Source organism: Trichosurus vulpecula, chromosome 5 (genome assembly GCF_011100635.1).
Source record: "Trichosurus vulpecula isolate mTriVul1 chromosome 5, mTriVul1.pri, whole genome shotgun sequence".
Taxonomy (NCBI): domain Eukaryota; kingdom Metazoa; phylum Chordata; class Mammalia; order Diprotodontia; family Phalangeridae; genus Trichosurus; species Trichosurus vulpecula.
This window is the reverse complement of record NC_050577.1, coordinates 205722484-205787165: the sequence shown is the minus strand read 5'-3', so window position 1 is coordinate 205787165 and position 64682 is coordinate 205722484. Positions and strand designations below refer to the sequence as shown.

Genomic DNA, 64682 nt, shown 5'->3' with positions numbered 1-64682 from the left:
TGATTTTGAGCTGTTTTTCCCTCTTTGACCTGGGGCGCTGACTGAACTATTCCTATATTCGCCTTCCTATTTCTTCCTTTCTGCCTTCACTTCCCCTAGCCTGTCCTGCCAAAAATCCCCAAACTTCAGGAACAGGACTGTGCCTAGGCCCTCCTTAGCTTACCATGAATTCCTACTTACTTACCTGCCTACCTACCTGAATTACTACCATAATTCTCAATCTCTAGCCCCAGTGTTAGACATGTCTTAAACCACATTCCTTTGAGGCCCAGTAGAAATCTCTGCATATTTTTTCAACTCTCCTGCTGCTTTGTTACATTCGGGTTGTGGCCAAGGGCCTCACCTCTGCATTAGCAAATATTCTTACATCATGACTAAAGTAACACTTTCTTTTTGCTTCTCTTGGAAATGTGGATTTTTTTTTAAACAAAGCCATTGGCCCAAGCACTAGGGAATGTTATAATAAAATAAGTCTGTGGATACATGAGCATAAGAGAGAGCATACATGACATGTACACACACACACACACGCATATATACCTACAGCTTTATAAAATGTGGCTTGTCTCAGTGTCCATGAACATGCAGAAGCTTCCCCACATATTCTCAGAATGTCAGATCTGGACGGAACTCTGGAGGTCCTCCAGTGAGTCCAACCCTCCCACCCACCGAGAATTTCTGCACAGCTTCCCCAACAATTTGCTCTCTCCAGCTGGCTTCTATGTGAAGACCTCTGTGAGAGGAAACCCTTTCCTTCTTGAGGTTCTGTTTGGGCTTTTAGGAAATAGTGGTAGAAAGAGGTTCACTACTTCAAATTCAGGGTAAGCTGCCCTGCATAACTCCTACAGCTTGGCTTCTGGACACTATGAAAAGAAAGATTACTAAACTATGCCACTCTCCCACCCCAGACCCCAGTCATTTTTGTTTTTGCTTTGTGACCTTGAACAGATCACCTCCTTTCTGCATCTTAACTGATGAAGGCAGACATTGAGCCCAGAACTGCTTACCATTAGTATTAAAATGGAGGTGCCAGCATGTTCCTTGAACCTTTCAAGCAAAGCACTCGGATGACATCTGGTCATTATCTACTTCCAGGTTCAGAATATACTTTGCCAAGGGGCAGCTACATGGTGCAGTAGATAGAGCTTTGGCCCTGGATTCAGGAGAAGCTGAGTTCAAATTTGGCCTCAGACATTAGCTGTGTGACCCTGGGCAAGTTACTTAAGCCTGATTGCTTCCTAAAAAACAAAGAACAATATATTTTGCTCAGTGATAGATCTTGGGATTTGGTCTTCCCTACCTTCCCAAATAAGACTGAATTGAAACCATCTTAGGGACCTTTCTTAAATCCCCAGGGCAAAAGATGACATTGCCTCCCTTGCTAAGGCCATCTAAAATGCTCCAACTCAAAGAGCTGGAAGTGCCTCATATCTATGCTAACACTACCACTGCTGGGGGCCTAGCCAGCATGAGTAGGTTATCTCTGTAGCTTGTTCTTGGGAGGCACGAGGAGGGACAGAGAGTAGCCTTTCCCTGATGGGGATGGGCCACTTAGGTCTGGGCTCCAGCTTTTCCTTCCCATCTTTAGGTCCCAACAGGGCAGACACAGATATTATATTCATGCTTTAGTCTTCTCTCAGTTCATTAGGGACCTAGGCAAGGGCTCTGGATGCCCCAGCATGGCGTGGGTGAGATCACTTCACAGCTGACATATTCTTTTTGACTCTCTCAGCCAATGTGCTCATTTTGACTCTCAGGGTCAGTGGCATTTCTAATCCAGATCTAGTGCTCTTTCTCCAAACGTTCTTAGGAGTGAGATTTTCCTTCTCTCTTTCCTTCTGGATTTCTTCAGCGGAAATCCTTTCCTTGTGGAAAAAGAGCCTGGAAAACTCCCTTCCTTTACTCCCTAGGAGCATGCACACGTGCAGGTGTGTTTTTGTGTGTGTGTGTATGCATATGCACACATTTATTTTGCAGCTGCTGAGATCAGAAGCTAAAACCTGCTCCTTGTTAGAGTGTGTATGAAATTACAGCTGTTGAGATGAGGAAAAAGTGGAAAGTTCAAAGTCAGAGAGTAGCCAACTCCTAGTCCCACATGGCTCCCCTTCCTATTTCACAGGTCAGAGAGAGAGAACACCCAGGTCAACAATAGGCTTCAGCTTTGCCCTCCCTGCTATTGAGCATGTTATTATAAGGAAGGTGTACTTCAATGGAACACAAAAGAAATCATCAATGCCTTCAAGTTTCGCAGGATACAGTTTCCTCTACCTACTTTCTCTTCATGTAATACATTGTCTTGAGTTTCTTGAACTTTCTGTTTGATTCAGATACATGTTTTATCCGATTGAAGTCTAGGGTGGACCAAACAAAACAACTTTGCAAATTCCCTGAAAGAGAATAGTCTTTACTTCACTGCTAAATGAAGAAAGATCCAGAATCTCTAGGTATAGCAAAGCACTGAATCCAAGGAAATCAAGCAAGTAATGAGCAAATCCCATTTTTAACATGTTACCTTAGCCCATAGGATTATATGGAAGGTATACATCAGCAGAACTCAATAGAAATGATCAGTAGCTTCAAGTTGCTCAGCGTACTGCTTTTCCTGCCTCCTTTCTATTCATCAAATGCATTATATTGTGTTTCTTGAGCTTTCTGTTGGATTTATCCTCAGATAGGTGTTTTATCCCATTGAAGTCAAGGGCGCACCATCCCAATCAACCTTGCAAATTCCCTAAAAGAGAAAAGTCAACTTCACCACCAAATGCAGAAAGCTCCAGACTCTCTAGCTATAGCAATGCATTGAATCCAAGGAACCTAAGTAAGTAATGAGCAAATCGCATATCTAACATTTTACCTTGGCCTATTGGGTTACATGGAAAGTGTACTTCAGTGGAACTCAACAGAAATCAGCAATAGTTTCAAGTTGCTCTGGATGCTGCTTTATCTGCTTCCTTTCTATGCATCTAATGCATTATCCTTTGTTTCTTTAGCTTTCTGTTGGATTTAATTTCAGATATACTTTTTATCCCTTTGAAGTCAATGGTGGAGACAACAAATCAACTTTGTACTCCTTGAAAGAAAAAAGTCAGAATTTCACCATCAAATGCAGAAACTCTCTACATGTAGCAAGGCACTGAATCAAAGGAAATCAAGCAACTAATTAGCATATCCCATATCTAACACTGACTTTGGCCTTACAATTATATGGAAGGTGTACTTCAATACAACTCAACAGAAATCGTGAAGCAGCTCAGGATACAACTTTTCTTATCTCTTTTCTCTTCATCTAATTCATTATCTTCTATTTCTTGAGATTTCTGTTGGATTTATCTTTAAATATACCTTTTGTCAAACTGAAGTCAAGGGTGGTCCAAACAAATCAACTTTGTGAATTCTCTGAAAGAGAAAAGTCTTAATTTCACCAAAAATGCAGAAAGCTCCAGACTCTCTAGCTGTACCAATGCATTGAATCCAAGGAAACCAAAGAAGAAATGAGCAAATCCCATATTTAACATATTACCGTGGACCATAAAATTATATGTAAGTTGTACTTCAATGGAACTTAACAGAAATCATCAAAATTCTCATGTTGCTCAGGACACCACTTTACCTGCCTACTTTCTATTGATCATAATGCATTATCTCTTGTTTCTTGAGCTTTCTGTTGGATTGGGTCATTCCTCCAAGGGCCTTGGGTTCAGGAGTCAAGCCTCCTGGCACCACTCTTTTTTGTTGCTGTCTCTGCTGCTGTTATTTATACTGACTTCTGGATGGGGAAAAGACCAAAAGGAGAGGAAGGATTAAGGCCAAGGATAGGCCTTGGCTGGGCAGGCTGTTCCCCAGTTCTCAAAATCCATCTATGCAGCAATGGGCCTCAGCACATGTAGCCATCCAGTCAGACTCCCTGTGAACTCCTTGGCAGGCCTACCTGGAACATGGTGAGGAGTGGTGCAAAAGACCTAGGGACAGCAAAGAAAGCAGATGGTTTTATGTCTGTAAGAAGGGCCATTCCCACTGCCAGTAGGTAAACTTTTCTCCATGTGGCTAGCTCAGAAGGGCAGATGGGCAGTTAATCAGGGGCCAAGCACAGTGTCCAGGAATGGATGAAGTAAATAAGGAGAAAGGATGGAGGAGGGGAAGGAAAATACAGGGAAGAAGAGTTAAATGCCACAATGTAATCTGGGTTCTCTGGTACAAAGAATGAAGGAGTAGGTGGAGATGAACCTTGAAAAGCCTGCTACATATTGTTATGTTGTCTCAGTGGACAGAAATATCACCCAAGCCTAATGTTTGCATGCCTACCGGTGTTTCTGTGCTTGTGTCTGTGTATGTCTCTGTGTGTTTGTCTCTGTGTGTTTCTCTGTGCCTGTCAGAGGTCAGTAGCATCAGTAGCAGCAACACAGGAGCAGAAGCAACAGCAGCCTCCAGGGGCCAGACCTCTGGGACCAAGCCTCCTGGGAGCCATGCCTCCAGGGGACCTGTGATATTGCTACTGATGCTTTTCTGGCTACTGCTGCTGGTACCTACTTCTGGAAGGGAAAAATGCCAGAAGGAGAAGAAGGAACCCTGAAGGCTAGGGATGGCTCTTGGATAGTCAGGCTGTCCACAGCTTCCAAAACCCATCTATGCAGGGAAGGTTCCCAGCACATATAGCCATCCAGTCAGACACTCAGTGAACTCCTTGGCTGGCCTGCCTGGACATGGTGAAGAGTGATGCAGAAGACCTAGGGAGAGCAAGGAAAGGGGACTATTGAGTGTGAGGATGAAGAGCACTTCCCACTGTCAGTAGGAAAACTTTCCCAACTTTGGTCAGTGGAGAAGGGCTGCTGGGCAGTCAGTCGGGGAGGCAGGCACACCGTCCAGGATAGGATGAAGGAAATAGAAAGAAAGGAGGTAGGAGTGAGAAGGAAAATAAAAGGAAGAAGAATTCAATGCCACAAAGTAATCTGGGTTCTCTACTTCAAAGAAAGAATGAGGAGGGCAAAAGGAACCTTGATATGCCTGGTACCCTTGGCAGGTGGTCTCAGTGGACAGAATTGTTTTTCAGGCCTCAATGTTTCCATGCCTCCCTGTCAGTCTTTCTGTGTGTCTCTGGGTGTCTTGTCTGTGTGTGTCTGATATCTGTAGCTACAACAGCAGCAAGAAGCACAGAGTCCTCCAGGGGCCACAGCTCCAGGGTCAGGCCCCCAAGGGCCTTGTGTTTGGGGGTCACGTCTCCTCTCACCACTCTTTTTGTTGCTGCCTCTGCTGCTGCTATTTATACTGACCTTTGGATGGGGAAAAGGCCAGAAGTAGAGGAAGGAGTTCTTAAGGCCAGGAAAGGGCCTTGACTGTGCAGGCTGTTCCCCAGCTCCCAAAATCCATCCATGCAGAGATGGGCCCCAAAACATGTAGCCATCCAGCAAGCCACTCACTGAACTCTGTGGTTGGCCTGCCTGGACATGGTAAGCAGTGGTGGAGAAGACCTAGGGACAGCAAGGAAAAGGAACTATTGAATATTAGGATGAGGGCCAATTCCTATTGCCAGTAGGGAAACTTTACCTGCTTTGGCCAGCTCAGAAGGCAGTTGGGCAGTCAGTCAGGGAGGCAGGCATGCCCTCTAGGATGGGATGAAGGAAATAGGGAGAAAGAAGGGAGGAGAGAGAAGGAAAATAAAGGGAAGAAGAGCTCAATGCCACAAAGTAATCTCCATTCTCTGATACAAAGAATGAAGGAGGAGGGGAAGATGAACATTAAAAAGCTTGCATCTGGCTACAGGTGGTCTCAATGGACAGAACCGTTATCCAGGCCTAAACCTTTGCATGTCTCCCTGCGTTTATGCCTCTGTATGTGTTTGTCTGTGTGTTTTTGTGTGTGTGTGTGTGTGTGTATGTATCGGTGTATGTATGTGTGTATGGGTCTCTCTGTCAGTATCTGTTTCTCTGTGGGTGTCAGAGGTCAGTAGCATCAGCAGCAGAACCATGAGCAACAGCAACATTAACCTCTGGCCATGCTTCAGTTGTGCCTTTGTTGTTCTCTTCAGGTAATATGTTATCTTGTGTTTCTTGAGCTTTCTCTTGGATGTATCTCCTGACATACATTTTATCTCAATTTAGTCAATTGTAAAACAAACAAATCAACTTTGCAAATTCCCTGAAAGCGAGAAGTCTTAACTTCAACACCAAATGCAGAAAGCTCCAGACTCTCTACCTACACCATGCATTGAATGCAAGGAAATCACGCAAGTAATAAGGAAAGCCCATATCTAACTTTTCACCTTGGCCCATAGCATCATATGGAACGTGTACTTCAATGGAACTCAACAGAAACCAGCAATAGCTTCAAGGTTCTCAGAATACAGCTTTATTTACCTACTTTCTCTTCAAGTAATGCATTATCTTGTGTTTTTGCACTTTCTGTCGGATTTATCTTCAGATATACATTTTATTAAATTGAAATCAAGAGTGCACCAAATAAATCAACTTTGCAAATTCCCTGAAAGAGAAAAGTTATAACTTCACCACCAGATGCAGAAAACTCCAGACTCTCTACGTATAACAATGCATTGAATCCAAGGAAACCAAGAAAATAATTAGCAAATCGCATAGCTATGATTTGCCCCTGGCCTTGGAATGACATGGAAGTTGGACTTCAATGGAAATCAACAGAATTCATCAATGGTTTCAAGATGCTCAGCATACAGCTTTACCTATATACATTCTCTTCATCTAATGCATTTTGTTGTGTTTCATGAACTTTCTGTTTTATTTAAGTGGAGAGAGAGAGAGAGCTGTGTGGTATGTACGTCCATGTGTGAGTTCTTAATCTGGAAGTGGATAGCCTTTTTCGTTCTTAAGTCTTTCCTAATCAACTGGAATATTCATATTACTCTGAACAGCTTCATCATTCACAGGTAGTCTCCCAATATTTTTGCTGTCTCTGCATATAGCATGAGAAAGATGATTCAGTGAGGATCCCTACTCCAACTCTAAACAGCAGTACATCATTATGATTTCAGAAGTGGTATTGATTGCGAGTAATTATTTGAATCTCATCATTTAGCAGTCCATATCTAGTCAATCATCTAATAATAGGTAGAAGAAATAATGAGTCAATCCATCGTTTGTCTAAGTCCCATAGGGATCTAGGTTCTAACAGGGTGAGCCCATTGGTATTGGAGGGACACAGGAAGCTAGGCTTCCTCATCTCTCTTTCTTATCTACCCACTCTCCCTGGCATTTCAGAACTGCAGAAGTGAGTAAACTCAGGCCCTGGCTCCTTTTCCCCAGGAAACCAATGCGCATACCAGCTATAAAGGATACTTTCTAGGAAATGTCTGGATGTTGAAAGGTGAATCCCTGGTGGTTGTTTTCCCTCTTCCTAAGAGCAGGCTAGACACTGGGATGATAAGTGAGTTTTTGAGGACTGGAATGCAAAAGGAAAGTGTTTGTGGATGCCTAGATGGAAGCAGGCAGGGCAGTCAAGATGAAGGGACTTCAGAAACTCTTTCATGCCTGCTTTTTCCTCTTCCTCTTGTCATTCCCAACCCTCTTCTGTTCTGTGTTCATGCATTCCAGCAAGACTGTCCTCTCAGGATATCTCCAGGGTACATCCTTTCATTCTCATTCAGTCCATGCTAGAAATCGGCCAGGGAACCCAGACCATTGGGTTTCATTGAATTCTTCCTTTAATTTGTCTTCTCTTTCTCCCTTGAGACTCCCCCACCAACACACACACACACACACACACACACACACACACACACACACACAAACACACACACACAGAGCCAAGCACAGGGAGGCATGCAAAGGTTTAGGCCTGGATAACGGTTCTGTCCATTGAGACCACCCGTAGACACTACCAGGCTTTTCAAGGTTCATCTTCCCCTCCTCCATCATTCTTTCAACCAGAGAACAGAGATTACTTCCTGGTATTGAACTGTTCTTCCCTTTATTTCCTTCTCTCCCCTCCCTCCTTTCTCCCTGTTTCCTTCATTCTATCCTGGATGATTTGTCTGCCTGATTGATAGCCCAGCTCCCCTTCCTGGATAGCCAAAGTGGGTAAGTTTTCCCTACTGGCAGTCAGAATTGCCCCTCTGCCCCTCATCCAGACATTCAACAATCTCCTCTCCTTTCTCTTCCTAAATCTCCTGTACCCCTCCTCACCATGTTCAGGGCAGGCCTGCCAAGGAGTTCAGCAAGAGGCTGACTGGATGGGTACATGTGCTGAGACCCTTCCCAGCATACGTGGGTTTTGGAAGGTGGAGACAGTTTGCCCATCCAAGAACCATCCCTGGCCTTCTGTGTTCCTTCCTCTCTGGCATTTTTCCCTCATAGAGGTCAATATCAGCAGCAGCAGCAGCAGCTACAAAAGCAGTAGTAGCCATACCAGAGGTACCTGGAAGCCATGGTCCCCAGGAGGCATAGCCTCCAGGAGGTTTCTTAAGTTTCTGCTCCTGTGTTGCTGCTACTGATGCTACTGACCTCTGACTCCCACAGAACCACAGACTGAGACACACACACACACACACAACACAGAAACATGGGAAGGCATGCAAACATTGAGGCCTGGGTAATATTTCTGTTCACTGAGACAACATATAGTCTGTACCAGGCTTTTTTTTTTGTCAAATCTTTATTGGGTAAGTGGGAAAGATTGGCAGGGTCCAGTTTAGTCCTTCTTGGCAGCAGCCTTCCTCATGGCAGCTAGGATGTTGCTGAGCTCCTCTCTCTTCCTCTTGGCCCGGATGTGAGTTCCCACCCTTTTTTGATGAACTTAAGGGCTCTCTTATCCTTAGAGACCTTTAACAATTCCATGGCATGCCTCTCACTTCCCGGATCATCTCTCTCACAAACTTGGTGTGTTTGGTCAAGTGCCCATGGTGGCAGCAGTGTCTCGGCTTCGAAACGTTTTTGGTAACTTTGTGGCCCTTGTTGAGGCCCACAGCCATGGGGTATCAGATGGCCATGGCTGCGGTGCATAGCCCCAACGGCAGCCACAGCAGAAGGCTTTTTAAGGTTCATCTCCACCTCCTCCTTCATTCTTTGAACAAGAGAACCCAGATAACATTGTGCCATTTAACTCTTCTTCCCTTTATTTTCCTTCTCACCCCTACATCATTTCTCCTTATTTACCTCATCCCTTCCTGGATGGTGTGCCTGGCCCCTGACTGAATGCCAGGCTGCCCTTCCCAGGTAGCCAAAGTGGGAAAAGTTTATCTACTACCAGTGGGAAAGGCTCCTTATCCAGACATTCAACAATCTCCCTTCATTGATGTCCCTAGGTCTTTTCCACCACTCCTCACCATGTTCCAGGTAGGCCTGCCAAGGAGTTCACTGAATATCTTACTGGATAGCTACATGTGCTGGGGCCCATCCCTGCATGAATGGATTTTGAGAGTTGAGAAACAGCCTGCCAAGCCAAGGTCCTTCCCTGGCCTTAAGAGTTCCTTCCTTTACTTCTGACCATTTCCCCATCCAGAGGTCAGTATAAATAGCAGCAGCAAGGCAGCAACAAAAAGATTGACGAGAGGAGATGTGATCCCCAAGCACATGGCCCTTGGGGGCCTGATCCTGGAACTGTGACCCCTGGAGGGCTCTGTGCTTCTTGCTGCTGTTGTAGCTACAGATATCAGACACATAGACAAGCACACACACAAAGATACACAAAGATACAGAAAGAATGGCAGGGAGGCATAGAAACATTGAGGCCTGGAAAACAATTTTGTCCACTGAGACCACCTGCCAAGGGTACCAGGCATGTCAAGGTTCCTTTTGCCCTCCTCATTCTTTCTTTGCAGTAGAGAACCCAGATTACTTTGTGGCACTGAATTCTTCTTCCTTTTATTTTCCTTCTCACTCCTCCCTCCTTTCTTCCTATTTCCTTTATCCCATCCTGGCTGGTGTGCCTGCCTCCCTGATTGACTGCCCAGCTGCCCTTCCCCACTCACCAAAGCTGGGAAAGTTTTCCTACTGACAGTGGGAAGTGCTCCTCATCCTTACATTCAATAGCCCCTTTCCTTGCTGTGCCTAGGTCTTCTCCACCACTCCTTACCAAGTACAGGCTAGCCAGCCAAGGAGTTCAGGAAGTGGCTGGCTGGATGGCTACAGGTGCTGGGAACCTTCCCTGCATAGATGGGTTTTGGAAGCTGTGGACAGCCTGTCCATCCTAGAGTGGTCCCTAGCTTTCAGGGTTCCTTCTTCTCCTTCTGGTATTTTTCCCTTCCAGAAGTCAGTATCAGCAGCAGTAGCCAGAAAAGCAGCAGTAGCAAGATAACAGGTCCCCTGGAGGCATGGCTCCCAAGAGTTTTGGTCCCAGAGGCCAGGTCCCTTGAGGCTATTGTTGCTTCTGCTCCTGTGTTGCTGCTACTGATGCTGCTGCCCTCTGACAGGCACAGAGACACACACAGAGACAAACACAGAAACACTGGGAGGCATGCAAACATTGAGGCTTGGGTGATATTTCTGTCTACTGAGACAACATACAGTCTGTAGCAGGCTTTTCAAGGGTCACCTCCACCTACTCCTTATTCTATGAACCAGAGAACCCAGATTACATTGTGGCATTGAACTCTTCTTCCCTGTATTTTCCTTCCCCCACCTCCATCCTTTCTCCTATCTCTTTATTTACTTCATCCATTCCTGGATAGTGTGGCTGGCCCCTGATTAATGGCCCAGCTGCCCTTCTGAGCTAGCCACATGGAGAAAAGTTTACTTAATGGCAGTGGGAATGGCCCCTCTTACAGACATTCAACAATCTCCTTTCTTTGCTGTCCCTAGGTCTTCTGCATCACTCCTCACCATGTTCCAGGTAGGCCTGCCAAGGAGTTCACAGGGAGTCTGACTGGATGGCTACATGTGCTGAGGCCCATTGCTGCATAGATGGATTTTGAGAACTGGGGAACAGTCTGCCCAGCCAAAGCCTATCCCTGGCCTTAAGGGATTTTTCCTCTCCTTCTGGCTTGTTCCCCATCCAGAAGTCAGTATAAATAACAGCAGCAGAGACAGCAACAAAAAGAGTGGCTCCAGGAGGCTTGACCCCTGAACACATGGCCCAATCCAAAGAAAGCTCAAGAAACAAGAGATAATGCATTATAATGAATTGAAAGTAGGCAGGTAAAGCAGTATCCTAAGCAATGTGAGGATTTTGATGATTTCTGTTGAGTTCCATTGAAGTGCAACTTCTATATAAATTCTATGGTCCAAGGCAGTATGTTAGATATGGGAATTGCACATTATGTCCTTGGTTTCCTTGGATTCAATGCATTCGTACAGCTAGAGAGTCTGGAGCTTTCTGCATTTTTGGTGAAGTTAAGACTTTTCTCTTTCAGAGAATTCACAAAGTTGATTTATTTGAACTACCCTTGACTTCAGTGTGACAAAAGGTATATTTAAAGATAAATCCAACAGAAATCTCAAGAAATAGAAGATAATGAATTAGATGAAGAGAAAAGAGATAAAGAAAGTTGCATCTTCAGCAACATGAAGCTGCTTCATGATTTCTGCTGAGTTATATTGAAGTATACCTTCCATATAATTGTAAGGCCAAAGTCAGTGTTAGATATGGGATACGCTAATTAGTTGCTTGATTTCCTCTGATTCAGTGCCTTGCTACATGTAGAGAATTTCTGCATTTGATGGTGAAATTCTGACTTTTCTCTTTCAAGGAATACAAAGTTGATTTGTTGTCTCCACCATCGACTTCAAAGGGATAAAACACACATCTGAAGTTAAATCAAACAGAAAGTTCAAGAAGCTCAAGACAATATATTACATGAAGAGAAAGTAGGTAGATGAAGCTGTATCCTGCGCAACTTGAAGGCATTGATAATTTCTCTTGTGTTCCATTGAAGTACACCTTCCCTCTATTACTATGGGCCAAGGTAAAATGATAGATATGGGATTTCCTCATTACTTGTGTGGCTTTTTTTTGTATTCCAAGCATTGCTATACCTAGAGGGTCTGTTGCTTTCTGAACTTGGTATTGAAGTAAAGACTTTTCTTTTTCAGCAAATTTCCAAAGTTGATTTCTTTGGTCCACCCTTCGCTTCAATGGGATAAAATGTATATCTGAGGATAAATCCAACAGAAAGCTCAAGTAACACAAGATAATGCATTTGATGTATAGAAAGGAGGCAGGTAAAGCAGTATCCTGAGAAACATGAGGCTATTGATAATTTCTGTTGAGTTCCACTGAAGTAAACCTTCCACATAAGCCTATGGGCCAAAGTAAAATATTAGAGGTATGTTCATTACTTTTTTGGTTTTCTTGGATTCAATGCATTGCTAAAGCTACAGAGTCTGCAGCTTACTGCATTGAGTGATGGAGTTAAAAATTTTCTCTTTCAGGAAATTTGCAAGGTTGATTTCTTTCATCTACCCTTGACTTCAATGGGTTAAAACCTATACCTAAAGATAAATCCAAAGGAAGGCTAAAGAAACACAAGATAATGCAATAGATGATGAGAAGGTAGAGTGTGCATCCTGAGCAAATTGAAGCTATTGATTATTTCTGTTGAATTCCATTGAAGTACACCTTCCATATAATCCTATGCGCCAAGGTGAAATGTTAGATATGGCATTTGCTCATTACTTGTTTAGTTTCCTTTGATTCAGTGCCTTGCTATACCTAGAGAGTTTGGAGCTTTCTGCATTTGGGGGTGAAGTTAAGACTTTTCTCTTTCAGGGAATCTGCAAAGCTGATTTGTTTGGTTCACAATTGACTTCAAATGGATAAAAGCATATCTGAAGATAAATCCAACAGAAGCTCCAGAAACACAGGATAATGAATTAGATAAATAGACAGAAGGTAGGTAAAGCTTCATCCACAGCAACTTGAAAGTATTGATGACATCTGTTGTGTTCCATTGAAGTACACTTTCTGTATAATCCTATGGGCCAAAGTAAAATGTTAGATACTTGTTTTGCTCATTACTTGCTTGGTTTCTTTGGATTTAATGCATTGCTATACCTAGAGAGTCTGGAGCTTTCTGCATTTGGTGGTGAAGTTAAGACTTTTCTCTTTCAGGGATTTTGCACAGTTGATGTTTTTGGTCCACCCTTGATGTCAATGGGATAATATGTATATCTGAAGATAAATCCAACAGAAAGCTCAAGAAATACAGGATAAATCATTATATGAAAAGAATGTAGGTAGATAAAACAGTGTTCTGAGCAACTTGGGGCTATTGATGAATTCCATTTATTTCCATTGAAATACACCTTTCATTTAATCCTGTGGGCCAAGGTAATATGTTAGATATGGGATCTGCTCATTACTTTCTTGGTTACCTTGGATTCAATGCATTGTTACAGGTAGAGAATCTCGAGCATTCTGCATTTGGTGGTGAAGTTATAACTTTTCTCTTTCAGAAAATTTGCAATGTTGATTTATATGGTGTACTCTTGATTTCAATTTAATAAAATTTATATATGAATATAAATTGAATAGAAAGCTCAAAAAACACGAGATAATGCACTACAAGAAGAGAGAGAGAAGGGAGATAAAGCTGCATCCCAAGAAGCTTGAAGTTATTGCTGATTTCTGTTGACTTCCATTGCAGTGCACCTTCCATATAATCCTGTGGGCCAAGGTGAAAATTTATATGTGGGATTTGCTCATCACTTGCATCCATTCAATGCATTGGTATAGAAAGAACATCTGGAGCTTTCTGTATTTCATGGTGGAATTAAGATTTTTCTCTTGCAGACTATTTTCAAAGTTGATTTGTTTGGTTCACCTCTGACTTCAATGGGATAAAAAGTATATCTGAATTAAAATGAAAGAGAAATCTCAATAATGACAGATAATGGATTATATGGATAGAAAGTAGGTAGAACGAGCAGTATCTTGAGCCACGTGAAGCTATTGATGATTTCTGCTCAGTTCCTTTAAATTAAACCTTCCATATGATCCTATGGTCCAAGGTAAAATGGAAAACATGGGATTTGCTCATTACATGCTTGGTTTCCTTGCATTCAATGCAATCCTATACATAAAGAGTCTGCAGCCTTCTGCATTTGGTGATGATGTTAAGACTTTTCTCTTTCAAGGAATTTGCAAAGTTGATTTGTTTCCTGTAGCATTTTCTTCAATGCGATGAAATGTATATCTGAAAATATGTACAACAGAAAGCTCAAGAAACACAAAAAATGCATTGGATAAAGAGAAAGTATACAGATGAACTTGTATACTGAACATCTTGAAACTATTGATGGAATTCTGTTAATTTCCATCAAAGTGCAACTTCCATGTGAATCCAAGGGCCAGGGGAAAATGTTAGATATGGGATTTAGCAATCACTTGCTCGGTTTCCTTGGATTCAATGTATTGCTATAAGTAGAAAGTCTCAAGCCTTTTGCATTTGTTGGTGAAGGTATACATTTTTTCTTTCAGGGAATGTGCAAAGTTGATTTGTTTGATACACCGTTGACAGCAATGAGATAAAAAGTATAGCTGAAGTTAAATCCAACAGAAATTTCAACAAACACAAGATAATGGATTATATGTTTAGAAAGTAGGTAGATCGAGCTGTATCCTGAGCAATGTGAAACTATTGATGATTTCTGTTCAGTTCCTTTGAAGTAAACCTTCCATATAATCCTATGGGCCAACATGAAATGGTAAATATGGGATTTGCTACTTACTTGCTTGGTTTTCTTGGATTCAGCGTATAGCTACATGTAGACAGTCTGGAGCTTTCAGCATTTGGTGGTACAGTTAAAACTTTTCTCTTTCTGGGAACTTGCAAAGTTGATTTGTTTGGTCTACCATTTACTTCAATGGGATAAAACATATATCTGAAAATAAATACAACCAAAAGCTCATGAAATGGAAGAAGATTCAATAGATAAAGATAATGTATATAGATGAAACTGTATGCTGAGCATCTTGAAACTACTGATGAATTCTGTTGATTTACATTGAAGTCCAACTTCCATGTGATTGTAAGGGCCAGGGAAAAATGTTAGATATGGGATTAGCCCATTACTTTTTTGGTTACCTTGGACTGAATGCATTGCTATAGGTAGAGAATCTTGAGCTTTCTGCATTTGGTGGTGAAATTATAACTTTTCTCTTTTAGGGAATTTGCAAACTTGGCTTATTTGGTGCACTCTTGATTCCAATTGAATAAAATGGATATCTGAAGATAAACAAAAAGCTCAAAAAATGTGAGATAATGCATTACATGAAGTGAAAGTATATAAATAAAGCTGCATCCTCAGAAACTTGCTGATTTCTGTTGAGTTCCATTGCAGTACACCTGCCATATAATCCTATGGGCAAAGGTGAAAAGTGAGGTATGGAATTTGCTTGTTACTTGCATGATTTCCCTGCATTCAATGCATTGGTATAGGGAGAGCATTTGGAGCTTTCTGCATTTGGTGATGACATGTAATATCAATTAAGTTGGGACTTTCTTACTTAGAATCACAAATTAAGTGTTTTTGATTGAGCCTTACTAGGTGCAAAGCCCCAGGCCCAAACCCCTATCTACAGGTGCTAAGCCTATGTGGGTGTGAAGCCCTCAGGGTCATAAGGGGAGTTGCTAAGACCAGAGCCAATAGTTGTAACCTAAGTTCTGGTTGCTCAGATGTTTGACGACATCCAAAGACTGTATAAAAAGAGAGAACAGAGCTATTTGCTTGAGGCTCTCACTCTTGGAGGCACGGGACTCTGGGCAGCCACTCTAAGGGCCTCCCACCTCACTCAGATGTTGATGGTTTCTTGGTAACTATGAATTGTATTTGGTCTGTTTATAATGTATGTTTGAAATTTGTTTGTATTTGCTCTGAAGTTCAGGGTGCTGACGTTTTCCCCTAAACTAAGTGAATGATATTTATATTGTTGGATTGAAATAAGATTGTTAACCCCTTAATGTTGCTTTCCTTAGTAAAGTAGATCAAAAGAACCCGTGCGGGCAGCTTTTTTTGTTGTTGGGCTTGTGTTGGTCTTTCACCCCCAACAACAGCTGCTAGCCAAATTGTTGCAACAAATATTACTAAGAGTTTTCTTTTGGGGATCTTTTTCAAGAGGTGATTGGTAGACTCTTTCAATTTCTATTTTACCCTCTGTTTCTAGAATGTCAGGGCAGTTTTCCTTGATAATTTCTTGCAAGATGGTATCTAGGCTCTTTTTTTGATCGTGGCTCTCAGGTAGTCCAATAATTTTTAAATTATCTCTCCTGGATGCATTCTCCAGGTCAGTGGCTTTCCAATGAGATATTTTGCATTGTCTTCCATTTTTTCATTCTTTTGGTTCTGTTTTATAATTTCTTGATTTCTCATAAAGTCACTAGCTCCCACTTGCTCCAATCTAATTTTTAAGTTAGCATTTTCTTCAGTGGTCTTTTGGACCTCCTTTTCCATTTGGCTATTTCTGCCTTTTAAGGCATTCTTCTCCTCATTGGCTTTTTGGAGCTCTTTTGCCATTTGGGTTAGTCTATTTTTTGAGGTGTTATTTTCTTCAGTATTTTTTGGGTCTCCTTTAGCAAGTCATTGACTTTTTTTTCATGATTTTCTTGTAGTCTGAGTCCGAGTCCTTTTACTCTGCTTGCTCATGTTCCCAGCCAACTACTTGACCCTTGAGCTTTTTTCAGGGTATGACTGCCTTCAGACTGGAGAGTGCTTTTTCCCAAGCTTCAGGGGCCTTGCACTGCTGTTTTAAGAGCTACTTCTATTCTGAGGTGGTATGATACTCCTCTCCTGGCCTGTGCTCTGGTCTGCAAGTGCAAGCACTCCTTTCTGCCATGTAGCTACCAGGAGACTCTCTCCACAGTTACCATAAGCTCTGCCACACCAGTGCTCCTCCTCCCCCTAGAACTACCAACCAGGATGGTGACCTGGATCCAAGCAGGGCAAAGCAAGAGAACCCTGCCTCTGCACCAGCAAAGTGTTCCCTGCACTCCTGCTCTGATCCACCCCTTGATTCCTCCCACTGCATGGGCCTGGAGCTGGAAGCAGCCACTGCTGGAGCTCTAGAAGTAGCCACTGGAGCTTCCTGCTGCTGCCACTGTGCCACCTCTGCCGCGCCCAGGTCTGGGCCACATCGTGCACTTCTCTCATGCACATCCAAAAGTTTTCCGACTGACCTGCTCCATGGTCTTTGGTGTTTGTGGGTTGAAAAGTTTGGTAACTGGAAGCCAAGATGGCAGCTGGAAGGCTGGGACTAGCGTGAGCTCCCAGCCAAGTCCCTCCAAAAACCTATAAAAAATGGCTCTGAACCAATTCTAGAACTGCAGAACTGACAAAATAGCAGAGGGAAGCAGGGCTCCAGCTCAGGACAGCCTGGATGATTGCTGGGTGATGTCTATCGTGCAAGGAGCTGGAAGCAGAGTAGAGCAGAGCCCAGTGTGGGCCACGCAGACCAACCAGACCAGGAGCTGGGTGGAGCGGGCCCTGGCACCCTGAATCACTGAGCTGTGGCAGTTGCCAGACTTCTCAATCCACAAACACCAAAGACAACAGAGAAGGTTAGTGGGAAAAGCTGCTGGGGACAGGGGGATAGAGTTTTCGGTTCAGCCACCGCCCTGGGGGCAGTGGAGGTGGGGCAGCTACAGAACTACAGCTGCAGTTTCTTGTGGCCCCAGGCCCACCTGGTGGGAGGAATTAAGTGGTGGATCAGAGCAGGAGTGCAGAGCCTGCTGAAGATCTGAGTCCAGTCTGGGTTGGGGGTTGTTGGGGAAGGAGGGGTGCTGGTGTGGAAGAGCTGGCTATATAGAAATAGCTCTGAAATCAATAGCACATCCCCTCAAGCTTGGAACATAGTACTCTTTACTCTACAAGCAGTCATACCCTGCTGAAAAACTCAAGGGTCAAGTAAGCTGGCTGGGAACATGGCCAGGCAGCGAAAACGCACCCAGATTCAGTTTCACACTTTGGAATCTTTCTTTGGTGACAAAGAAGACCAAAACATACAGCCAGAAAAAGTCAACAAAGTCAAAGAGCCTACAACAAAAGCCTCCAAGAAAAACATGAACTGGTCTCAGGCCATGGAAGAGCTCAAAAATGATTTGGAAAAGCAAGTTAGAGAAGTAGAGGAATAATTGGGAAGACAAATGAGAAGGATGTGAGAAAACCATGAAAAACAAGTCAATGACTTGCTAAAGGAGACCCAAAAAAATACTGAAAAGTATACTGAAGAAAACAACACCTTAAAAAATAGACTAACTCAAATGGCAAAAGAGCTCCAAAAAGCCAATGAGGAGAAGAATGCCTTGAAAGGCAGAATTAGCCAAATGGAAAAGGAGGTCCAAAAGACCACTGAAGAAAATACTACCTTAAAAATTAGATTGGAGCAAGTGGAAGCCAGTGACTTGATGAGAAATCAAGGTATTATAAAACAGAACCAAAGGAATGAAAAAATGGAAGACAATGTGAACTATTTCATTGGAAAAACCACTGACCTGGAAAATAGATTCAGGAGAGATAATTTAAAAATTATTGGACTACCTGAGAGCCATGATCAAAAAAAGAGCCTAGATATCATCTTTCAAGAAATTATCAAGGAGAACTGCCCTGACATTCTAGAGCCAGAGGGTAAAATAGAAATTGAAAGAATCCACAGATTGCCTCCTCAAATAGATCCCACAAAAAAATCTCCTAGGAATATTGCTGCCAAATTGCAGAGCCCCCAGGTCAAGGAGAAAATACTGCAAGCAGCGAGAAAGAAACAATTTGAGTATTGTGGAAACACAATCAGAATAATCCAAGATCTAGCAGCTTCTACATTAAGAGATCGAAGGGCTTGGAATACAATATTCTGGAGGTCAGTGGAGCTAGGATTAAAACCAAGAATCACTTAGCCAGCAAAACTAAGTATCATGCTCCAAGGCAAAATATGGAATTTCAATAAAATAGAGGACTTTCAAGCTTTCTCAGTGAAAAGACCAGAGCTGAATAGAAAATTTGAATTTCAAACACAAGAATCAAGAGAAGCATGAAAAGGTAGTCAAGAAAAAGAACAAGAAAAAGAAATTGCAAGGGACTTATTAAAGTTGAACTGTTTTGTTTACATTCCTACATGGAAAGATGATGTGTGTGATACGCGAGACCTCAGTATTAGGGTAGCTGAAGGGAATATGCATATATATACACACATATATATATGTGTGTGTATGTATATATGTATGTGTGTATATATATGTATATATATATATATGTGTGTGTGTGTGTGTGTGTGTGTGTGTGTGTGTATGGAGAGAGAAAGAGACAGAGAGAGAGAGAGAGAGAGAATGGGCACAGGGTGAGTTGAATATGAAGGGATGATATCTAAAAGAAATAAAATCTAATTAAGGGATGAGAGAGGAATATATTGAGAGAGGGAGAAAGGGAGAGATAGAATGGGGTAAATTATCTCACATAAAAGTGGCAAGAAAAAGCAGTTCTGTAGAAAGGGAAGAGGAGGCAGGTGAGGGGGAATGAGTGAATCTTGCTCACATCAGATTTGACCTGAGGGAATACCACACACACTCAGTTGGGTATCTTACCCCACAGGAAAGAAGGAGGAAGATAAAAAAGGGGGGATGATAGAAGGGAGGGCAGATGGGGGAGGAGGTAATGAAAAACAAACACTTTTTAAAAGGGACAGGGTCAAGGGAGAAAATTGGATAAAGGAGGATAGGTTAGGAAGGAGCAAAATATAGTTAGTCTTTTACAACATGAGCATTGTAGAAGGCTTTTACATAATGATACACATGTGGCCTATGTTGAATTGCTTGACTTCTTAGGGAGAGTGGGTGGGAAGGGAAGAGGGGAGAGAATTTGGAACCCAAAGTTTTAAAAACAGATGTTCAGAAACAAAACAAAAAAAAAGGTTTTTGCATGCAACTGGAAAATAAGATACACAGGCAATGGGGTGTAAAAATCTATCTTGCCCTACAAGAAAGTAAGGGAAAAGGGGATGGGGGGAGTGGGGTGACAGAAGGGAGGGCTGACTGGGGAACAGGCAATCAGAATATATGCCATCTTGGAGTGGGGGGGAGGGTAGAAATGGGGAGAAAATTTGTAATTCAAGCTCTTGTGAAAATCAATGCTGAAAACTAAATATATTAAATAAATTTAAAAAAAGAAAAGAAAAGTTTGGTAACTGATACAGCTCAATGATTCATGGCCCTGAGGCCTACTTCACCAGATCTCATCTGCCTGATCTCTTCTGCACCTGTTCTGTCCTGGCATGGCCCACACTCCCATTATGGCGCGATAGACCCTTCCTAGAGACCATCTAGGCCATTCTGGGCTGGAGTCCTGCTTCCCTCTATTATTTTGTGGGTGTTGTAGTTCTAGAATTTGTTCAGAGCCATTTTTTACAGGTGTTTGGAGGGATTTGGAGGAGAGCTCAAGCGAATCCCTGTTTTCCAGTTGCCATCTTGGCTCCGCCCTGCCCCCATAGTATTGTTGTAAGGCTCAAATTAGACAATGTAAGTAAAGCTTTGCAATCCTTAATTTGCTATAATAATGTTAATTATTATTATTTTAGAAATCTTCAATGGCATCATATCCACAGATTTGCAGATCTAGAATTGGGAGAAAACTTAGAGGCCATCTAGTCTGATCCTCTCATTTTATAGATAAGGAAAATGAAGCACAGAGAGGTTAAGTGATTTGCTCAAGATTCCAAAGGTGGCAGGAGGGTAAAGTCTAGATGGTAGAGTAGAGGAAGCTTTACAGTGAAGTTCTTCCAATAGTCTCCTCCAAACATAACACCTCAAATTGAATTCTGGAGGTGCAGAGCCAACAAAAGGTTAGGGTAAGACATTTTTCCAGCCTCAGACAACTTAGGAGGTTGGAAGGTGAGTTCTGTGACACTGGTGTGGGGGTTGGCCTGGAGCACCTACTGCAGCAACATCACCTTTGGGTCTTTGGAGGTGGCTGTGATAGCAGCAGCAGCTTTGGGAGCTCTCAGTCCAGAGACTGTAAGGGGATTGGAAACCTGGTCAGAAAGAGATTATAGGGGATTACATATTAGCCCTGTGCTAGTATTGGACTGTGCATTGCTTGACAGTTCCCTCACCTATTACCCAGTTCCAGGTCAAAGTTCCAGAGAGGAGTGCTAGTGCTTACAGCTATAAGGGAGCAGTAAGGACCAGATCTCAGACCAGGAGAGCAGTGACCACATCTTTCCCCAGATCACAACACCTTGGAAAGCACCAAATACTTACCAACCTCTAGAAGTAGCTATGAAAACAGTAATGCAGAAAAAAAGAAGCTTAAGACAGTACCCAACCCCTGACCCCTACATAAGCAGAGCCCAATTTTAATATAAAGTTCAAAGTCAATAAATAGGCTGGAGGAATGAACAAACAACAACAAAAAAGAACCTTACTATAAAAACTTAATATGGTGACAAGGAAGATGAAGACACAAGCCCAGAAGACAATAAAGTGAAAACAGCTACAAGTGAAGCCTCAAAGAAAAATGCAGAATGGATATAAGCCCCAAAAGAATTCCTAAAAGTCCTAAAGAAAGAGCAAAAAAGAATTTAAAAAATCAAATAAGAGTGGTAGAAGAAAAGTTAGGAAAAGAAATGAGAGCAAGCAAACTATTATGAAAATTATGGATTAACAGCTTGGTGAAAGAGGGTCAAAACCTCACTGCAGAGCTGGCATTTAAACTCAGGTCCCCTCACTCCCAATCCCATGCTCTTTCCACTGCATAGTTTCAAATTGTATAGTCAAGCATTCAGGATGCTCTAGAATCTAGCAAATTTCATTCTCTTGATTCTACTTTTTTTTTTTACTTTGCATCATTTCAAACAGATTTTCCTATGTTTCATGAACTCACAGTAGCAGTCTTTGTTTAATCATTGCTTACTACAAAGTAATATTCCATAACATTCATAAGTCATAGTTTTTGCAGTCATTGTCCAGTCAATAGGTGCTCACTATTTCCAGTTCTTTGCTACTATAAAGAGTAACAGTGTAAATATTTTAGTTAATATTGGACAGATCTCAAACTAATGACTACTTAACACAAATGGGAGGCCCCATCACTTAATAAGAGGCTAGGAAATAATCTATGAAGTTTTAGGTACTTGCCTGAGAAAGTGATTTAGTTACACAAAGGCTATGCAAACATACCACATGCAATCTCTACCACTGATGGTGCCCAATGTTTAATCACATATACAGAGTTCACTATTGACAATGGCCTGAATTCCACTGTCAAAGTGAAATGAAGAACTGAAGCAATTTTCCAGAGCATTCAGGCAAATACATAGTTGAACTCTGAATAATCCCTCAGTTATGTAGGTAATGTCCTCAATTCATCTTCCATTCAACACATATCCACTGATTGTCTATTACGTGCAATGCACTGTCACTAATAACGAACAAGACATAGTCCTTGATCTCAAAGAACATTTACAATAACAATAATAAAAATCCATTTCTATGGCACTTTAAAGTTAATAAAATACTTTTTTTCACAATGGATGGATGGATAAGGTAAATATTATTGTCTTCAACCAATGACTTGCCCACAGTCACATAGCTAGTAAGTGTCAGAGCCAGGATATTGTAACACTCATGCTGGTGTTAAACCCACCACATTGGAAGGCCTTACAACTCTCATGTAGGTGTGTAGATACCTACTTCTTCCCTGAACTGACTTACTCACTGTAATCTACTTTCTCACTGATACATCTAGATTCCCAGAAAGGGTTTACTACCATGTGGTTACACTCAATTTTCCTCAGGGTTATGAGATAACCTTAGTGGGGAATACTGTACTCCTACTCACCACCTTAGCTCCTAAGCCCTCATTGGTGTATTTCTATTACATAAACCATGCCACTCATGATAATGACACATTTAGACCTCAAACATAATTATTTAGCCATAAAGCATATGAAATAATAATATCACAGGTATTCATATATTAAAGCAAGTTTGTGGATAATAAAATGCACTATAATCAGGGGTATGTTGAAGCCAGCCTGAACCACTTCTCAAAAGACAATTGTTAAATTTTCAGTGTAAGCATTTACACCACAAAAATTGGCAAATACTACAAACTTAAAGCTTGATTTGTTGTTTTGTTGGTTGTCTAGAGTCTAGACTTAAGCAAGCAATGGAGAAAATATTAATAATGTAGGTTAAATTTAAGTATGTTATGGGTACATTTTTTCTTTCTTTTTTTGTGAACTGGTTGTTAAACATTTACCAGCATACCCCAATTATAATCCACAAATAAATCTGGACCACACTTTCTTACCAATGTACTTAGTAAGTGTGGAGAAAAGGAGATGCTTATAGACACCTGGCAGGGAAGCAACTGAGAGAGAAAAACCCATGTCCTCAGGATTACTCACAATTTTAGATTGTAGACTTTGATGCCATTGACCCATTCAGGAAAATCTGAACCATGATGCAATCGCTTAGCTGCTAAGTGCTTTTCTGCTGTTTACTACTTACCACCTGGGCAAATCAGCTTTTTCTTTCCTTCCTTCCTTCTTCCTTCCATTCTTTTTTTCTTTCTTTTTCTTGAAATCAATTTACAATCACCTTTAACAAGGTATTGAGAAGTAGTTACCTCTTAATTTGGAGGGGTAAAAAGGTGGTACAGTGGATAGAGTGCCTGGCCTAGAGTCAGGAAAACTTGCCTTCCTGAGTTCAAATCCAGCCTCAGACATGTAATAGCTCTGTGACCCTGGGCAAGTCACTTGAACTGGTTTGCCTCAGTTTCCTCATCTGTAAAATGAGCTGGAGAAGGAAATGGCAAATGAGCTGGAGAAAGCAGCCCTGGCTGAAATGAAAGAGATGGCAAACCACTCCAGTATCTTTGCCAAGAAAACATCAACTGGGGTTATGAAGAGTCAGACATAACTGAAAAATGACTAACAACTTAATTTGAAAGCATTCACTTGAAGCCAGAGAACTGCAAATCTCATTAGGTTGGCTTTCTGAGTACTTTAGGACCAGAATGCTGCACTGTGCCATCAGAACAGAGTTTATAGCAAGCACTGTAGTTTGACTTTCTAATCAAGGCAAATAAATCTAGCTACCTTTTCTTTCACCGAGATCCTCCTATCTTTGGATCAGCATCAGCAAAGTGGTTGCAAAAACCTCTTCTTCTTTTTCTGCTTTTCTTTCTCAAATGGAAGCCGATAGAAAAAACAAAACAAAACAAAACAAAAACCCCAACCCAACAAGTACTTCTGAGAGACTTCATTTCCTTTGAGCTCTAGGGGGTGCTGAAGAGCAACATCAGGCACTGGAAACTTGTCCAAATTCTTTGGGACCTCTCAAACTTATCAGAAGTCATGTAGTCTACTTCCAACTAACTGTTCTAGAAGTTGGACTCAAGCTGCTTTTGACCTCCTATTTCTTTCTTTTTTTTTTAGTTTATTCTTTTTATTTCCCCCCAGTTGTAAATGTAAAAACAATTTTTAAGTCGCTTTTAAAACTTTGAGTTCCAAATTCTCTCCCTTCTCCCCCTCCCCATATTGAGAAGGCAATCATTTCAATATAGGTTATACATGTGTGGTCATGCAAAACATATCCATAATAGTCATATTGTGAAAGAAAACATAGACAAGAAAAAAAACTCAAGAAAAATAAAGAAAATAAAAAGTATGCTTCAATCTATATTCAGACACCATTAGTTCTTTCTCTGGGGATGGATAGCATTTTTCATCAAAAGTCCTTCAGAGCTGTCTTGGATTGTTGTATTGTTGAGAATAGCTAAGTCATTCACAGCTGACCATCTTACAGTATTGCTGTTACTTTGTACATAATACAAAGTGTACATGTATCAGCCCATGTAAGTCTTTCCAGGCTTTTCTGAGAGCATCCTGCTCATCATTTCTTTTAGTACAATTGTATTCCATCATAATAACATACCACAATTTGTTTAGCCATTCTCCAATTAATGGGCATCCCCTCAATTTCCAATTCTTTGCCCCCAGAAAAGAGCTGCTATAAGTATTTGCGTACATGTAGGTTTTTTCCCTTTTTTTATCTCTTTTGGGATAAGAGACGTAGTAGTGCTATTGCTAGGTCAAAGGGTATGCATGGTTTTATAGTCCTTTGGGCATAGTTCCAAATTGCTCTACAGAATGGTTGAATCAGTTCACAATTCTACCAACAAGTCTCATTTTCTTCACTTTCCCTCCAACATTGGTCATTTACCTTTCCTGTCCTTCTAGCCAAGCTAATAGGTATGAGGTAGTACCTCAGAATTGTTTTAATTTGCATTTCTCCTAACAATATGGCTTTCATATGGCTACAGATAGCTTTGATCACTTCATCTGAAAACTGATAATATCTTTTGATCATTTATAAATTGAGGAATGCTCGTATTTTTATAAATTTGACCCAGTTCTCTATTTGTTTGAAAAATGAGGCCTTTATCATAGAAACTTGCTTCAAAATTTTTTTCACAGGTACTATTGCTAATTGTATTTCCCTCCATTCTATTCTTTCCCCCTCTGTTTATTCTGTTCTCTCTCTCCTTTCCCTATCCCTCCTCAAAAGTGTTTTGCTTCTAACTACCCCCTCTCTCAATCTGCCCTCCCTTCTACCACCCCCTTCCCCTTCTCTTATCCCCTTCTCCTCCTCCTTTCCTGTAGGGTAAGATGGATTTTTATACCCAATTGAGTGTGTATGTTATTCCCTCTTTGAGTCAATTTTGATGAGAGTAAGGTTCACTCATCCCTCCTCCACTCTCCCCCCGTTCCCTTTCACTGTGAGATAATTTACCCCATTCTACCTCTCCCTTTCTCTTTCTCCCAGTACATTCCTCTCTCATGCCTTAATTTTATTTTTTAGATATCATCCCTTCATATTCAACTCACACCTGTGCCCTTTGTCTATGTATACCCCTTTTACCTACCCTAATAATGAGAAAGCTCTTCTGAGTTACAAATATCTTCCTATGTAGGAATGTAAACAGTTTAAACTGTTTACCTTTTTATGCTTCTCTTGAGTCTTGCATTTGAAAGTCAAATTTTCTATTTCGCTCTGGTCTTTACATCAAGAATGCTTGAAAGTCCTCCATCTCATTGAATGTCCATTTTCCTCTCTGAAGTATTATACTCGGTTTTGCTGGGTAGGTGATTCTTGGTTGTCATTCTAGCTCTTTTGGCCTTCAGAATATCATATTGTAAGCCCCCCCCCCCCCCCCCCCGCTGATCCCTTAATGTAGAAGCTGTTAAATCTTGTGTTATCCCTACCGTGCTTCCATGATATCTGAATTGTCTTTTTTTCTGACTGCTTGCAATACTTACTCCTTGACCTAGGAACTCTGGAATTTGGCTATAATATTCCTGGGAGTTTTCATTTTGGGATCTCTTTTAGGAGGTGATTGGTAGGTTCTTTCAATTTTTATTTTACCCTCTGGATCTAGAATATCAGGGCAGTTTTCCTTGATAATTTCTTTAAAGCTGATGTGTAAGGCTTTTTTTGATCATGGCTTTCAGGAAGTCCAATAATTTTTAAATTCTCTCTCTTGGATCTCTTTTCCAGGTCAGATGTTTTTCCAATAAAATATTTCACATTGTCTTCTATTTTCTTCATTCTTTTGGTTTTGTTTTATTGTTTCTTGATTTCTCATTAAGTCATTAACTTCCATTTGCTCCATTCCAATTTAAAGAGTTATTTTCCTCAGTGAGCTTTTGTACCTCCTTTTCCATTTGGCCAATGCTCCTTTTTTAGGTACTCTTCTCCTCATTGGCTTTTTAGACCTCCTTTACCATTTAGCCTAGTCTTTTTTTTTAAAGGTATTTCAGTATTTATTTGTGTCTCTTTTGCCAAGCTATTGACTCCTTTTTCATGATTTTCTTACATCACTCTCACTTGTCTTCCCAATTTTTCCTTTACCTCTCTTACTTGATTTTCGAAATCCTTTTTGAGGTCTTCCATGGCCTGAGACCAATTCATATTTTTCTTGGAGGCTTTGGATATAGGAGCTTTGACTTGGTTGTCTTCTTCTGAGTATGTTTTTTTGATCTTCCTTGTCACCACAGTAACTTTCTATGGTCAGAGTTTTTTTTTTTTTTCTGTTGTTTGCTCATTTCCCCACCCTATTAGTTGACTTTTAACTCTTTGTCAAAGTAGGGCTCTGCTTCTAGGGTGGAGGGTACACTGTCCCAAGCTTCAGGAATTTTGTGTAGCTGATTCAGAGATAGTTCTAGGGACCCGTAAGTTTTCAGTTCTTCTAAGATAGTATGATCTAAGATCTCCTGGTCTGTGTTCTGGTCTGTGAGTGACCAAAAGCAGTCTTTTCTGCTCTGGAACTGTGAGGAGGGTCCCCCCCTTCACTGATGCCACAAGCTCTGCTATGTTAGTGCTCTTCCTCATCCTGAGAGTGCCACCCAGAATAGTGACCCAGACGCAAGTAAGGGCAAAGCAATAGAGTCCTGCCTCAGTGCTAGCAAAAAGATCCCTGTAATCTCCTTCTGACCCCCTTGTTTGACCTTCCCCGCCCCTTACCATCTGTGGGGTGAGAGCTCTGGAAGCAGCAGCAGCTGCTGCTGCCATTGCTGATTTAGTGGCTCCCAATATCTTCTCCTGGTTTGCTGGGGCCTGTGCTGGACTGTGCTCCACTCTCACCCAAGTGCAACAGATCTTTTGATGCTGACCGTCCAAGTTGTATTGGGCTGGAAATTTGTTTCACTCTTTTTGTGGGTTCTGCTACTCTAGAATTTGTTTAGAATCATTTTTAAAGGTATTTGGAGGGGCTTGGGGGAAAGCTCAGGTGAGTCCCAGCCATCTTGGTTTCTTCCATTTTCCCTTGCAAGGATTCTTCAGCCTCAGCCTCCTATCTCTTATACCTTTCAATGGCTTAAATCAGAGATCCCTGGAAGTCAGTGATTCACTGTTCACTTAAAAGGTCCCAAATCACAAAATTGTATCTATGAAATAGACAGTCCTTTTAAAAATAATACCTTGTCTCTCCAAATAATTATATGAGAGTTTTGAGGTCACATGGTGGAGGATCTCAACTATAGAGGAAGATTAGGTGTGATATAGGAACAAACATAGAGCTGTCCAAAAGTGGAATGGTCTCTCTTCATGGAATGCTTTCATGGAATGAAACCATTAAGGTGCCCTGCCAAGAGTCCTGAGAACTTGGGTTAGGATCCTGTGTGATCTTGGGCTGGGCACTCAACCACCATTGGTCGAAGCTTCCTTCTCTGTAACATGAAGGCATTGCTTGACCTTTAACTTTCTTTTTAACTATAGATCTGTGATCCTATGTACTTCACATAGATGATCACTTGTCAAGCCCTGTTAGACTTCTGAACTCCTTTTAAATGCAGGGATTGAGAGAAGTGACTGGTAGACAAAAGGCAGCAATCTAGCACATGGATAGTTTGCTGGACTTGAGAGTCAGAAGACCTGAGCTCAAATCCACCCTCAAACAACTTACTACCTATATGACCTTGGGCAAATCACTTCATCTCTATCTTAGTTTCCTCTTCTGTAAAATGGGTATAATAATACCTATCTCCCAAGGTTGTTGTGAGGATCAAATAAGATATTTGTAAAGCACTCATCATGATTAATAAATGATTATTCCTCTCTTTTCCTTATTTCTTTGTTCTTTTCCACCCCCCCCCCAAGTGTTAAGCTTCTCATACTCATTCCTTTTTTAACTAGTTAAGGGAGAGACAGCATGATATGGTAGGTAAAGAGCCCAACTAGTTGAGTCAAGTGTTGGATTTACTTAGCCTCTCATCATCTTAAGGCAAAATCTATAAATTGCAAATGTGTTGCAATCTGTACTTATTAATTTACCAAAAGGTTAAATAAAGGTATGTTATTTTACCAAATAACTAAATTAGACTGGTATTAACTTACCAAATTTACCAAGAGGTTTAATAAAGGTACACTAAAGTAGCTACTGTGTAGCTACCAACAGAAGTTCCCCACAATGATGAAATCCCTGGAGCCAACAAAATAAACCTCCATAGGATTCCCCGTCCCACCCATCAAATACTCTGTGATCCAGTGATACTTGTTTTATTGCAATTCACCTAAATCTAGGCATTTTCACTGGTTGTCCTCCAGGCCTGTTCTTTCTCCTCATCTCTACCACTTGGCCTCAAGTCTCAACTAAAATCTCACCTACAGGAAACCATTCTCAAATTCCCCTTACTTCTACTGCCTTCTGTTTGTTGATTATTTCCAATTTATCCTGTTACAGCTTTTTTGTACATAGTTGTTTGGTACCTTCCCATTAGACTGTGAGCCCCTTGAGATCAGGAACTGTCTTTTGCCTTTCTTTGTATCCTTGGTGCTTAGCAAAGAGTCTGGCACATAGTAGGTACTTAAATGTTTCTTGATTATTACTTCATTGTACGTTTTTCTACTTTTTATTTGCAACTTACCAGGGCTTGCATGAACCAGCAAACAAGGCTTTGAAAACTCGAACCAGCAGTAACTCGGTATCATGGAAAAAGCCCTTGATTTGGAATAAAAAAAACCCAAAACAACCCAAAAAACAAAACCCCAAACCAAAAACCTGGGTTTAAATCCCATCATTGCCCATTAGGTGATTTTCTTGAGGGCAAGGCAGCTAAGCGGAACTGGATTTGAGTCAGGAAGACTTGAGACACTTATGTGACCTTGGCCATGTCACTTAACTTATGTCAGCTTCCTGACATATATCCTAGAATAATAATAATAATGAATGTTGGATTGATAGGATAGGACTTACCTCCCAGGATTGTTATAAGGCTCAAATAAGATAACACAAGTAAAGCACTGCGCAAACCTTAAGATGCTGTATAAATGTTACTGGCTATTTATTATCTCTTTGAGCTTGTTTCCTCGTCTGCAAAATGAGGGGACAGGGCTGCACTTGATGACCTCTAGGGTGTCTTTCAGCTCTAAAGGGAACCCAGCCCTCCAAGTTCTGTCACGGAAACTCCTTTCGTTCTGTGGCTAGCTTAGGCAGGGACCACGTGCCTCTATGGTCCAATGGGGCCCACAATTCAGCCTCATCCTGCAAATGACCTCGGCGTCTTTGCAGCCCTGGGCTTTGCCGGGAAACACAGGACAAAAAGAACGGGGAGAGAAGAAAGAACTACTACTCCCGGGACGCTTTGCGGCACCTACTCCGCCCCGGGCGGGGAGAGCAGGCCTGTGATTGGCTGATCGGAGGGACTGGGGGAAGGGCCCGGGGAAGGCGAGCGCGGGCCAGTTAGCTGCACGTGCCGGCGGCTGCAGGGCCGGATGGGTTTGTACAGTTGCTTCACTGCGGTCCGAGCCGCTTCGGGGAGCTGGCTTCGGTCTCATCCCCTCTGCAGACTATGGGGGCCGCAGGTCAGCCCTGGGAGGAGCTACGCTGGTGGCCTCCCCCAGGTGAGAGAGAGCTGGGGCAGCCGAGCGCCAGGATGGGGAGGAAAGTGCGGAGATCATGGGGGCAGGGGAGGAAGGAGCCTCTTTAAGCCCCGGCCCCAAGCGTGGTGGGTCTGGCTTGAGCGCTGTTCATGAAGCCGTCGGGCTGGGAGCCTCCGCTCTGGCCCCACGAATTTAAAGAGCCGCGGTTTGCTCCGCTTCCACAGTCAGGCACTGCCACGCCCTCCTTCGTTCGGCCCGCCCCCCGGGAAATCCTATGAAATTCTAAGTGCGGTTGGTCGCTGCTTTCCCTGCGGGGGTTTATGGACTCCGCCCCGCCCCCATTCCTCCCCCTGGTGGCTCACTTTTGCGTTCCCTTTTTTTCCATCCGCGTCGGTTTTTTCACAATTTGCACTTTTTGTTTCGATTTTTGACATTTCTTGGAACCGAAAGTGATTTGGAAAATCGATTTATCTCTCTGCTACTCTTAAACTGCCCCGTCCCTTCGGTCCTCCACCCTCCCACCCCCCAAAAAGGGAAAAGATGTTACTGAGGTATTGTGCTGTCCATTGTGGAGATTCAGCAGCAGGAAAGGAGGGGAAGGTGGGTTGGCATGAGAGGTTGCAGTTTTATAAGTAAGCCAGGGTCACCTCGATGTTGATTTTATTTACACCGTTGTAATTCATATGTATAATGTTTTCTTACTTCTGCTTTCTTCACACTTCACTTCATACAAGCCTTATGTTTTTCCCAATCATTAATGTTTGTCATTTCTAACAGTGTGGTAATATTCCTTTACATTAATATGCCATGGTATTTTTGATTGATATCACAGTATTGTTATGGACACAGATGGGAATTTTCTTGTCAATAACTTTTTCAGGGAAAAATCTCAGGTAGTAGAAATCCCTGGGTCAGAGTGTATGAAAAGTTTAGCAGCTTTTTCTCATAGTTTCCAAATTGGTTGAATCTATTCAAAATTTCACCATCAACAGATCACCATCAGAATGTCTTTCCCACAGCTCCTCCAACACTGACTTTCATGGCTATTAACATCTTTGCTAAGTTGATGGGTGTGAGGAGACAACCCAAGTTTATTTTAATTTGCATTTCTCTTATCATTTGTGATTGTGAACTTTTTTAATCTTGTTATTGATAGTTTATATTTCTGTTAAACCATTCTTGTCACTTGACTGTTTGTCTGTTGAGGAATGGCTTTTGTCAATCTTATGTCAATTTTTTATAGATTTTGAATATCAGACCTATGATGAGATGCTTAATGCAAAGATTTTCTTCTTGTGGTTCTACACTTATTTATGCAAAAGCTTTTAGGCTATATTTTCTTTCTCCTACTCAATGTGTTGTTCTTATTTTGCATCTATTTTGTGTATGCTCATTTATGTACACAGTCTCTAATTTTCAGTCTCTCCCTTTATGCTGATTCCTTCCTGGCTGCCTACAACACATGTGTTCTCCTTCCTGAAGGAAAAAACAAAACAGAACCCTACCATCAGTTAAATTATTGCCCTATGTGAATCCTCCCTTTCACAGCCAATATTTTACAAAGCAAAACTGTGTATCTATTGCTTCCATTTGCTCTCTTCTCTCATTTCTTTATTCTTTGCACTGTTGCTTCAGACCTCATCTCTTAGATGAAACTGCTGTATTTTGTGTTACTAGTGGTCTCTTAAGTGCCCAATCTGGTGACCTTTTCCCAGTTCTCATTCTCCTTGAGTTTGCTGCAAGAGGTGACACTGTTGACCACCCTATTCCTGTGGCACTCTTCTTCCCTGTTTTTTTCATGACATTGTCCTCTCTGTATTCTCCTACCTCTCTAGCCTTTTCAGCCTCCTTTGCTGTTTTATCATTCAACCAATTTGGATGTGGACTTTGGCAAACTGTGGACATTCCCCAAGTCTCTGTTTTGGGACCTCTTTTATTATTTCTATTTCTCTGCACTTTCATAAGCTCCTGTGGGTTTAATTAATTATCATTTACTTGCAAATCACTTTTAAATATACATCTTATATACATATTATTGTTTTTCTCCAAAGCTCTAGCTGTGGAACTCCAACTGCTTGTTGGATAGTTCAAACTACATGTCCCAAGGGCATTTCAACTTCATGTCCAAAACTGAACTAATTTTTCCTTCAAAACCCACTCTTTTCCAATATTTCTTATTTTAGGGAACATACTGCCATCTAGTCGCCCAAGTTCTCAAACATCACCTTTGTCCTTCACTTCTTCTCTCACTCACCCAATTTGTGTAATCAGTTGACAGATTTTCTTCCTACTGTCCCAGTCTCTTTCCTCTTCTCTCTATTCACATGATCATCATCTTAGAGAAGAACCCAATCCCATTTTGCCTGGACTGTTCAGTCACTTCAATCCATGACCCTATTTGGTGTTTTCTTGGCAATGATACCAGAATGGTTTGCCATTTCCTTCTTCAGCTCCCTTTATAAATGAGGAAACTGAGGCAAATAAGGTTAAGTGGTTTGTACAAGGTCACATAGCTATTAGGTATCTGAGGCTGGATTTGAATCTGTGAAGATGAGTCTTCTTGACTCCAGGCCTAGTGCTCTATGTACTACACCACCTAGCTGCCCTTTGCCTGGACTAACAACCTCTTAATTGGTCTCTGCTGCAAGTCTGTCTTCCTTCCAATTCATCCTAAAGTAATAGGTATGACCACCTCACTCCCGTAATCAGTATACTCTAATGAATTCTTATTGCAAGCTACTTTGACCTTTAAAAATCAGCCTACCTTCCCAACTTTTTTACATGTGATTCCCCTTCTTCTTGTCTATAGTTCAGCAAAGCTGGCTTTTTTTGATGGTCATCATACATGACGCTACCATCTCTTGTATCCATGTTCTTGCCTTGGCAGTCCTCCATGCTCTGGGTGCAATCCTTCTATACCTTGACCTTTAGAATCTTTTGTTTCCTTCAAAACTCAGCTCAAGGATGACCTTCTATACCTTTATAAAGCCTTTCCTCATCTTAATCCAGATCCCAATGTTTTCCACTATTCAGTTTGCTTTGTACTTATTTGCATATGTTTTGTATGTGCTTATTTTTGTGTACAATATCCTCTAATAGAATGTAAGTGACTGATTTTAAAAAGATTTGTTAATTGAAAAAAAATAAACCAGAACTATTAAAAAGAAAAAAGAAGAAAGGGAAGAAGGGAATTAATGCTTCAGGGAAGGAACTAGTTTTTTGTTTTCCTCTAAAATGATGATGTGAATTCACAGGCCCTACAAGTTTTGAGAGGTTATTTGATTAAAGAGTCAGAAGAAAAATGATACAGGTGGTAGAAGTTATTGACTCCTTGCTGAGAGTCATTGAGGCAATCATTGTTTGACATGACATTAAAAATACAGAAATCTGCCATCTTCCCTGGGCATGTTTTGAGAATGTGATGGAGAACCTCCCCAGACTTATCAAATTTGATGACTACTACTCACTCTTGGTGGTGATGACTTAAAGTGCCAGAAACAATCTTGATAGTATGTATAAGGATTGTGAAGTCTTGGGCAAGAAATAGAAGACTTTAGGGCCATAGGTATGGTATTTTTAGTATCACCACCAATTAAATACAAGTACTTCAGAGGAAAAAGGAAGATTTGACAAGTGAAGAGCTACGTAAGGTGCTTTCTGAAAATAGAATAAGGCATTCTGGACAATGGCTTAGAAGAGCGGTGTCAAATTCAAATATAAATGAACCGCTCTTTGGCATATTGACTTAGAAACCCACAAATTAACATTATCTTTGTTGTGTTGTAAAATTTTTATTTCCTAATTGCATTTTGATCTGTTTTCAGGCTATAATCTATATAATCTATATATAATCTATATAACACTTCTGTGTTATAATACAGGAAGAAATCAGTTCTTGTACAAAGATGGAATACATTAGCAAAAACACTTAACTGTCTTTGTTGAGTTAAGTCACCTGGTCCAGATGACCTACATCCTAGGATGTTAAAAGAACTGGTGGGTGTAATTGGTTAGCCACTGTGAATGATTTTTCAGAGATTATAGGGACTGAGAGAGGTGCCACAGGACTGAAGGACAGATGTTCTATTGATTTTCTGAAAAGAAAAGAGAATGTAGTTTGTGTAATACAGGCCAGTGAGCTTGATTTTGATTTTTGGCAAAATTCTAGAATGGAAATGGTTACTGGATTTTTAGAAGAGGAAGTGATTATAACAGAAAATAAGTATTGGCTTTGGTCATGACCTATGATAGATCACAATGGATTAACCTTATTTTTAAAAACAGGATTACTAGACTGTTTTATCAAGGGAGCTCTGTATGTGTAATTTACCCTGCATTTTAGCAAAGCATTTGACTCATGTAATGCACAAGATGGGGAGATGTGGGCTTAACAATGGCACAGTTTGGATTTTGAATTTGATGAATGATGAGATGCCAAAAAGTTATTTGAAGATTTAAAGTTAGATTTCTAGTAGAATGTCTTGGGACTTTGTTATTGGCCCTATGCTGAAAGTTTTATCAGTGACCTGGTTTATAAAGGCAGAGATGCCATGCTTTAACAAATTTGAAGACAAGCCCAAGCTGAGAAGAGTTAATATGTTGGATTAAAAAGTCAGGATCTCTGCAAAATCCAACAGGATAGAACTTTGGCCAGAATCTAATAAGATGAAATTTAATAGGAAAAATGTGTAAAAAGTCTCACTTCATGATATTAGTTCCTGACTCCAATGTGAATGAATTGATTAAATACCCTAATTTAGAGGTATTTGGTCCTGGTCTCAGCGTAAAGAGAGGGACAGTGAGATGACCTAGTATATTAGGAAGGCAGAATTTATGATTTCAAAGAGAATCTCATATGTGCCTAAAAGGTCCGGAACCGCAGGATATAAGGAATTCTCTAGGCAGAAGGCAGGAGAACTAAAGCATGTATTTACACTCCACAGTAACAATCCCACAAACCAGCGTCCCCATTTTGATATTTTCATCAAAAGCTTCCAGGCCCAATAAGTCCGCCTCACAAGGGTAACCAGGAGGCCACAGAGAAGCGAGATGGTATAAGGCAAAATCGTATACATGCTTCCCCTCTACGGTAGGAAGATTACTCACTGGCCTCCAGTCAGCTCTGCTACCGGCAGCTCAGCTTCGGCTGTAGGCATCTCTGGCTCTAACCGGAAAAGGAAGAGAGGATCTTCAAGCTGTCCTCTCCCCTCTTATAGAGTTTTTAACATCATCAAGCGCCTCCTGAACGACCAGGGCCGATTGGTTCTTGACTTGGCCCCTCACCCTAGCGTAGACCAAGTTAACACACCTCCCCTCAGCCAGCCCCATGACTCATCACACAGGAAGTTCTCTGATTCCTGGCATGGTCGCTGGGCTTCCTGCCCCAGAAGAGTAAGCCCCAGTGTCCGGGGAAGCTCAATGAGGTAAGCTGAGTCATTCAAAGAAAACAAAGTCCATTCTGGTTACACCTAGTGTCCTGCCTTTATTATTGCCCATGCCTTCTTCTCTTCTGAGTATCTATGGGTGAGCCACGTGGCCTTCCCTTTTAGATCTTGTATTTAATAAACCAAATATAAGGACATATTGCTTTCAGCACTGCCATTCACTGGATCATCTCATTTTTCTTCGAAGCCTTAGAAATGGATTTTGACACTCCCAGAACTATATATTCAGAGCCATTCTTTATTCTGTTCTTCAGTCCTGCATTTCCAACTACACACTTCATATCTCTACCTAGATTTCCCATCAGCATTTCAAACAGGATGGAATGGAACTCCGCGTCTTATTCTAATACTCCATAGCAGTGTGACAAGTCACTTCATCTTCCTAAAACAGGGAGTTAAACTTGTTAGCTTCTGAAGTTACTTCTGGCTCTAGTTCTAAATCCTGTGAAACTCAGAAGAAAAAAAATTGCAAATATATTATTGCCACAAATGCAAACTTCAGTTAGAAGACAAACTTGAAAAGTGAGTCTGTTCAAAGTGAAGACATGTCACAGAAGCTGGTGAAGATATACCACTACAAATAAATTAACCCACAGCAGGAACAATAAATAGGGATTTTCTGAATAATGAAAATGAACATTGCTAGAATCTGTTAGACTAAATGCAAAAATCTCTTACCTTAAGGTTGCAAATCACAATTTTTAGCCCTCGCTGATTGAAGACCAGTTCATTATGCTGTAGGAAGCCTATCCCTAAAAACTAAGCAGGGGCAAAACTAGAATTTTCTTTTCACATGGGAGGGAGGAGAGAGCAGGTGAACTTGGAAGAAGGGATTTGGAATTGAGGCAGGGTAGAGAATAAGTAAATTATGTGAAGCAACAGCATGTAGTGAAAAGAGTTTTTGGACTGGGAGTCAGGAGACCTGGGTGCCAGTTATCCTGCTACTAATTTGCTGATTGGCCTTAGGTGCACCAACCTTAAAACAGTTGTGTAAGATGAATACTCTGAGTGAGGAAACTGAGGCCAAGAGAGGTTAAGCGACTTTATTGTAGCCAAACAGTCAAGTATTGAAGCAGGGATTCAAATCCAAGCTTCTTTGACTCACAACATTAGGGAGTTTGAGAATTGGGAGGAACTTCAGTGGCCATCTAGTCCAACCTATACCTGAATGGAATCCCCAGTCAATCATATCCCACAGGTGGCCATCCAGATTGTCAAGTGTTATCTGCTGGAAGACTTCCAAGGATAGGGAGCCATCACCTCTCTTGGTATCCTATTCTGCTTCTGAACCATTTTAAACACTAGCACGTCTTCCCTTGATATCAAGCTTAAATTTGCCTCTGTCTTGTTCACAATTCCATCCTTTGTGGCCAGAGAGAACAAGTCTTATCCCTCTTCCAATGTGATAGACCCTCAGATATTTGAAATGGTATATCATAGTCCCCCTGAGTCTTTTCTCCAAACTAAAGGTTCCCAATACTTTCAGTTCTTCATCATATCCTGTGTACTCAAGTCTCTTCACCATCATGGTTGCCCTCCATATATAGTCTGAACAGGGCACTGACTACCTACCGTTTTTATTCCTGGAAGCCATGCTCTCTCAATGAAACCCAATCACATTAGCTTTTTTTGACTTCCGCATTTCCCTGCTGACTTATGTTAGGTGTATAGTCCCCTAGCCTCCCTACTCACCCCCAGTCTCTTTCAGACAAACTTGAATACCCATGGCTCCACCATCTTGTACTTTTGAAACTAAGATTTTCCATTTATTTCTGTTGAATTTCAGCTTATTATAATACTCTACACTGTCAAGATATTTTTGGATCCTGACTTTTATCTGGGGTGTTAACTGTTTTGTATCATCTGTATATTTTTGATGAGTTTATCACCAATGCCTTTATGCAAGTCCTTGATAAAAGCATTCAACAGCATTGGACCAAGCACAAAACTCGGTATACTACACTTGAAGATCCCTTGCCATGTTGACATCAAACCATTGACTACTACTTTTTTGAGTCTGACTATACCAAGTAGTTCTGAATCCATCCAGTTGTATTATTGTCTCTTCTGCATTTCTCCACCTTCTTCACAAGAACAGTATTAGATATTCTATCAAATTCTTTGTTAAAATCTATGTAAACTTTCTCTTCACCATTCCCCTCATGTACTAGTTAGTAACCCTGTTAAAAAATTAAATATCTAACATTAAGAATTGCTGCTATGCCCAAAAAAGGCTGGGATACTGCACACAAATGCCTTCTCCACTAAGGGGCTCCTCTGCTATTGATTTGTACATGTGGCCTGGACTGACTGGGTTCAGGCTTGAGGGAGCCTAGAACAGGGTTGGTTTTTTTAACCTTTTTTTGTGTCATGCTGCTGTTTGTCCTTTGTTCTTGAAGAGGACCATGATATCGGGGAGGTGATGCCATAACATGTAAGTGAATTGGATTTAAGTGAGGGAGGACTGTGCAAAATCACCAGCATCACTTTCTCCTCTGGAGCTATCTGGGTAGGGTAGTGAGATATAGATCAGGATGACTGGAGATGGCCCAGATGCAGTGGTGGGGCTTTGGCCTTTTCAAGCTAAGGTCTTTTAACAGGTCTCAGTTTGGCTGAGGCAACACCTATGCAGTGATTAAGGCTTAAAGAGAAATGGCAGTTGGGTAAAAACCTATAGGCCCCTTCTTGGAATTAAAAAAGTGCATAAGAATACAAAGGAAAGGGCAGCTAGGTGGCACAGTGGATAGAACACTGGCCTTAGAGTTAGGAGGATCTGATTTCAAATTGACTATAGACACTTGACACTTACTAGCTGTATGACCCTGGGCAAAGTCACTTAACCCCGATTGCCTTGCCAAGAAAAAAACAAAGGAAGCCAATTATATTGAAATATAGTTATTAAAATATGCTTAAAAACAAGTTCATGGACTTCAGGTTAAGTTACTCTGACCTAGAAGACAGGTCAGACTCCTTTTCTGATACGATTTGGTTTGTTACATTGGCCCCAGGGAAAACTGACAACTAAATTGTTGAGTCAAGGGTCTTCCCAGGGGATAGGGAGAGGAGAAGTAGAAAGACAAAGAGTGTACAATGTAAATCAGATATAAGATAGGTATTTATTTCCTAGATACAGAAGAAATACTAAAAAACACAGAAGATTATCAGCTCTTATTGACAGAAACACATTTGAGTTAATAATAGTACTATCATACTCTGCCAGGAGGTTGATGCTCAAAACCATCTAAATGTGAAGAAGTTTGTTGGACTGCTGATTAGGCATTTTACATTTTACTACAGCTCTTCACTTGTTGCCCTTAAAGTTCATGTCTTCTGGCAAGTCAGGCCAGTAGTTGAACTCCTTCTAACAAGTGGAAGTTTTCCAAGGCAAGACATCTTGAACTTATAAGGAAACCTCAAAGCCTGGAAACATCCATCTTGAGAATGATGTTAGATCACTTGCTTCGGAAAGGAAATAGAAAGTAAAAAAGGTGGTCAGAGACCCATGAGTAAACTTGTCTAGTGAAATCCCCTCACTCTAGCTGCCATGCAGAAGTAGCCACCTATGGGGAAGAGCCTCCTATGCCTTTGTGGAAAGTATAGTATAAGGAAGAGCTACTCTAAGTCAGTTATGGGAGAGTCAAAAGAAGAGTTAACTTGACACTCTGTCTTCTTTTTAATTGATGCTTCATCCCACTCTTCTGCCAGTGCCATAGGGTGGGGGTAGGACCAAGGAACCACCTAGGGTTTGGTGACAGAGTTGTACAGAAATAAGGAATGTGAGATACAGCTGAGATGGGAGGGTGATATCAGATCAGTAAAGGCCTTGAACACCAGGCGAAGATTATTGCGTGAAATGACCATATCTGTGTATAATGATTAGTCTGGCACTAGTATAAAGAATGGCAGTAGCATATCATTTTTTAGCTATGTCCCACCAGAGTCCCAGAAGAAAGGATTGGAAAACAGGCAATCAAAAATTGAACCTACTTGCTTGTTTGACCCAGTGGCTTACAAGATGGAAGATCTTCTGGCTTCCTTTTCTTGTAATTCTCAAAGCCAGGTTCACAAAAGACATCACCAAACTGGTAAACTCTGGGAGAGAGTCTGTTTGGCCATTTCTGGAGTTTGATGCATCTTTGGCAGTGCTCTCCAGGCAGAAGGGCTTCTAAGAAGCAACGGCACGGAGGGAGAGAATTCCAGACAGGAGAGAAATACTGTAGAAAAGCATGGAGACGAGAGTTAGACCAATGCTTTCAGAGAATGGCTAGTAAGACAATTTGGTTTGAATACATGAAAGAAGAGTTAAAAAAAAGGCTGGAAACGTTGGAACTAGATTGTAGAGGGCTTTAAAAATACAAGGTGGAAGAATTTAAACTTTAAGGTAATAGTCACTGAAGGTTTTTGAGCAGGAGGATGACAAGATCAGACCTGATTCTTAGGAAGATTCTTTTTAGCAGTGTTGTTTTGATAACTGTGTGGAGATTGAATTGGAGCAGGGAGAATAATAAAGAAGCTGTTGTAATAGTAATTAGTTAACTGTAATAGTAAATGTAATTACTAAGTAATGAGAACCTGAATTAGGATTTGGGCTGTGTGAATTGTGAGCAGGAAATGAATATTAGATATATTACAGAACTTGATTGTATTTGGGGCTGGGGAGTGAGGGAAAAGGAAGAGTTGAGATTGACTTAGTTTATAAACCTGTGTGGTTTGAAAGATGGTGATACTCTTAAAGGAAATAGGGAGGTTTGAAGAAGTGTTGAATTTGTGGTGCTTCTGAGTCATCCAAGTAAAAATGTCTGGCCAATATTCAGCAGTGCAGGATTTGAATTCAGAAGAGAGGTTAAGGCTAGATATATAGGTTTCCATCTGTATAGCAATAATAATACACAATGAAATAGTTGGCTACAAAGGAGTCATTAGAGAGGCAGGATCAGAAACTGAGAGAAATATCATAGAGCATCTAAGAGGAAGAGTAGCCCTTAATATAAATACCTGCAAAGAGGTCAAGGAAAGTTGAGGACTAAGGAAAGAACATAGGATTTGTCCAATAAGTGATCATTCGTTGTTTTTGAGAAAGAGTCTCATCAGGAGTGGTAGTCAAGAGAATGAGAAGTAAGTGAATAGTGAGGGACTGAAAACAGTGCATTTAGATGACTCCCCAGAAGTTTTGCAGTAAAATGGAGGCAGAGCTAGAGTAATTGAGGGGATGTTGGGACCAAGTAAATAGTTTTTAAGGATGGGGGGGGAGACCAGTGTATATTTGTAGTTAGTGGAGAAGAGATCAGTAGAAAGGTGGGGAGAAGAAATGACAGATGGGGTAACTTCCTAGAGAAGCTGGAAAGAAATAGGGTCACAGGCACGAGAGGACAAGATTAACCTTTTTTTGGAGAAAGATGGCCTCTTATTCAGTGATTAGAGCAAAGGAGAAAAGGACAGATGCAAAAGGGTTCTAGATGTAGTAGAACAGTGGTTCTTAACCTGGGGGTCTGTGAACTTAAAAAAAATTTTTTTTATAACTATTTCGGTATATTTGGTTTCTTTTGTACTCTGTGTATTTTTTATGCATTTAAAAAACTTTATTTTGAAAAGGGCTTCATGTGCAGAAAAGGCCAAGAATTCCTAGTCTAAAGGGAGTTGTTCTAGAACTATTCACATTTTGGAATTTATTAAATGGGACACTTATATGGTTACATCTGTGACTAAGGTGAATCACTTTGGCAGATGTATGGAGGATAAGTTGGACCAGAGAAACACTCCAGATGTGTAGATCAATTAGGAGGTTATTGCAATAGTCTAGTATTTATTATGTTTGTATGTATATGTGTGTGTTTATTGTTTATATAATTACTTGTATACATGCTATTTCCCCTGATAGACTGTAAGCTCTTTGAAAATAGGTTTGTTTAATTTTTTTCTTTGTATCCCCAGTGCCTAGCACCTAGTTAGTAGGCCTTTTAACAAATGCTTTTTGATTGATTGAGGGGGGTAGAAATGAGAAGAGAATGTCTGGCACAGCTGCTTGATAAAAAAAATCCTACAGAAGTAAAAGGCTTGCTTCACAATGGTTAAGGTCTGGTTGTGGTTAGCAAGGTGAATTTGTAGTGGAGTGATTTGGAAAGTTTGTGTGATTTTGTATTCAGCAAGTTTGGAGTGGAAGCAGAAAAAACTTGCCAGTGGGAAGGGTTGATCAGGGTTGCTGACTGGCTGATTGGTATGATAAGACTAGCAATAGAACGAGGGGGCAGGGCATTCAAGGGAGGAGGACAATTGAACTGGGTATATATTAAGTCAGTTGTGAAGGGAAGAAACTGAGGCCTAGTCAGAAGATTGAGGCAGGTGTCCTGGAGCCAGCTCATAGGCTTGAGAGCCAGTTGTTAAATTTTCAGCATGAGTACTTATACCTCAGAAATCAACAGATGCTACAATTCAAGACTTGATTTATCACTTTGTTGATTGTCTAGACTTAAGAAAGTTAAAGAGAAAATGTTAATGATGCAGATTAAACTTAAAAGTATATGTGTACTTTTTTTTCCTTTGGGAGAGCCGATTATTAAACATTTATTTGCCAGCACACTCCTTGAATGGACGTCATGGTGAGATTGTGATGGTGAAAATGATTTGGGAGAGGTGGAAGGATAAGGAATTACGATCAGACAAGGAAATTTCAGGATTCAAGATCTTGGGAGTGGAATAGCTTCAGGTAATCTTAAGGTTTGAGGGGTGCCTATCTTTCTGAGTATCTGAGATAAAGAAGAGAAGTAGGTCATAAAGGGTTTGTGGAGTTGGACTGGGAGACCAGGATATTTTAAGCGATAGACATCAATGTGTATATTGAAGTCTCTAAATATGAGAGCAGGGGTAAGGGCAGGAAGACCAGGAATGGAAGGTATTCAGTAAAATTGCTACAAGGCTCTAAACTAGGTAATATAGATGGGTAGAATGAAACTTAGAAAAGGAGATGTTGCCAAAAGGATGTGATATAAATTTCAGTTTATGTTTCAGTAATTTAAAATCTAATAGAGTAGATCCATGTTGTTATTTTTCCTTGGTTTCTATGAACTCTTTAAAGGTCTGCCCTGTAAATTGAGGGTGGTATATTAGCATGATGTAAGGGGATAGAAAACTAGACTTAGAACACCTGGGCCCTGGCCCTGCCCCTTTTTTTTAATGCTAACTGTGTGACCATAAATACCTTAAACATTTGGTGCCTCGGTTTCCTTGTCTGTCAAATGGGTATAATAATACTTATATACCTCCTAGGTTTGTTGTGAGGAAAGCACTTCATATACCATAAAGCACTATGAAAATTTCAGCTGTTATTAATCTACTGAGCCTCTTTCTCTTGTAACATGAATTTCTTTTTCCTTTCTCCCTTCGTCCTCTTGATGCAGTGGTAATTCCCCTCTCCTACCCTCTCTGTGCAGACCCCTCCAACCTTTGGGTTCCTCTTCGACATCGATGGGGTGTTTATCCGTGGTCACAGAGTGATCCCTGCTGCCTTGGAAGCCGCTCGAAAGCTGGTTGACTCTCATGGGCGTCTCCAGATGCCGGTTGTCTTTGTTACTAATGCTGGAAATTGTGCACCACAAGTGAAAGCTGAGGAACTGTCAGACTTACTGGGTCTGCAGGTAAGGAGGAGAACAGCCCTCAGACACTGGTCCTTCTGGCCTTTTCAAAGACCTTGCTCAGAATTTGACCATTCAACCTTCCTGCATCTTATGGTATCCTCTTAATTTGGGATTTTCTAAGATTTTCACCCTTTGTGTCAAAGCCCCTTCCCAGGCCACCAGAGTGCCTCATGTTCCTTGTGTTCCTTGCACTCCCCAATGCATTCAGCAAGCCCTTCAAAGGCAAGGACTATGTATATTCAAATTTCTAGTACAAATTACAAGGTTACAAAATGACTAACTTGTTTAAAAATGTACCGGGATGCCTCACTTTTTTGAGTGTTTCTTTAGTTACCTTGGAAAACTATATACTTGTTCCAGTGTTAGTGTCCTGTTAAACATTTTTGGTATACTCTTGAAGTGCCTTTTAAACCTATAGCACTTTGTTCTGAATATCCTCAGTGGTGACAAATCCTTTGAGGTTGAACTTAATTTTTAGAAATAGCTAAAAATCATGAGGCATCAGTTCTGGTGAAAAGTTGGGTAAAGCAGTATCTATCATAGGATTTAGATCTGGCAGGGTCCTTAGAGGCCCACTAGTCCAGTTCTCTCATTTTACAGATGAAGAAATTGAGTCTCAGAGAGTTTAAGTGACTTGCTAAGCATTACACAGGAAGCAGTGAGCAGATCAGGCATTCCTAACCAGGCCTTTTGATTCCAAGGTAAGTGGTCTATCCACCATGTTGTTTTTCTTTTTCCTTTTTTTGAGACTGTTGTTCTTTGCGTAGCTTGGAAACTGATTCTAAATGACATTCCAAAAAGGGTTATAGAGTCAATATGACTGCTTTGAATGATAACATTGACCTAGCTACAGAAGCAATATAATAATGTAGTGGATTGGATTTAAAATCAGAGGACCTGGGTTCAGATCCCAGCTCTGCCAATTATTAGGGGTGTGTGTGTGTGTGTGTGTGTGTGTGTGTGTGTGTGTATGTATGTGTCTGTCTGTCTGTCTCCCTGTCTCCTTGGACCAAGTCACTTAATTTCTCTGAGCTTCTGTTTTCTTATTTGCAAAAGGAGTAGATCAGACTAGTTGTTCTCTAAGGTATCTATCTCCCAACTCCCAACTCCCCAAATCTATGAACCTTACAGTTTTTTCCAGCTTTCCATATATTCGATCCTTTTTTATATCATAATTAAACCTGGTCTTATTATAGTTATACCACATAAGTTCGTAAAAGCTCTCTTGAAGATGATGGATCTTTTGTGAATCTAAATGTTAAAAAACTAATCTCCCAGTGGGGACTTTTGGGGAAAGAAAAGGAAAAAAAGGTGAATTTCCATGAAAATTCACACATACAGCTGTGATTTTGAAAGAAGTCTCTGGGTCTCTCAGGCAGCGGGATAGTTTGGGTAAAAATCAGAGTATTAACCTTCCTGTTTCTTTTGTGCAAGAAATGAATTGGAAAGCTTTTGCCTCAACCCTGCAAATGGGTTAAGTAAGGTGTCAGGTGCCAAGTTAGGCTTTTGCTGGGTTATTGTATTGATTTTTTTTGATGTATCAGAGGAGATAATGCTTAAAAGACTATATCTACTCCCTTGCTTCCATATGCTTCATATTTACTCTCTCTCTTATTACCCTCATTTACCCTTCCTCCCAATCCTCATCTCTCTGCAGGTTGAGCCAGAACAAGTAGTACTTTCCAGTAGCCCCTTGAAGTTCTTCTCCAAGTTCCATAAGAAGCGAATGCTGGTGTCCGGGCAGGGGCCTGTGGTGGACCATGCCAGGAAGTATCCTTCTTGTGTTCTTCAGGGTTGGAGACAGTATTAGAGCCTCTGAACAAAGGCTAACCAAAGATAGCTCATTGGAAAGATGCCAAGGTCAATGTGGCAGCGGATCAATGGAATGTAGTCTTAGCTACGAAAGAGTGGCAGGGAAGACAGTGAGTAGAAAGTTGCCCTGGGTGTGGGAAGGGCTTTCTCTGCCCTTGATGATCAACTTCCTACCCTTCTTCTATGGGCCATTCCAGCTTCAAGGAGTCAGTTGGTTCTGTGGGAAAGAATATGTGAAATGCTGTCCTTACACACTCTAATTAGACAACCAAAACATACTTTGTTTGAGATCTATACAAATTAGTAGGTGATAAAAGTTAAACTCATTAGTATATAACGTTTAACAATGTCAAATGACCCCAGAGACATAAAGGAGGATGAGGATTGAAAAAATGTCATTGAATTTGATGATTAGGGAGTCACCGATGACTTTGAGAGAGCAGTTTTCATAGGTATAGTCACAAAAGCTACTCAGAAGGTTTGTATCAACAGAAGGTTAAATCGATTCATTTCAAACACTGTGAAGGTTTGATAGTTGTCTTCAGATATTTGTTCTGATTGGTTCTCCCTTAGAGGGTAGGATTAGGAGCACTGGGTTGAAGTTGCAGGGGTAGGTTTTGACTTGATAAAAGAAGAACCTGCTTGTTAAGGTAGAACTGCTTAAAAGTGACCCGGCCTGGCTCACGGAACAGTGAATCTTGGGAACTAATGGGCTCCAAGCGGAGTCTGAATAATATCGTTAGGGAATCTTTAGGTTGGATTCCTTTTTAGGTCTGGATTGTTCTTGATGGCCTTTGAGGCCCCTTTGAACTGAGATTCCATGATTCTGTGCTTCCCTTCCAGGTTTACCCTGCTTTCCATGACCCACTTTTACTATCCCCTGTGCTCCCTTCACCCACAAACTGTAAGATGGGGAGACAGAAAGTGACACTTTTCCTTTATTTTGCCTATATAGTTTCCGGGATATGATAATCATGGGCCATGGGCCAGCGTGAAGGTAGAATAGGAGAGGCAAAGAAGAGAAGAGAATGGATTGATGCTGATAGCGTAGTATGGTGACAGAATGGAGTTTGGATGAAATTAAATCCAACTGTAGTCTCTTATGAGCGTAATTATGATTTTGTTTTTGTGGCTGGTGCCAGAGTGGCAACTAGGATGCTTTCATTTGTTATGTAGCCACATAAATGTTTTGGCAGCACCAGGGCTGTGTGAGGCTCTGATAGGAGCAATATCTTAAGCTCTTACCCCTCTGCAAGCTTGTGTAAGAACTGGGATGGGAGGTGACAAGTGGGACCCTTTGTCCCAAACCCTGCTTGGAAGTTCCTACTTTTTGACCTTCATATACACGCAGTCCTCCTGGAGTAACTTCATCCTCTTTTCCTCCACTTGGGATCCTTTCTGTCTAAGCTGAGTCCTACCTGTCCATCAAGGCTTAGACCATTCTCTTTGTAAAGCTTTCTCTGGCTCTCTGGACCCAAGATGTTCTTTCGCTCCCGTAAGCATTGGTGATACCCAGTGGCTGTTCCACTCATTTGGTGCATATGGAACCATTGTATTTAGTTAGAGACTTTGGAGACCATCTAGTCCAACACCCCTGTTTTACAGATAAAGAAGCTGAGGCTCATAAAAGGGAGGTGACATACACAAAGCAAGTAGAAGCAGGATTTGAACCAGTGTCCTCTGACATGGGCTTTGTTTGTGCTCCTATGCTCTCCATATATTGTAGTTCTTCAACCAGATTGTACTTTGTTGTATCCCAGTTCTCTTTCCTTCTGCCATGGGGTTAAGCACAGTGCTTTATATACAGTTGATGCTCAATGAATATTGATTGATTTGGTCTTTATTAATTTTAGCCTTTACAATAATAATAATAAGCTAACAATAAGCTGCTTTGCAGTTTATAAAGCTTTTCACTACAACCCTATAGGATCATAGGATTAAGGATTTAGAGCTAGAAAAGACTAAATATCTGTCCCCTGCTTCCATATACTCCCAGTTACTCTCTTTGTCTCTCTTATCATGTTTACCCTTCCCTTCCATCCTCATCTATCTTCAGATTGAACTGAGGATTGTTTTCCTTTATCCCCTTCCTGAGAATTAAAGGTCAGTGATTTGTCCAAGGTCACACAGGTAATAATGGGCAAAGCTGGGATTTGAACCAAAGCCTTCTGACTCCAAGTTCTGTGTTCTTGCCACTGTACCATAGTGAGATGGGTAGTACAAGTGTTACTATTCTTGATTTGTAGATGAGGAAACTGGGAGTCAGAGTTTAAGTGCTTTTCCTGTAGTTTCATGACTAATGCAGGACAGATTACATGACTAAAAATTCATTAGCTTTTTCTCTTAAATCCACTTCTCTTTTTAATTTCCCTGTTTCTTTTGAGGGTACCACTATCCCTTCAGGCACCAGGGATGCAACTTTGAAGTCACCTTCAACTTAGTTACTGAATCTTGCCAATTCTACTTCTGTAATCTCTCCTGAGTCTTCTCTCCTTCTCCCCACTCATTAAATCCCGCCCACCCCCCATTTCAGGCCTTTATCACCCTTTGCCATCACTGTGCAGTAGCCTCCTAATTGGTCTCCCTCTTTCAAGTCTCTCCCTCCTTCATCATCCACAGAGTTTTCAGATTGGCATTCTTAAAGCACAAGTCCTCTCCATGTCATTGCTCTGTTCAGAAAGCTTCACTGGTTCCCTGTTGCCTCTAGGATAAAACTGGCATTTAAAATCCTTCATAATCTGGCTCTAAACTGTTTTTCTAGACTTATTTCACACTACTTCTTCCTATGCATTCCCACTCAAAGCCAGGGAATCCTGGCTTCAAGTCTTCCTCTGCCACAGTCAGGTTGTGTCACCTTGATCAGATCACTTAACTTCTCAGTGATAATGCAACTCTCTAAGACTATAAGTTTCAGAGAAGGTGCTGACCTACATAAGTGGAGGGAGTTTCCTCACTTGGGAATCCTTTATACCAATGAACTGTAGGTCCAGTTCCTATCCCTCATCCCTATCACTCCTCACTTACTGGTGCATTCTAGTTAAACTGTTCCTTCCCCATGACATTCTTTCTCCCTTGCACAGGCTATCCCCTACATCTGGAATGCACTCCTTTCTTACCTTTGCTTCTTCGAATCCTAGATCCGTTTAAGGCTTAGCTCACCCTCCACCTCTTATTCAGGACCTTTCCCAAGCCCCTAAGTTGTTAGTGTGTCTTAGTGTGGTATGATGGATAGGGAAACCTGGCTTCAAGGCCCCTGGGTAAATCACTTAGCAACTCCATGTTCTAGGCTATTCTTTAAAATGAATTTCAGAGAAAATTCCAGCCTTCGTTGGTAGAGGGAATTCCTCCACTAGGAAGTTCTCTATACTTGTGAAATCACAGGTCCAGTACCTATTCATTTTCCTTTATTTTGTATTAACTTACCTTTCTTCATTTTTTTCTCCCCCAGGAGGATGTAAATTTATCAAGAGCAGGGACTTTAAAAATTGTTTGTGTTCGTATCCCCAGAGCCTAGCATAGTAGCCTTGGCATACAGTAAGTACTCAATAAATAAATATTTGTTGAATTGAGGCTGCAGAGCCACTCCAAGTTCTGACTCCTGGTCCAGTGTTCTTTCTTCCATACCTCACTGCTTTTCTTTCTAGGTTGATAGCATAGCAGCACATCCATGTATGTCCCGCTGGCTACACTCAATCAGGACCACCTGTGTGTGAGGAGACTCCTCCCCCCAGCCCTTCTCCCTTATCAGAATCTTAGTATTTTGTAGGTTGTTGCTTTCTTGGGTTGGGTGTGGGGGTAGGATGAGTAACACTGATATATGTTCTGTGAGCAGTTTCTTTGGTTCATTTTTTGGTAAGACTTTTTTCACCCATGGGTCTGTTGTGTTAGGAGGGGTTCCTTATGATTGATGTATTTCACAGATAGTATTGGATGATAAACAGTGTTTCCTTTAGCAGTATATCCATCTCCCAATTATATATATTGTGGCTTTTTTGTAACTTAAAGCTTTCTTCCACTGCTGCCCAAGCTTCCTAGTTGGGACTGACCTCTTTGTTGTTACAAAGACGTTCCAAAGACAAACCTAACTATATATGTATTGTTTTAAGAGATACAGCATGGATATAGGCCAGGCTTGGAATCAGGAAGACCTAGTTTCAAGGTACGCTTCTGAAACATACTAGTTGTTTGATGATGGATAAGTCCATCGGTGCCCCAGACACCTCTCTTAAGATTTTAAGTCACTGGAGTTGCTGATGGGATGGAGGACATTTCTACTCACCAACTTCTCAATACTGATAAAATCTTAGCCCAGGTTCCCTCCTTCCTTCCAAAAAAATATTGTTATAGATTGTTTACTGTCTTTTTCTCTGGTGATGTAAATAATGGGGCTAATATAATATAATGACCAAGGATTTTTTTTGATGAGGAATAAATGGGTAAAGTCATTATTCTTCTTGACTTAAACATGACCTTTCTGATGAGGCAGCAGCAGTATCTGTGTGGCTTATTTTGCTTCCTTAATTTCATGATCCAGCTTGGGTTTCCAGAATGTGATTACTGTTGATGAGTTGAGACAAACATTTCCTGTACTTGACATGGTTGATCTTGAACGACGGCCAAAGACTATGGTATTGAGCACAGGATTGGGCTGGAATCTGTCTTCCTCTAGAACCTGATATCCCAGCATTGTCTCCTTTCTCCTTCCTTCCCATAGTGTCTTCCATCTGTCATTGGGGGCCATCTCCAGTCATCCTGATTTATACCTGGCCACTGGACCCAGATAGCTCCAGAGGAGAAAGTGTGGCTACCAATTTTACACAGCCTTCCCTCACTTAAATCCAATTCATTTTGCAAGTCCTGGTGCCATGGTCCTCTTCGACCACAAAGGACAAACAACAATCCATCAGTCATTATAACCTTACAGCCCCTCCCACTAGGATTTTTGATAGTTATCCTTAGTCATTGTTACAGTGCTTTGTGACTCCTCATATTTCCAAGAACTCCCCTACTAGTTTTATATTTTATTATATCCAATACTGTTTCATTCACTCTGTTGCATGTGCCAGGGCTAGAGTTTCCTTCCTTCCCTTACAGAAACTAATATTTTTCTGACATCATCCAGTCAGCTTTTAGACCACTAAAACAGGAAAGGTATTGCCAAATATTTTTAATGAACAGGATCTGCCTTCTAAACTCTCCAAGACAAATGGTGGTTTAGCCTCTTCTTAAAGTGCTATGGATCAAGGATCCCCCATAGTGGGCTTTTCCAGTGTCAACTAACCCACACCTTCACTTCCCTTCCCAAGTATCTTGCATCAAGATAAACCCATTTTCTACAATTCTTTATTCATTAAATGGGAAAATACTTAATGTGCTTCAAGGTGTCCCTCAGCCTTTGCTTTTAAAAACCAGATAGCTTTGATTCTTATTTCTATGGCCCTATTTCTCAAGTCTATCCAATTTATCCTTTGTTTTTTTTCTTTCGTTATTGTTGTTATTGGTTGGGCTGAGATGCTCCCTTCTCAGATCCACCATTTGAATTTGGTGTGGTTTCAGTAAGCAGCTGAGTGTGACTCAGTCACGTTGACAGCTTCTAATTATCTATCTCTTGACAGCCTCCCTTGAAGACTGACTTCCCTCCCATAGAAGGTAAGTGAAGGAAGGTCTCTGAGTTGGTGTGATTTCTGTGCCTCAGAGGCATCTTGATTTTATAAGAGAGTTTAGGGGGGATTAAAATGGTCTGTTTCCTTACTCCAGTGAGGACCTGACTTTTCCAAAACAATTACAGACTCTGAGCTTAGAGGTGATAAGGCCTTCATTTTCCAAAAGAAGAAATGGGCCCAGAGTGGTTTCAGCAATGTGTTGATTTTCCTATTAGTCAGTGGCAGTACTGAGAACAGAATCTAGGTCTCCTGATTCCTAGGCAAGTATTCTTTCAATGACACCATGCTGCTTTCCTAATAACATGAGGGGGAGTGGTAGGAATGGTGATGATGTAGCAGATAGGAGCAAAACCAAAGCTTACTTTTGCCACAGTGGCACAAGTGAAAATACAAAGCTCTTTCTTTAGCTCTGGGGTTTAAAGCAGCTTGGGTAACAACTAAATGGCTTTCTACCAAGGTTGGTTGAGGTCATTGTGCCAAGCGCATAATAATTTAACTGGAGCTGAGGAATTCTCATTTGAATGGCACTGACTCTGCTTCCATTAGGGCCTCACTCTAGCCTACTGTGGAGAGTATATGGTAAATGTCCTGCAAAACCCTTGCCTTTATGTGTTTTTTGTTGTTTAAAGGGGTACTCCTCCTTGGAGAGCCAGTCCGCTGGGAGACAAGTCTCCAACTTATCATAGATGTCCTTCTCAGCAATGGGAACCCTGGTACAGAAGTGGCAGTACCCCCCTACCCCCATCTTCCTATCCTGACCAGCAACATGGATCTCCTTTGGATGGCTGAAGCCAAGATGCCCAGGTAAAAAAATCATGGTCTTTAGTCTTAAAACTCTGACCTTGATCTCTGGCCGTGTCCTGATCACCAATAGCCATGGTCTTCTAGGTTTTATTCTGATACTATGAGAATTTAGCTCCCCAGCTAGGGAGGATTTCTGTCCTCACTGTCTGGGAACCTTGGAGTAGGTTTCACACCTCTCTTTACGTAAGTCAGTCAATTAACAAATACTTAATAAATGGGCAAGGCACTGTTTTAGATGCCAAGGAGGATGCAAAAAAGTAACACAGTCTTTGCTTTAAAGGAATTTATAAAGTAGGCTGATAGCTTGGAAACATAGCCCTAAAAACACACACAGAGGTTAGATACATCCAGAAGAGGAACAAGAATCTGAAGACTGTAAACACCAGAAATTCAAACGACTTCCCTTCCTCTGCCTTTCCCCAAATGTTATGCGTAATTGAATTCGAAGTCACAGAGTATTGGTGTCTTATAATAATGATGGTAGGGATAGAGGTAAAGATTGGACTTGTGTGATTTCATTGGTATAGGGAACTTCTTCCACTATTGCAGGTTGCCAGCTTCTCTGCAACTTGTCTTAGAGAGTTGACTGGAGCATGGAGGCATTGAGTGACTTGCCCAGGGCTGCATGGCAAGTATATGTTAGAAGCAGGACTGGAAGCCAGGTTTTCCTGGCTCTGAGGCCAGCCCTTTATCTGGTTTGCCAGGTGGGTTTTCATAGCACAGATACTTTCTCATTTTAGTCTCTCTTTATTTTAAGAGGAAGGTTGGGAAGAACCAGAAGTATTCTGCTAACTCTATAAGTAATAGGAATGGAGCCTAGAGTCATCAAGTGACCGTCTCAGTGTCATAATAAATAGTAAGGTCAAATCAGAGCCCAGACCTCCAAACTTTAGGGCAGTATTCTTTTTTGAAAAATAATGGTACATCTTACAATGTTGTATAGACATCATCAGATTATCTTCTCAAATGAAACAGGTTTGTTTCAGTAGCTGACAATGTAATCCTTGCCTGGATTTCCCCTGTTCTTTCTCCCTTTCTCTGTAATTGATAGATAGGGAGTTTGTGGTTTTTATAGTCTTCTTGTCCTGACACCAATTTCCAATAAGCCAGTAGTTAAGTAACTCCAAACCTTACATACCAAATAGCCCTTAGAGTAGGACCAGTGCTCTGACATTTTTGTTTTAATGACTGTGAGTCAGACACTTTCTGAGTGCTAAAGAATTTGGCACTCGAGAGGCTGGTTATTTGCCTGAAATTAGGATGAGCTCTCACTGGTTTATGTGGGCTGTGGGTCAGTCACAGCAAGGCATGAGCTTTATTCTGAGATTCTATGATCTGTATCAGTTGTGAATTTTCTATACATTTTAACAAAGTTAAAAATACATCTCTTTTCATATAGCTTTATGCCAGAATACAACTTTTATTTTTAAATTTAAAAACATTTTAACCTATATTTTTATTTATATTACTATAATTTCTAATATATTCTTCCTACATCTCCTCCCTTATAACAGAATTTTTTAAAAAGAGAAAAAAAAATTTCTCTGAAACTAACCAATACATCATCTGAATCTGACAGGTTATACATAGTTCCTCACCATAGTCCCTTACCTCTCTAGTGAAGGGACTGCTTTCCTAGTAACATGATATGGGAGTTGTGGGAATGGTGGTGGTTACTTAAATGCGTTCATGACAGTGCTCTTTAAGTGAAAGTTGCTGAAGTACCATTGTTGCTTAGTCACTGCTGGTGGAGGAAGTTCTGATGAAGTTGAAGTAGGAATTTCACTGAGAGGAAGGAATGGCCAGCTGTTGAAGGTGAACTGATGAATTACCTTCTCGGTCAGGTTTGGCCACGGCACCTTTCTTCTCTGCCTGGAGAGCATCTATCAAAAAATAACAGGCAAGGAATTGAAATATGCAGTCCTGGTGGGCAAACCCAACATCACTACCTACCAATATGCAGAGTCTCTGATCCGGAAGCAAGCAGAGTCACGATCCTGGGGGGCCCCCATCCGAAGACTCTACGCTGTTGGGTAATACTTTGTGCCTTCTCCTTTTCTAAGCCTCTGGCCTTAACCCTATCCTGTTTTCCCCCATATACACTTAGAGCCTCTCCAGTTCTCCCTCCCTGTTCCTTTACGAAGTTCAGACTTTTGGCTACTCAGCTTACATTGATTTGCTCTTCTTTTCCTCTGCCCAGTGATAATCCAGTGTCTGATATATATGGTGCCAACCTGTACAACCGCTACCTGCAGAAGAATAGGAATGGTGGAGTACAGGAAAGCTATGAAGTAATCAAGGAAAAGCAGGGACCACCAACGGCAGAGAGATGCTTGTCCATCCTAGTACGTAGTGGGGTATACAATCCTTCCACGAGACAAACAGAGGCTCCATTCCATGGGCACCGAGACTTCATCTTTGACCCCAGCTTGTTAGAAGCCTCGCATGTGGTGGCTGATGTACATGAGGCAGTACAGCTGGTTTTCTGCAAGGAAGGCTGGGACCATATATAGGAGCAGTGGCAGGTGGGAAGGATAAGAGGTGTGGTTAAGGGGAGGAAAGAAATGTGTTGAAGGATTGGTGAATATTGATTGCTGGGTAGCCTATGTAGGATAACCAGTACATCTTAGGGAATTCTCAGAGTCCACTTACCCAAACTCCCTCCACTCAGACCCCTCAGAAATAATGATGATGTTAACCACAAGAGAGAGACTTTGCTTTTAGTCCTCTCTGGTACAGGTCATAGGAAAATAGGTTAGGCAGCACCTTGGGAGGGAAAGTCAGGACTTCTGACTCTGGTATGAAATGACTATACATTGTCATGACTGATCCCTTCACCTCTGTGCCTCAGTTTCATCACAGTTTAAGTGGGATTAGATGTCTCTACAAAAAAGGAAGTGAAGAGAAAAATGATGGTTTGTAAGGACTTTTGCCCTCATTAAAGGATGCTGTTGCATGTGTCTGAAGTGTAACTAACATTTTATAGTGTATTTTGAATGATGTCCATAGGTCCTTGCACTGATTTTTAAAAATTAATAATATTGAAATGAAAATAAATTTCCATTATACTGTTTAGTAAGAGGTTCTCTATCTGGATTCTGATTGCTATGGCAAGCTTCATTATTTGGGAGGAGGTTGTTAGTGAACGCATGGGAAAGACTTTTGTGACATTTTCCTCCTCAGATATGGTGTTACCTAATTTCCCCCAAAAAGTATGTATGTGTGTGTGTGTGTGTGCACGTGTGCGCGTGCACGCATGTGCATGTGTGTGCATCCATCTGGGCAGCAGCCTTTATATTACTTCTATTCTTTGTCCTCCTGCAACAATTATTTTGGGTGATTAAACCTGTCTCTATATAGTAATGAATTATCACCATTGCTTTATTTAGTGTCTGCTTTGATCTTTTATATACCCTAGACTAGGGACATTTTCAATTAATTTATTTCTAGTTATCCTCAGATAAAGACCTCTTCCCGTAATAGCTGTAGCCCTAAAATATGGTTGTTTTCCCCTTTTTTGCTACCATCCACAAAGGTATAACTCCTAATTCTCTTGTCTCAAGAAAGTTTCATAAGATGTGATTTTTACCTTTATTGTTAGCTTTCCCTGAAAAGGCATAACCCTTAATGCTCTTGACCCAGAAAGTCTGATCTCCCTATTTACAATTTATCTCTAGAATCCCAGAGTCCCTCCTTAAAGGACCATGAACCTTTAGACCTGCCATGTTGTATAGACGGCCCTGCCCTCATATGATTGATCACCAGAATTTATTGATCAGGTAATGACAGCAATAACAGCCACAATAATATCCGTGTGGCACGTTCTACTTTTCTAGGCATATTCCCGTATGACATCTTATTGGAATTCCACCAAACCTACAAAGTAGTGACCTGTAATACTGGTTTTATTTTTGTAGATGAAGAAACTCACGAGACAGGTAAATGACTTACTCAAGATCCCACCGTGCTAGAGTTGGAGCTAGATGAGTTATCTTCCCTCCCTCTGTGGATGGCTTTCTGTTCTGGAGTAAAAGCTTTACTCCCCGCCCATATTCTTTGTGTACTTAACTTTGGTGAGAACATTCTAAGGGGTGCTACTGTACTGGACCGAGTGAGCTAAGCTGATCAGCTCAGAATCTGTTCATTCATTCAGCGATCCATTCAATACTATGTATGAAGCATTGTACTGTGTTTTGTAAGAGATACAAAAATAAAGACCCAGGCCCAGCTCTCATGAAGCTTGCAGTCTACCAAAATTATATGTATGCAGCTCTATAATATGATATGCAGAAGTGCATGGCACCCTGGATAGAAAACCAGCCTTCAGAGCCGGGAAAACCTGGGTACAAGTCCCACCTTTGACGTATACTGGCTGTTTGACCCTGGGCAACTCACTTAACCTCTCTAAGACAGAGAAGGTGCTAACCTGCATTGGAAGAGAAATTGTTTTTTTCCACTAGGGAGTTCCCTATACCATTGAAATCACAGGTCCAGTCTCTATCCTATGGAGGATAGTATAGGAGGAAAAAGTACTGTATTTCTTTGGAGGAGGGAAAGATTCTGAACTGGTAGGAACATTGAAGGACACATGGAAGAGGTAGACCTTGATGTAAGCCTTGGAAGGATGTGTAGCAATTGAACAGATAGAGCTGGGGATAGAGTAAATCAACCCTGAGAACAGAACCACAAGGATTAGGAATATAGTTTTAGCTTGAGGAATGCCTGATAACAATAATTTAAGCTTATAACTTTTCATGGTTTATGAAACACTTTCCTCTCAACAAACTTTTGAAATACATCTTGGCATAGTCCTGACTCCTCTTCTACATCCAGAATAAATTTTTCTTTTCAGTGACAAAAGGGAAGGATGACTATGTGTACATCTATCTCCTACTTGCTTTTTGGGTTGAACTGTGAAGCAAGAACCACAATGAAGTGGATTCATTTGCTGAATCCTGAAATGAAATATTCATGTTTCTTTTTGAGCCAAACTAAAGGTATTTGAACCATTCTGAGCCAAAATATACAGAATTTGAGCTGTATATTTTCTAAAATTATTGAACTGGGACTTCAAACTGTTCTCTACAACATACTAATATTTTGTTTGGATCAGGAATTTTTTAAAGCATTTCCTGATGATCTGAATAGCTGAATTTGGTTTTGGGAAGGAGCTGCTCCTGTCTTAGAGTAACCTTATTTAGTAGAAGCATCTTGTGGCATTCATGGTTGCCTTCTGGTGTATATGCAGCCAGCATGAAGAGGGGAACAACCACATTAGTTGTTGGGTTTCCTTGGAGAGCTGGTGTTGTCATGGCAACTAGATACTGCCTTGGGGCCAAAATTTTAAAATAGCTGTAATTGTTTTTAAAAGCTTGCAGTATCACTCCCCCAGAGCCATGTGACTGCTGTTGTCACAGGGACTTAGAGTAGGCACCAGTTCCTCCATACCTAGAGATCTAGGTAACTTCTCATGTAGGGGTATTGACTCATGGTATAAACCTGCCAGGGAGCTAGAAAAGCTACAATATAGTTTCCATGGTCCTTTGGCTCTCAGGTTTAAAAACCTTTGTCTCTTACTTTTGGAGGGCTATATGAGAAAACTTTATTTTGAGGTTTTTCCTCTCACTGCCTATAACCTTTCAGTTTATAGACTTGCTCATAGGGGCCTTAGAGTTGCCTAGACCTGTCCTTTCTCTGCTGAGGGTGTTTCCCTCTTTGTACCCTAACCTTTTCTCTTTATCTTATATTTCCTCACAGCCTCCTTTACTAGCTTTGTCCAGCTTCTAGTAACTTTTGGAGCACCAGTGGATGGAGCTTGGACTCCAAAAATGTAGTCCTGAATTGAGATGGATCGTTAGATAGGTGGAGTGGTGTGGTTTGACTTACCTACCTCAAAATATTCCACTGCCCCTTATCATGATTCCTGACATTATTAGCAATCCTCTTGCCTTGATGGCTTTGTGAAAGAGCGTAATTAAAGGCAGAAGTTATCTGGGTAGGAGTGGACTGTGTGAACAGCTTCAAGCAAAGACTTTAGCAGGGATTAATTTATAGGTTTAGTCCATGGCCTTCATTGCCATGTACCTGAAATCAGACCTTTGAAGGACTGGGACACGGGATAGAGCTGGGAATAGAGCTCTGTTTACCTCACAGGGTACCACAGTAGGAAGCCCTGGACATTCAAGGTAGATATATATGTACTGGAAAGGGAGGAGGACAAAGGATAGGTAGGGAAGTGTTTAAAGGAGGATTGGGAAAAAACTAAAGACAAACTTTGTTTTGTGAAGAAAGGTCCTTGGGAGGATGGGAACAACTGCTATTACCTGATAGCTGAAGCCTAACACCTGAAGATAATTGAGAAAGCTTGATCCTTGTTCCCTGACTCTCTCGCTGGAGAATATCCAGAGGACAGCCAGAATGGTGAAGGCATTGGCACAAGTATAGTCTTGAGCCACTGGGGATGGTTAACTTGGAGAAGAGAAGAGTTGGGGAGAGGACATGATAGCCTTCCAGAGTTATTAGAGGGATTGTTATCTTGAAGAAGGATTATGCTAGTTCTACTTGTCCCCAGAGGGAAGAACTACAAGCAACAAGTCTAAGTTGTCAAGAAGAAATTTGGACTTGATGTCAAGAAAACCTTCCCGACAATTAGGGCTGTCCAGCAGTGGCCTGACGGGGGGTCAGGGGGTGTGTGTGGTGGGGTCGGGGGAGGTGTCTCCTTCTCTTAAGATCTTTGAGTAGAAGCTGGATGACTCCTTTTGGGTACATTATGGGGGGATGCTTGTTCAAATATAGGTTCAACTAGATAGTCTTTGAAGTTTCTACCAACTGGGTGTCTATGGTTATGAGGGCTTTTCCCTTTAATTCTACTGAACTGTAAGGTCTGTGAGGACCAGAGTTATGTTTTATCTATAACCTTGGGGGTGTATGTGTGTGTGGCCTTGATTAGTGGTGTCAAAGTCAAATAGAAACAGATCCCTGCAGGCCATGCGTTGATTTAGAAGACTAGAGATTAACATCATCTCTCTTGTATATTTATGTTGTTAAACATTTCCTAATTACATTTTAATCTTGTTCAAGGCACTGGGGGAGTTTTGCTGCCAGCTTGCCTGAGCTTGACACCTTTGCCCTAGATGACTTTTGAGCTTCTTCCTGGCTCAAAGATTCTGGGTGCAGACAAACTGGGTTTTATCCTTGGGGTCTGACTTTATGGGGTCAAATTACTTATGTCCTGACCTGAATTTTTCCAGGAAAATCTCTTGGGGAAAAAAAAATGCTTTGATATGGCTTGTATCTAGAGTTTAACCTTTGTGGGAGTGTGCCCTCCCACAAAGGTACTCAATATGCAATATAAGGTTGGGGTATGGGACAATTTTTTATTTTGTCCACCACAGAAAATACATAAGATGCAAAGGTGTGAGTGAACTAATACTGGAAACAAAACACTCAAAAATAGCCCATTATACTCATCATATTACCCTGGACAGTAGAGACTTTTTGAACAACTGGACAGATATTTCCCACTCACTTTGGACCTGTAATGTCTTGACAAACTACCCTCCCCCATCCCCTGGGTTATAGTCCTTCAGTTCCACTGCCAGGCATCCTGTAACCAAAGCGGGGAGAAAACTGGGTGATACTGCCTACCAGTTTCCCACGCCATCTCCAGCATTCTCGTTTCTCAACCTAGTGGGGCTTTGCTCTAGGACCATCTCCAGCATGGGGCTGGCCTCTATGACCAAGACCTCTTCTACTTCCTGCCCCGTAGGCCTTTTTCTAAGATAAGTAAGATGCTCCTGCCTCTTGACTAGGCTCATCTCCTCCTGCTTCTCTTACCAGCTGTGATGCCATTGTCATTAGGTCTCACTGGTCACAAAATCACCATCTGTGAGGAGGCTGAACCTTAAGAAAGACCTTGAACATATAATTCTGTATCTCCCTCAATGAATTTCTCTCCAGCCATTGATATTCTGTCTGGACTTACTGCTAAACGTTTTTTCATACTCCATCCCAATGATTTTGAATATCTAACTGCCAGTATACAAATGCTGTTTCCTATCCTCACCTCTCCATTCACTCAAGCCTATCCACCTCAAACCCGCCCCCTCCATCCCTGCTGTGTCCCACTTCAGACCTACCTGCCCTTTCCAAAGTGCCCTCTGCAATGTCTGTTCCATAATGAGCACAGTTCCTTTCATCTTAAACCTGTTTTTTTCTTGTCTTCTAACCCTTACCAAGACATGTCTCCCAACCAAAGACTCCTCCCATTGCAGTACATATTCCTGAGTCACTTCACAGTGAGAGAGTATGACTGCTCCTTGCTCCCCGTGGTCACTTCCAAACCCTCCCTTTACCACTTTCAGTAACCTCTCCTTTAAGGGTTCAGTCTGACATGTCTTTTCTCCCTCATTGACTCCAGTGCCTGCTTCACCATTTTTCTCTCCTTCCTGTCTTCTGCCTTCATACTAATAAACCTTAACATATATAGTGATACCCCTTCAAATACTTTAGCTTCACATTTCCTCAATCTAATAAATTCCCATGACATTATTCCATTCCACAACTACACAACAAGATGGTCACAACTGTGACCTTGCAATCATCTGCAAATGTTCGACTTCCATTTCATGACCTCCGAAATTCCTTTATTTGGTAGCAGTCTTTTGTCATCCCATCTTTGTGTATTACAAACCCCTAAACTTCTTACTAGAAATCAAAATTATATTCAAGAAAAGGCCGTAAAAAAGGATTAAAATTAATAGCTTAATTCTAAAAAATTGGTAGGTCAAAGAACAAATCATAGAAGCAGCAGATAATTTTATTAAAGCTAATGACAGACAACATGCCAAAATTTTGAGGATCTAGCTAAAGCAGTCCTTGAGAGAATTGTGTAACTCCAAACTTTCATCAACAAAAGAGACAAAGCACAGGCCAGTGAGTTGGTCATGCAATTGAAAAAAACCCAAAACTGTTGAAAAATGTTATCCATTTCCAGAGAAAGAAATGATGGAGTCCGAATGCCGATCGAAGCATACTTTTTTTCAACTTTCTTTTTCTTTTTTTTGTCCATGTTTTCTTCTACAGCGTGATTGATATGGAAATATGTTTTGCATGACTGCACATGTATAATCTATATCAAATCGCTTGCCATCTCAATAAGGGAGGAGGGGAGAGAGGAAGGGAGAGAATTTGCAACTCAAAATTTTTTAAAATGAATGTTAAAAATTATTTTTACATGTAATTGGGGAAAAAACAAAATATTTAATAAGAAAAAATCCTCAGAACCAAACCAAATCTAGGAAATCAACAAATTTAAGAATCCAATTAAACACCAAAACAGAACTTTTGAAACTCAAAAAAGAGGCTAACAAAATTGAAAGCAAAACAACAACATTTGCTTAGTAAATTTGAGAGCTGGATTCAAAAGAAATAGATAAACCATTAGCTAGTTTGATTTTAAAAGAAGGAAAACCAACTTGCTCATATCAAAAATGGAAAAGAATTCACAACAAATGAAGAAATAAATTATTGGAAGCTGTTTTACCAAGTTACCAATAAAATGAATAGCCTAAGTGAAATGGATAAATATTTTCAAAAATATCGAGTGCCCAGATTGACAGAACAAGAAAAATAATTTAAATAAATTTAAATCTCAGAAAAAAAAATCGAAGTATAAATTATTAAAGAAAACCTCTCTTGGACCAGGTTGATTAGCAAGCCAATTCTATCAACTGTTCAAAGAACAATTCCAGTATCACATAACTATTTAAAAGAGGATTAAAAAAAAAAGTCCTACCAAATTCCATCCATGTTACAAATGTGCTCTTAATAGCTAAACCAGGGAAAGGTAAAACAAAATGATAGACTAATATCTCTAATGAATACTGATGCAAATATTTATATGAAATTAGTAGGGAGACTATAGCAGCATATCACAAAGATTATTATACAGAAGTTTGATGTATACCAAGAATTCAGCATGAAGACAATATTAAGAAAACTACCAATGTAGACCAATAATAGAATATATTAATAAGAGTAACAAAAACCATTTGATTATATTAGCATGCATAAAAAAGCTTCTTATAAGTTGCAACACCCATTCCTGTGAAAAACAGGAATAAATTGGTCTTTCCTTAATATTAGTAGAATCTAAAACCAAGAATCAAAATTATATAAACCAGAAGCCTGCTTAGTATGATCAAAGGTTTTAAAAAAAGATGCCCGTTATCACCACTACTATTTGATATAGTTTTATAAATGCTACTTATAACAATAAGAAAAAAATTTGGGGAAGAAGTACTAGGAAAGAAAATGGTTGCTCCTTACAGGTGACATGATGGTTTACTTAGTTAACCCTAGAGAGTCAACTAAAAATTGAAGCAATAACTTCAGCAAAGCTACAGGATGTAAAAATGAATACATGACCACTAGCATTTCTGTAGAATAATCACAAAACTTATCAAGAAGAGAGAAATTCTGTTTAAAACAACTAAAGGACATATAAATTTCTTAGGAGTCTTATCTACCAAGACACACACAGGAACTATATGAATATGACTATAAAGCACCTTACAGAAGTAGGGCAGACCTAAATAATGGGTAGGCTGAGCTAATATAATCCAACATTATAACAGTATCTCAAGTCAGTAAACATTTATTAAGCACTTAAACTGTGCTAAGCATTGTAGGTGCAAATAAAGGCAAAAACAATTCCTTCCCTTGAGCTCACATTTTAATGGGGGAGACAACACAGGAACAACTATGTACATACATGGTATAAACGTTGTCAATGGGAGGTGATCTGAAAGGGGAGATAGCATTGAGGAAGATTAGGAAAGACCTCTTACAGAAGATGGGGTTTTAGCTGAAACTTGAAAGAAGACTAGAAAGTTAGGAAGCAGAGTTGAGTAAGAGCATTCCAAGCATGGGGCAAGAGTCAGTTAAGAGAACTGTGTGACTCCAAACTTTCATCAACAAAAGAGAGAAAGGCCAGCAAATTGATCATACAATTGAAAAAACCCAAAACTGATGAAAAATGATATCAGTTAAACAGGCAAAAAAGCCATCTTTAGCCTTTTGGTCATCTGGATTGTAGAATGTGTCATGAGTGAATTATAAGAAGATAGGACTAGGGGCAGCTAGGTGACGCAGTGAGTAGAGCACCAGGCCTGGAGTCAGGAGGAGCTGAGTTCAAATTCGACCTCAGACACTTGACACGTACTAGCTGTGTGACCTTGGGCAAGTCACTTAACTCCAATTGCCCTGCCGAAAAGCAAAAGAAGAAGAAGAAGAAGATTGGACACATAGGAAGGAGCCAAGTTGTAAAGGGCTTTAAAAGCCAAACAGAATATTTTATATTTGATCCTGAAGGTAATGGAACTACTGGAGCTTATTGGAAGATTACTTGGCAGCTAAGTGGAGAATAGGCTGGAGTGGGGACTTTTTGGCACTTATTCAGTGCCATACCAATCTACTAAAGGATTATTTTACAGAGCTAAAAAACAAGCAAAAAATCTAGAAAAACAAAAGGTCAAGAATCTCAAGGGAAATAACGGGGGGAAAAGGGAGAAAGGAATAGCATAGCAATACCAGATTTCAAAGTATACTACAAAACTAATTATCATGATTATTTTATACTGGTTAAAAAATAGGTTGATCAATGGAACAGATTAGGTGTGCAAAATATAGAAACAATCAAGAGTAGCTAAATGTTTGCTAAATCTAAAGGCTTTAGCTACTTGAGTTAAGAATCCACTATCCAGCAAAAATTACTAAAAAAAACCCCAAAAAAACCAGAAAGTATTTAGAAAAGTTTGGCAGGAACTAGGTGTAGAACTACATCTCATACCATGTAGCAAGATAAATTCCAAATAGGTACATTACTTAAACATGAAGGGCAATATAATAAATTAGAAATGAACCAATTACTTAAAAGAAGAGCAAGAAAGACATTACCTTTCAGGTCTGCATGATAAAACAAGGAATAGAGGAAACCAAGGAAGATAAAATGAACATATTTAATTACATAAGGTTAAAAGTTTTCATACAAGTTACAGCTAAAATTAAAAAGGGAAATGGGTAACTGGGGAAAATATTTGCAGCAAGTTTCCCTGATAAAGATCTCATTTCCAAGATATTTAAGGAACAGATTTATTTAACAAGAACCTTTCCACAATTGATATTCAAAGGATATGAACATGCAGTTTTCTAAGAAAGAAATCCAAGCTATCAATAGCCATGTATAAAAATGCTCCAAATCACTAATAATTTGAGAAATGCAAATGAAAGTAGTTTCGAGGTTGCACCTCACACTTATCAGATTGGGAAAACTGACAAAAAAAAGAAAATAACATGTTGGAGAGGCCAAAGGAAAACAGGCACATTAATGCATTGTTGATAGAGCTGTGAATTGGTCCAGTCGTTCTGGAAAGCAGTTTGGAACCATGCCCCAAAAGCTACTAACCTGCGTATCCAGACATCTCAGTAGTAGACTTTTACTCCCAAAGAGATTTTTAAGAAAGGGAAAAGGACCCATATGTGCAAAAATATTTAGAGAAGTTCTTTTTGTGGTGACAAAGGACTGGAAACTAAAGTCATTTTTTAAATAACTGAATACGGTATATGAATGTAGCAGAATACTATTTGGCTGTGAGAAATTATGAAAGAGACATAAACTGATGCAGAATGAAGTGAGCAGAACCAGGAAAACAAGTATACAGTAATGCCAGTAGTGTAAAGATAAAACCTGAAAGAGTAAAAAAGCTAAAAATGCAATGACAATCTTAATTCTAGAGGACAGAGAGGTAATTGACTCAGGGTACAGAATGAGACTTTTTTTTAAAACACAACCAATGTGAGAATTTGTTTTGCTTGACTGCATATTAGTTATGAGTTTTGTTACTTTTCAACAGGGGAGAAAGAGAGGGAAATGAAAGGAGAGAAAAGAGATGCTTGTTAATTGAAAAAAATTAAAAATCAACTGCTTATAAACCAATTCCCTCTGAATTTATTAAACTGCACTTGATCCTTACTAGCTATTGTCCCATAATCTCTCCTTCCC

At 40.7% G+C, this 64682-nt stretch overlaps 1 protein-coding gene across 2 annotated transcripts; it reads left to right on the top strand.

Moving 5' to 3' along the window:
- The first annotated feature begins 30103 nt into the window (after nt 1–30103).
- HDHD5 (haloacid dehalogenase like hydrolase domain containing 5) lies at nt 30104–54698 on the top strand. Of its 2 annotated transcripts, none has more exons than XM_036760397.1 (8): nt 30104–30286; nt 43137–43340; nt 44998–45110; nt 49687–49780; nt 50768–50801; nt 51445–51619; nt 53464–53652; nt 53820–54698. In XM_036760397.1, exons 1-8 carry the CDS (start codon nt 30158–30160, stop codon nt 54130–54132), a joined length of 1251 nt encoding a protein of 416 aa, XP_036616292.1. In that variant the 5' UTR covers nt 30104–30157; the 3' UTR covers nt 54133–54698. The 2 variants fall into 2 exon arrangements, with proteins under 2 accessions (XP_036616292.1, XP_036616294.1); XM_036760399.1 differs by lacking the exon at nt 30104–30286 and adding an exon at nt 30782–30865.
- Nucleotides 54699–64682: the final 9984 nt, after the last annotated feature.

Bases quoted from the DNA above. Each gene is read 5' to 3' on its own strand.
- HDHD5 (XM_036760397.1), top strand. From the start codon at position 30,158: ATGGGTTTGTACAGTTGCTTCACTGCGGTCCGAGCCGCTTCGGGGAGC. The intron at 50,802-51,444 runs GTAAGTGAAGGA...TGTTGTTTAAAG, and splicing joins TGACTTCCCTCCCATAGAAG to GGGTACTCCTCCTTGGAGAG. The intron at 51,620-53,463 runs GTAAAAAAATCA...CTTCTCGGTCAG, and splicing joins GCTGAAGCCAAGATGCCCAG to GTTTGGCCACGGCACCTTTC.